The 72,089-nt window shown below is 35.5% G+C and overlaps 1 pseudogene; it reads left to right on the forward strand.

The window, feature by feature from the left end:
• The first annotated feature begins 16,986 nt into the window (after nt 1–16,986).
• Nucleotides 16,987–44,017, forward strand: LOC125120638 (pyrroline-5-carboxylate reductase 3-like; annotated as a pseudogene).
• The last annotated feature ends 28,072 nt before the right edge of the window (nt 44,018–72,089 follow it).

The raw sequence follows: 72,089 nt of genomic DNA on the forward strand, positions 1-72,089 counted from the left end.
TGTACTGATAAAATATATCGCTGTTAACCTCTTTTTTCTTAAATCATTATTCTCCCCTTACTTTTTAATTATTATTTGTTAGTCATATCCTTCTTAACAGCATTACTGCTATCTTACAGATTGGGAATTTTTAGAGGTCAGAAACTTACGTCTTTTTGAATTGCTTAACACAATATCAAGCACAAATAGGTAATTGGTGTGTGTGTGTATAAACGATAATGAATCCCTAGGCTATACATTAATAAGACAAGTATAATTTACCAGGGTCAGATGCATGACTAGACTTCTGTGAATAAAGTGGAATTAAACATGCCAGAATGGTGTGTGGGGTCTGCAGTGTGCATTTTGTGGGCTACAGCAGTCTAGCTGGGTCATTTGGTCATGCTCCTTCCTGCTATACATAGGTAGATCCACGTGTTAATCAGCTCAGCTGTGACATATATTTATAACCTATGATTAAACTCATAATAGACTGCCCAGAACAGAGCACAAGGTCATGGAGAGAGTTGGAAATACTAAATGAAAGTGGGGATTTATGGCTCTCCAATTTGGGCAAGTCTGTTCATCAAAACTAGTCTTCTCAATTAGTGGTTCAAAAAGTTCACTTCTCATTGAATTAGTTAAATAGCTGCAATTACATAAATTCAATCATATTGTTAAGCTTGTCTAAAAAAGAAAAAATGTTTCATTTTTAAATTTGTGGGGATGTGTCAAATTTTAGGATGTTTTAAGTCATGAAACTATAGGTAGCTTTTAAAACGGATTTTAAGATAATTATATCTAGATTCCTTTAATATTGTAAAAGAATTTGCAGCATAGTGGAAGAGACTATAGAAGTAAGCACTCTATAATATATTTACAAAGATATTGATCACTCTAAAGGTAAAAAATAGCTGATAAAACATTCTCTTCACTTGGAAAATAAGTATTCTAAGACAACAAGAACATAGAAGCAATTCTTACAATGCTGGCTAAATGTGATCATGTCTAGGTGGCTATTACAACTTTTAAAAGGCACCAAAAAATGCCTATGTTACAAGACACTTTCCACGACCACATCCATGACATGAATGTGGGTTATTTTCCCCATCACTTGCAGAGCATCTTAAGGATTTGTATCAAATTAGAAAGACTGCTTCTCAGATGCATTTGATTCAACTCTGACTGGACAGGAAAGCATTTCATTAGTAGACATTTGCCAGTGCAGATACAGCCTAGGAACATATAAAATGATTAATTCTGAAAGGCAATCACAGGGCCATATGTCAAAAATCCTATTTGTAGGGTGTATGAACTTATGTCAAGTAAAATGGACTATAATATAGAAGGAAATTTATTAATAAGTGATATTGATAGCTTAATGTTTTGCGGAGGGCAAATATTCAAGAAAAGTCGACCATGAAAGAAAGAATAACGTTCACATTTTTGGCACCAGGGAAACAAGTCAGTCAATACATACATTCCAAAGTTTTTCAATCTGGACACTATTGACACTTTGAGCCAGATAATTCGGTGCTGTCTATGTCATGGGGGGAAGGCTATCCTGTGCATTGTAGGATGTTTAATAGCATCTCTGGACTCTCCCCACTAGATACCAGTAGCACATCCTCTGCTACAACGACAAAAAAGGTCACCAGACCTTGTTAAATGTCCATGTGGTGGCAAGGTAGCAAGATCACTTGTTGAGAATCAATCATATATTCCTTTAGTGTTACTAAGATAGAAGAAGGGTTTTCCTATAGGTAAATCTGTTCTGCTTACTCCAGAGTTTGCTTAAAAATTATCTACCTGTTTGCACATACAGAAATAATTTGAGACAGTTTCCTGCTTGGATAGAATTTTCATGATCAGTGTACTGGATTGACTGAATAATATTCAGTAATTACCCCCTTAAAACTATATCATATGAAATTATTGTTTTCAATTCAGTCATGCCTTTCCCTTTGGAACATTACATGTGAAAGACATCAAACTTGAGTTTGAAACTTGTACTTTTAAAAAGTTTACTTGTACCTTTTGAAGAAACAGATATTTCTGACAACTGTAATAACTGGACATTACAAGAGTAATGCTAACACAGGGGGTTAACAGCTTGCACTTGTACAAAATACTTGAAGTTGGTCAGAAAGCCATTATTATGACCTTGTGCTGACCACATTCTATGAAGTGTTACATGATCAGGGACAGGGAAGTTGGTTAATGGAAGTTATATAGTAGCTAGATGTATCCTTGTCACACTTCATCTAAACTGATACATTGCAATGGTCCACACTGCTCAGACCTGGCAATTACTGTCCAATTCCAATCTATTCCACACTGCCACTATAATGAAAAATAATTAGGAGCCTGAAAATGAGTTTTCACATGAAATGGTTTCAGTGCTTGGACACAATCGCCTTTGGCAGATGGCTTTGGGTTTGCTTTAATATAATAAAGACAGTTAATCATCTCTAAAGAGTGCACTGAATGAATAAACTTTTAACACTACTTTCTACAATGAAACTCTTATATTGATCAAATGTTTAATGCTCAGGGGTGTAGGTTGCTTTGGTCGAATTGTTTGGAATGAGCACATAAATCACTGGAAAATGAATGCATTAGAAAAGAAGAAAATCGATTTGAATTGATTATCTATTATTGATGGAGAAAAAATTAAAAAGCCAAACACTAAAATCAACTGTTCTTCCTGAACACCATTGCTGTGATAGATTAAGGTATTTTCAGATGTCTTTATGAAAACTCTGATTTTGGTAAGGCTGATATCAATCATTTTCTAACAAAAATTTATGTGTGTTACCCAAAGACAGTCTCTTCAACAAATGGTGCTAGAATTAAACATCCAAGTTTAAAACAAAAAATGAATCTAGATGCAAACCTCCCACCATCCATAGAAATTAACTCAAAATGGATCATAGACCTAAATGTAAAATACAAAACTATAAATCTTTTAGAAGATAACATTGGAGAAATCTTGGGTGTGGTCATCTTTTAGATACAACACCAAAGACTTGAAGCATGAAAGAGTCACAAAAGAAGAACTTGATGAGCTGGACTTCATTACAATTAAATACTTCTGCTTTGAGAAAGATAGTGTCAAGAGTTTTAGAAGAAAAACCACAGACTGGGATAAAATGTTTTCAAAAGACATATTTGATAAAGGACTATTATTTAAAATATATAAAAACTCTGAAGATTCAACAAGAAGAAAACGAACAACCCAATTAAAAAAAAATGGGCCCATGATCTTCATATAGACACCTCACCAAAGAAGACATATAGGTGGAAAATGCACATAATGAAAATATGATCCCCATCACATCATCAGGGACATGAAAATTAAAATAATAATCATACCACAACACATCTCTTAGAATGGTCAGGAGTGTGTGTATATACATATACATATGTTTCTCTAGGGATCTCTTTCCTTCTTTCAACATCTTTACTCCTGTACATAGCAAGTGAGTTGTGAAATTTGATACCATTGTTTATCAAGATAGCTATCTGTACCCATGTAACAGAGCTCAGATCCTGGTCAATTTGAACTCATTTTGCAAGTCAACATCCATGAGATGTGGCACTGAATATGTTTCTTTACTTCAGCCAAAAAACTTTTATTTTAGTTCCCCCAATGAACTGAATTGATCTGGCAAATGATGTTTTTCACAAGTTAAAAATAATAAAACTCTGAAAAAATATTAGATTGTGACCCAAAATAAAACCTTTCTTTTTCTGATACATTAATAAGGAAATTTCTCTAATGCAATCAAATGTTCAATTTTTTAACATGACAAATCTATTTAATCTCTCTGGAATTTCTTCTATTACCTAACAACAGATAATAATTTTTTTTTAAAAAAAAAGGTAAAACATTGAATTTGTTGCAATATCAGGAAACATGGAAGTTTGAAACTACATAATATGTTTAATAATTAACCTTCAGCATGTTGAAAGATATGAAAAGGACTGAGGAAATGGGATTAGGCTGTTCAGAAAGTCCATCTTGAAAATAAGCTTGTGCCTTTTATCTTAAGGCCCTTAAATTGAACCTTCACAAAATACATTATAGAATGGGAGTAATTATCAGCATTAGCAATTTAGAAGGTCCACTTTGACATCAGGGCAGGGGACAGATCTAAAGAGAGCATATATACCAAAGAAGTTATAACTTTAATACACCAGGGAGGGGTGATTAAAGTAAACCATAACAAATATAAGGTGGACTAAATATTTAAAATCAACTAAATTAAAAAAGAATAAAAAGAAAATATAGTTAAATTTAATTCATATTTGGAATTAAAAGAAGTTCTAATTGCACATATATTTTAAAAAATCTTAAATTGAAGATAGTTAAATTTGGCAAAAATGTATGCATGGATTCATGTGATAATACTTAAACCAAGCTAATAATAAAATTGGTATAAGTTTCTGAAAACCAAGTAAAAGTTGACCAAAAATAGTTTATTTTAAAAAACTGAAATTTTAATTGTGTAACAATGACATCAAATTTAAAAAGAAGTATTACCAACAACTTCTAAGGGAAAATTAACAAAGATTACTAGGAGAATTTCCCCATAAAAGAAAATAAGCTGCCAATACACATAAAGTTCACTCACATTACTGATCAAAAATATGCAAATTAAACTCAAAATAATACACTGCTTCTAAAACTCAGAGGATAATATTCTCTAGCCAATTTGCTTAAGATAGTTCTCAATGGTGAACTCTTCTAACTTTCAACAATTTATCAATCTTCATAGGCTTTAAGGTATGTACATATTTCATTTTTTCAATATTTATTGAAAGCCTATTATGTTTTGGGAATGACACATAATGGTGGAGTTCATGTTGTGGCACACTGGAAACGAATCCGACTAGGAGCCATGAGGTTGCGGGTTCGATCCCTGGCCTCACTCAGTGGGTTAAGGATCCTGCGTTGCCGTGAGCTGTGGTATAGGTCACAGACACAGCTCGGATCTGGCGTTGCTGTGGCTCTGGCGTAGGCCAGCAACTACAGCTCTGATTAGACCCCTAGCCTGGGAACCTCTGTATGCCATGAGTGTACAAAAGAAAAAAAAAAAAAAATATATATATGTATATATATAAACTGTAAACAGGGTAACTTGACCCCTACTATTAGGAAGTATATAATCCTATGTGGATAATTATTTAGTGGGAAAAAATTTCATTTCTAGGTAATAAAAATCCTATTAATTTATTTTAATTTACTTCTAAGTCTGAGCCTGTTGCTTCTTGATAAATTTTTACTCACATATCTAGGTCAATATTTTACTTGAGGAAGAGGAAAAATTAAGTCAGAGTATCTCACTTGAAAATTCCCATGTTTTCCAAAACCTCATTTAGAGAGCTTGAGGGTCACTGGTGAACTTTCTGAGGACTCCAACAACATGGAGACAAACTGGTTATGAGCTTTAGCTCAGTTCTAACCTGTATCTCTTAATGGTTATGAAAAAACTGGGGTTTAAACATCAGGATAAGAGTCAAACCAGCAGGATGGTTATGTAACACCATCGCAGGAATACTTTTAGATGCTCTGGCTTGCTTTAATCCAAGTTTTATGTTAAATATTATATAAAACACCAACAAAAACTACTGTTTCTGAAATTAGTTGGGGACTGGGGGTTACAGTGGAGAACATGAAAAGCAAGACTCCTCCCAAGAACCTAAGAACAGCGCCCTTGAAAACTTGGGGCTTTCCTTCCTGGCTTTAAATACAGAAGGATAAGCTTCATTTGTGCTGGAGCTATGGCTTTATTTTGGGGCCATTATTATAATCCTCCAATCCATTCTAAGAGAATCAAACCTAAACCCTAAGAGCGACAGATTTTTCTGTCAAGGGGAAGTTTTTACAACGAATGTGTATGGATTTTCTAAATTTATTAAATACTATTTCACAAAAATAGTGTAAATAATCAATACAATAAAAAAAAGGAAAAACTGAATGCTTTCCATGAGAAAAAATAGATCAGAAATGACCAATAGGATATGGTGGGGGAGGGTTGGACAAAAGTACAGAGAAATGAAGGAGACTAGGAGTTCATAAAATAAGTACCTAAATTAGGAGAAAATAGAAAAATTAAAGAATTAAAGAATGAGACCTTACCTTTGGACTTGGCAGTTTAACGTGACACTGGGACAACCCATGTGGAGTGATCCAGTGAGCAGCTGTATATTAACATAAGACCTGAAGCTTGGAAGATTTTTTACAATATTTGGTGGATGTTTGGGAAATTTTCAAAAATTCCAGTCTTGAATATCCAGAGTGAATTTTTTTTTTCTTTTTGTCTTTTTAGGGCTACACCTATGGCATATGGAGGTTCCCAGGCAAGGGGTCAAATTAGAGCTGTAAGCAGCTGGCCTACACCACAGCCACAGCAATGCCAGATCTAAGCCACATCTGTGACTTACACCGCAGCGCAGGGCAACAATGGATCTTTGAGTAGCAAAATTGGATGTGATATTGTTATAAGAAATACATGTCTGATCTGAGAGGACAAGATGGTGGAGGAGTAGGGGGATACGCTCGCCCTCTCCCACAAACACAACAAAAAAAACCACATCTACAGAATAAATGACTCGCACAGAACAGCAACCAATTGCTGGCAGAAGAACCTAAACTCCAATAATGGCAAGAAGTTCGTGACATTACGGGGCAGAACGGGAGAAAAGAGGAGAGTAAGAGAAGGTGAATCCGAGCGGGACGGGCGCTCCCAAAAGGGAACTGCGGAGGAGAAAGGGATCCCGCACCCTGGAAAGTCACCTACACGGGGGAAAGATCAAATGAACCGGAGGAATCTCCAGATGCAGAGAAGAGTGTAGCAGTAAGTTGGAGTACGGAAAAGCCGATCAAGAACCGAAAGGACCATCTGAACTACGGGCACAGTCACCAAAAATTGAGATGCCTGGGTGGGGGTTGGGCACCGAGTCCTCGGCTCCAGAGGTTAGTCCCCGGGAAAGGGCCTGGGGGACGCCTGGGTGGGGGCTGGGCACCGAGACCTCCGCTCCAGAGGTTAGTCCCTGAGAAAGGGCCAGGGGACGCCTGGGTGGGGGCTGGGCACTGAGACCTAGGCTCCAGAGGATAGTCCCCGGGCTGGGGACTAGAGACTGCCTGGAAGACTAGAAAACAAAGCTGTGGCAGAGGAAGGAAGCAATACTTTAGGGCCGGGGAAGTGGAAAGCCACATCAGAGGGAACCTGGGAAAAGAGCCTGGTCTGCGCCCGTGCTGGGGAGGGGAGAGAAGAAGGGGTGGGTCCCCATAGAATACCCCCCACGCCACAGCAAGCTTACAGGCCCGCTAGCTAGCTGAAAGCTGTGCTTCCCAGTGCATTCCCTCCCCCCCCCCCTGCCCCCGCCACCCCCTACGCTCTCGCCGAACCTGGGGCTGGCTGCCTGCCATCCAGGAGGGCTGGCCTCAACAATTGCCTGAAGCCTACCACCGCAGGGGCTGTCCCTGCACAGGCCTGCTTGCCCTTTGGAGGGGCTACACTTATGCAGAATAGCACCAAACACCACCAGCCCCCAAGAAAACGCCTGCAGCCCAGAAAAGCTAGAACAAGCCTAGCCAGGCAGTGAATAAATCTGCCTAATTCCCGGATGGTTTTTCTGAGTCCGGCTGCCCCGGGGAGGAGCCTCTTGGGCTTCCAGTGGCCCTGCTACCTGCCCAAGCCCCCAGGGTGTGCCCCACTCCCGTGGAATAGCTGCTCAGCACCACCAGCCCCCTAGAAGAGCCCCTGCAGCCCAGAAAAGCTGCAACAAGCTTGGCCAGACTGTGAAAAGATCCGCCTACATTCTCAGGCCATCCTTCTGAGTTGGGCTGCCCTTGGGAAGAGCCTCTTAGGTTCTCAGTGACCCAGATAGCTGCTCCAGCCCCCAGGGGGTGCTGCACTCCTGAGGAACAGCTGCCCAACACCGCCAACCCCCTGCAAGAACCCCACAGCCTAAAAACACCAGAGCAAGCTCTGCATGACCAAGTGAAATCTGCTACCATCGTGGTGTGGACCTCCCAGTCCTGTCTGCCCTCAGGAAGCCCTCCTTTGCTTCAAAGAAACACTGTTAGCCCCATCAACACTCCAGGAAAGCCACACTGCCTCAAAAAAGATTGACCAACAACGCCAGCCCTCAGGAAATATTCCACGGCAGTGACAAGGCGAACACTGCCCAATCACAGATTGTACAACTCCCTCAGGAGAAAGAAAACAACAAGCAAGATGAAGAAGCTGAGAAACCACCCCCAGTCAAACCAACAGGAGAACTCACCTAAAACAGTCAACAATGAAACAGATCTCTGCAGTCTGACAGACCTGGAGTTCAAAAGAGGAAATAGTGAAAATGCTGAAGGCATTAAGAGAAGATATGAACAGTAATGCAGATACCCTCAGAAAGGAACTAGAAAATACAAGGAGGAGCCAAGAAAAACTAGAACATTCATTTGCAGAGAGGCAAACTGAACTAAGGGCAGTAAAAACCAGAATGAATAATGCAGAAGAACGAATCAGTGATATGGAAGATAGAATAATGGACATCACCCAATCCGGTCAGCAGACAGAAAACCGAATCCAAAAACTGGAAAGCAATATAAGAGACCTATGGGATAGTATAAAGTGGGCCAATCTACGCCTAATAGGAATTCCAGAAGGAGTAGAAAAAGATAAGGGGATGGAAAATATATTTGAAGAAATTATCACTGGAAACTTCCCAAATCTAAAGGATACTGGGTTCAAGATACAAGAAGCACAGAGGGCCCCAAACAAACTGAACCCAAATAGACCCACACCAAGACACATCATAATAAAAATGGCAAAAGTTAGTGATAAAGAGAGGATCCTAAAGGCAGCAAGAGAAAAACAGAATGTTACCTACAAGGGAACCCCCATAAGAATATCAGCTGACTTCTCTACAGAAACACTACAGGCCAGGAGGGAATGGCAAGAGATATTTAAAGTGCTAAAAGGAAAAAATATGCAACCTAGAATACTCTATCCAGCAAGAATATCATTTAAAAGAGAAGGGGAAATAAAAATTTTTTCCAACAAACAAAAACTTAAAGAATACTGCAACACAAAACCCAGGTTAAAGGAAATATTGAAAGGGCTTCTCTAAACCAAAAAGAAAGGAAGGAAAGGGAAGAAAAAAGAAAAGAAAAAAAAAAGAAGAAGAGGAAGAACTAGGACTGAGGAAACTGCAATTAGAGAGCAGTCACTCAAATAAGCCAGCATACAGATTTAATCATGAACATGCTTCAAACAAAATAAAATTAAAAAGAAAAAAATAAAAAAGAGTCATCAAAACCATAAAATGTGGGCAAGGGATGTTAGGAAGTAAATAACCCTTTTGGTTTGTTTGTATGTGTCTCTTCTTAATTTTAATATAGTAATGAAGGTTTGAACTTACAGAACCATCAGGCTAAAACACACAATTATGGGAAGGGGTTAGCATACTTAAAAAAACAGGGCAACCACAAGCCAAAACCAAATATTGCATTTGCAAAAAATGAAAAAAAAAAAAACAAAACACTCAAGCAGATAATAACAGGAGACCATCCAACCAAAAAAAAAAAAAAAAAGAAAGGAAGAATGGAGAACCATAGAATCAACTGGAACACGAGGTTCAAATGGCAATAAATAATCATCTATCGATTGTCACCTTAAATGTCAGTGGACTGAATGCCCCAATCAAAAGACACAGACTGGCTGAGTGGATAAAAAGGCAAAAACCTTCAATATGCTGCCTACAAGAAACTCACCTTAGGACAAAAGATGCATATAGATTGAAAGTGAAAGGGTGGGGAAAAATATTTCACGCCAATAGACATGACAGAAAAGCAGGAGTCGCAACGCTCATATCAGACAAAATAGACTTTAAAACAAAAGACATAAAGAAAGCCAAAGAAGGACACTACTTAATGATTAAGGGATCCATCCAAGAAGAGGATATTACTACCGTCAACATATATGCCCCAAACACAGGAGCACCCAGATACATACAACAAATATTAACAGACATAAAGGGAGATATTGATGAGAATACAATCATAGTAGGAGACCTTAATACCCACCCCCACATCAATGGACAGATCCTCTAGACAGAAAACCAATAAAGCAACAGAGATCCTAAAGGAAACAATAGAAAAGTTAGACTTCATTGATATCTTCAGGACACTACATCCAAAAAAAGCAGAATACACATTCTTCTCAAATGCTCATGGAACATTCTCAAGAATCGACCCCATATTGGGACACAAACCTAATCTCAATAAATTTAGGAGCATAGAAATTATCTCAAGTATCTTCTCTGACCACAATGCCATGAAATTAGAAATCAACCATGGGAAAAGGAAAGAGAAAAAACCTACTGCATGGAGACTAAACAACATGCTACTAAAAACCAATGGGTCAATGAGGAAATCAAGAAGGAAATTAAAAACTACCTTGAAACAAATGATAATGAAGACACAACCGCTCAAAATCTATGGGATGCTGTGAAAGCAGTGCTCAGAGGGACATTTATAGCAATACAGGCCTTTCTCCAAAAAGAAGAAAGATCCCAAATGGACAACTTAACCCTCCACCTAAATGAATTAGAAAAAGAAGAACAAAAAAGTCCTAAAGTCAGCAGAAGGAAGGAAATTATCAAGATCAAAGAAGAAATCAATAAAATAGAGACTCAAAAAACAATCGAGAAAATTAATAAAACCAAGAGCTGGTTCTTTGAAAAGGTGAACCAAATTGACAAACCCCTGGCCAGACTCACTCAAAAGAGGAGAGAAAGAACCCAAATAACCAAAATTAGAAATGAAAAAGGAGAAATCACAACGGATACAGCAGACATACAAAAAACCATAAGAGAATATTATGAACAACTCTACGGCAACAAGTTTGACAATCTGGAAGAAATGGACAATTTTCTAGAATCTTACAGCCTGCCAAAACTGAATCAAGTAGAGACAGACCAACTGAACAGACCGATCACTAGAAATGAAATGGAAGAGGTCATAAAATCACTCCCTACAAATAAAAGTCCAGATGGCTTCACAGGTGAATTTTATCAAACATATAAAGAGGACTTGGTGCCCATCCTCCTGAAACTCTTTCACAAGGTTGAAGAAGAAGGAATCCTCCCAAAGACATTCTATGATGCCACCATCACCCTCATTCCAAAACCAGACAGAGATACCACCAAAAAAGAAAACTATCGCCCAATATCATTGATGAATATAGATGCAAAAATTCTCAACAAAATCTTAGCCAACCGAATCCAACAACATATCAAAAAAATGACACACCATGACCAGGTTGGGTTCATCCCAGGTTCACAAGGATGGTTCAACATACACAAATCAATCAGCATCATACACCACATTAACAAAAAGAAAGTCAAAACTCATATGATCATCTCAATAGATGCAGAAAAAGCATTTGACAAAGTCCAACACCCATTCATGATCAAGACCCTCGCCAAAGTGGGTATAGAGGGAACATTCCTGAATATATTCAAAGGCATTTATGATAGACCCACAGCAAATATAATCCTCAATGGGGAAAAACTGAAAGCCTTCTCACTCCAATCTGGAACAAGACAGGGATGCCCACTCTCACCACTGCTCTTCAACATAGTTTTGGAAGTCCTAGCCACAGCAATTAGACAAACCAAAGAAATAAAAGGCATCCATATAGGAAGAGAAGAGATCAAACTGTCACTGTATGCAGATGACATGATACTATACATAGAAAACCCTAAGGACTCAACCCCAAAACTCCTTGAACTGATTCATAAATTCAGCAAAGTAGCAGGATAGAAGATTAACATTCAGAAGTCAGTTGCATTTCTGTATACCAGCAATGAAATATTAGAAAAGGAATACAAAGATATAATACCTTTTAAAATTGCACCTCACAAAATCAAATACCTGGGAATACACCTGACCAAGGAGGTAAAGGACCTCTATGCCGAGAACTATAAAACTTTCATCAAAGAAATCAAAGAAGATGGAAAGAAATGGAAAGATAGTCCATGTTCCTGGATTGGGAAAATCAATCTTGTAAAAATGGCCATCCTACCCAAAGCAATCTACAGATTCAATGCAATCCCTATCAAATGACCCAGGACATTTTTCACAGAACTAGAACAAACAATCCAAACATTTATATGGAACCACAAAAGACCCAGAATCGCCAAAGCAATCCTGAGAAACAAAAACCAAGCAGGAGGCATAACTCTCCCAGACTTCAAGAAATACTACAAAGCCACAGTCACCAAAACAGTGTGGTACTGGTATCAAAACAGACAGACAGACCAATGGAACAGAATAGATAATCCGGAAATAAACCCTGACACCTATGGTCAATTAATCTTTGACAAGGGAGGCAAGAACATAAAATGGGAAAAAGAAAGTCTATTCAGCAAGCATTGCTGGGAAACCTGGATAGCTGCATGCAAAGCAATGAAACTAGAACACACCCTCACACCATGCACAAAAATAAACTCAAAATGGCTGAAAGACTTAAATATACGACAGGACACCATCCAACTCCTAGAAGAAAACAGAGGCAAAACACTCTCTGACATCAACCTCATGAATATTTTCTCAGGTCAGTCTCCCAAAGCAATAGAAATTAGAGCAAAAATAAACCCATGGGACCTCATCAAACTGAAAAGCTTTTGCACAGCAAAGGGAACCCAAAAGAAAACAAAAAGACAACTTACAGAATGGGAGAAAACAGTTTCAAATGATGCAACCAACAAGGGCTTAATCTCTAGAATATATAAACAACTTATACAACCCAGCAGCAAAAAAAGCCAATCAATCAATGGAAAAATGGGCAAAAGACCTGAATAGACATTTCTCCAAAGAAAATATACAGATGGCCAACAAACACATGAAAAAATGCTCAACATCGCTGGTTATAAGAGAAATGCAAATCAAAACTACCATGAGATATCACCTCATACCAGTCAGAATGGCCATCATTAATAAATCCACAAATAACAAGTGCTGGAGGGGGTGTGGAGAAAAGGGAACCCTCCCACACTGTTGGTAGGAATGTCAACTGGTACAGCCACTATGGAGAACAGTTTGGAGATACCTCAGAAATCTATACATAGAACTTCCATATGACCCAACAATCTCACTCTTGGGCATCTATCCGGACAAAACTCTCCTTAAAAGAGACACGTGCACCCGCATGTTCTTTGCAGCACTATTCACAATAGCCAAGACATGGAAACAACCCAAATGTCCATCGACAGATGATTGGATTCGGAAGAGGTGGTATATATACACAATGGAATACTACTCAGCCATCAAAAAGAATGACATAATGCCATTTGCAGCAACATGGATGGAACTAGAGAATCTCATACTGAGTGAAATGAGCCAGAAAGACAAAGACAAATACCATATGATATTACTTATAACTGGAATCTAATATCCAGCACAAGTGAACATCTCCTTAGAAAAGAAAATCATGGACCTGGAGAAGAAACTTGTGGCTGCCTGATGGGAGGGGGAGGGAGTGGGAGGGATTGGGAGCTTGGGCTTATCAGACACAACTTAGAATAGATTTACAAGGAGATCCTGCTGAATAGCATTGAGAACTTTGTCTAGATACTCATGTTGCAACAGAAGAAAGGCTGGGGGAAAAATGTAATTGTAATGTATACATGTAGGGATAACCTGACCCCCTTGCTGTACAGTGGGAAAATTAAAAAAAAAAAAAAGAAATACATGTCTAATTTTATATATTAGGAACCAGATTATAGCATAAGATTTTTAAATTAAAAAATTAATAATTAAAAATATTTGCCTTACATTTGCATCAGGAACCAGATTATAGCGTAAGATTTTTAAATTAAAAAATTAATAATTAAAAATATTTGCCTTACATTTGCTTATACTTATGTTCTTTGATCTGGGCTCCTATCATTTGGCTCACAGTTTACATGGTTTTTGTTTTGGGTTTTGTTGTTGTTGTTGTTGTTGTTGTTGTTTTTTCCAGTAGGCAGATGTTCCTGGGCCAGGGATAGAACCTGTGACACAGCTGTAACCAGAGCCACAGCAGTGACAATGCCAGATCCTTAACCTTCTGACCCACGAGGGAACTACTACATGGCTTCCTAAGAACATTCACTGGGAGTTAATGCCATCCCCATTACTAGTGTTGCTCACCTTTCCATGGTCTCTAACAAGAAGGGTAGATGTTTTCTCTTCTCAGCTGAGCTGTGCTTCCTCTTTAGAAAACTGTCTACCAGAATTAACATCAGATTCTTGTTTCTCCATTGTTCCCTGAACACAACTATTACCAAAGATGGGAAAGCTTTGGGGGAAACAAAAATATTTCTTTCTATAGAAAATAAAAGTCAACAGCTTCTGACTTAGAAAATATTGAAGAGGTTAACCTGGGAAGTTTTAGCTTGGCTTTCCTTTTCTCTGACCATAATAATATATATGTGTGTGTATAAATATATATGTATATATACATACTATGATTTATATAAAGTTAAAATATGCCTTAATTGTATATAAGTAAGCAAGATTGTCAAGCTTGTTTAGGAAAAAACAGAAAGTGGGTATTAACTTTGCTCAGTGGGTACTTGACCAAAGATTGAAAATAACTGTTTTTCTTTCAATCATTGCATCACGTTTTATAGGACATAATAACGTGCAGTGGAGTCATGTTTCTTTGCTTGTCACTTCACATATAGAACCCCATCATAACACCACCCAGCAAGCAATGTTATGTTTGTAAAGGCAGCGACATGATATTTCTCCTGAAGCTTAAAAGGCAACATAATTTCACATTTGTACGTTCAATTTCAACTCAAAAATATGGCTTGAGTGGTTAAAGGTTGAATACCAGATCTTGATTATTTTTTGTCATGGGGCCAAAGCTTGGAAACCATCACAAGTGGACCTGTACTTTCACCTGAAGCCCAGAAGCATAATTGAATTGTTTGCTGAGGATGTAGTTCTCCACTCCAAAGGGGGCAAAATGAACAAGTGATTTCCTAATTTAGCAAGTGCACAACTTCATACTTGTGAAGTATAGTTAATTAATTTATAAACAAGTGAGAATAGTTAATTAATCTATAAACAAGTGCTAAAAGTCAGATGTTAGGTCAGGGTTTTATGTAGATGAATGCAAGGAAAAGCAATGCCCTTTTTATAAATTATTTCATTTTGATGAATGAGACGTACTGAAAAATTGAGAGTATAGCTTTACCAAAAGTTTGAAAATGAACTTTTTTTTTTGTCTTTTTGTTATTTCTTTGGGCCGCTCCCGAGGCATATGGAGGTTCCCAAGCTAGGGGACGAATCGGAGCTGTAGCCACTGGCCTACGCCAGAGCCACAGCAATGCTGGATCCGAGCCGCGTCTGCAAACTACACCACAGCTCACGGCAATGCCGGATTGTTAACCCACTGAGCAAGGGCAGGGATCGAACCCGCAACCTCATGGTTCCTAGTCGGATTCGTTAACCACTGCGCCACGACGGGAACTCCCTGAAAATGAACTTTTTTATTAGGTCATCTTTAGAAAGGCCCTCTATCTTCTCGATTCTTTGTCTAATTAATAGCTATAATGTGCTTATTTTATAGTTAAGATTTAAATTTACACAAATATTTTTGTAAAAATTTGTTCATATAACAAATATGTTTAGTTGTTTTAATATGTGAAAAGAGAGTAAAGGAGGAGTATGTTTTTAGTAGGAGTATGATTTTCAAGGGTTAGCAGAATTAATACAATGAAAAAAATCACCTGTATTTCCTTACACTTTTATGGAAGAACCATTGGCTGATTTCCATTGCTGTAGTGAAAAGTCCACTTCCTATCCTGCCCATTTGCCAGCCTACATTATAGCTCAGAAGGGTTTCAAGATAAAACTGGTTGATAATATATTCTAATAGGTCTACATCCAAATTGGTGCAATAAAAAAAAGGAACCTTATGCAGGTCTGAGGATTCACACTGACAGCATTATATGGTTATGTATATCAACAAAGCCATTATCAGAGGGGTCTTTGTGGTGAATCTGACTAGTGTGAAGGAAGACTGTGCTATCATTTTGTGACTTCTTTTGTCCTGAATCTTTATCAGCCATCTTAACAAGTATAACAGTCCTTGGTTTAAGTCCATTATTTGGTTTATTACAATTTTTACACTGGACCCATCATTTCTATTGTTGGAAAAATACGCATACTCTCCATTTTAAAATAATTTTTTTCTTTTGCTTTCTTGTGGCTGCCTGATGGGAGAAGGAGGGAGTGGGAGGGATTGGGAGCTTGGGATTATCAGACACAACTTAGAATAGATTTACAAGGAGATCCTGCTGAGTAGCATTGAGAACTTTGTCTAGATACTCATGTTGCAACAGAACAAAGGGTGGGGAAAAAAATATATATATAAATGTAATGTATACATGTAAGGATAACTTGATCCCCTTGCTGTACAGTGGGAAAATAAAATAAAATAAAACAGTAAAAAAATAAAATAAAATAATTTTTTTACCAATTTTTCACAATTAAAAGATTAAGGGGCTCCTGGAACAACAAAGCAATTCTTCACAGACTAAACAGAAGGGCAGGGGTAGTTATGGAATATAAATGTTGCCCCTAAAGTTTCAGTTCTTAAGATAACAGATTCTTCCTGTTCTGGACAGTCAAACATAACTTAGAGTCATACATATCAGTAGGAACTCTGGTGTCTGAAAACTATTCCTAAGGCAGTTGGAGTTCTTCACAAACATTCTAAAAATTCTGGTAACTTTTGGGGAGCACATGGGAACTGAGAAAAAAGTAGGTCTGCTTTCTGGATTAGTTATGAGAGCTGACTCAGCTTAACGAGGTGCTAACAGTGTAACCCTGGGATGAACTGCTCCAGGACACCTGGTATAAGAAATATATTTTGTTTTGTTTGTTTTTCAAATTCACATTAAACCTTTGAGTTTCTCCTCTGAGGCTTAGTAAGAAGTATGACATCAAATCAGATTGCTCTCCTTTTCCTACCCACCCTGTCCCCGCGTGCCCCAGAGCCTACCCTGGTTACCCACAATGGCCGCTGCTGCTCTCATTCCTCTTCTCCCAAACAGAGCAGCGCCCCCTGCTGGCTCTTCACCACGCCGCAGACATTGCTGCTCCAAAGGTACTACCGAGTACAACTACTTCCCTTGCCCTGTCTCCTTCTGAGTCTGCATTGCGTTGGAGGTAGATCCTGTCCTCCACAACCTTCCTGATCCCTCAGATCCAGGCAAGGTCCCCTCTACAGAAGGCCATGGATTTGATAACTCAAAACAAAAAGCCCTGTCTTTCCTGTGGGCCAGAGGGAAAACAGTCTTTACATCACTTTTTACTGAGTCTGTAGCAAGAAAAAAGACAAGACACCAATTAATTCTTCACCAACTCCTTCTGGTATAAAAGGTTAGTAACTGTTACTATCACCTTTCCTCTGCTCCTCTCGTTTTCCCTGCGAAGCTGGGATTGTTCAGATCAGAAAGGATGTCCCCCTTTCCTCCTTGTGTTCTTGTTAGAGTGCATACATTTCTGCATATTTTGATGCTGCTGATTCCTTAAGCCTCTATGATTTATATACAATGCTTGCCAATTCATATAAGAAGGTTTAGATTAAAATCTATGCTTCTTTGCTTAGTATTACTTTTTAAAGAAAAAAAAATAACTATGCTGAACTTCGAACTTAAGGTTTCCTCCTTTTGAAAGAAGTGTCGCATCAAACAGTTCAGTCCAGAGTTCTTACTAATTTTTTCACTACTGCTTTGCCAAAGCTACAAAGGTTACAATATGGATAAGTAAAAGCAATGATAGTGGGATAGGTAACCAAAAGTAAAGATTGTGCTAGACAATTAAGTAGCAATTAAGGTCCGGGTCAGGGCTTTCACTAACTAGGCAGCAGACTTATAATGGAGAAATGGTTGGAAGAGGTTTTATTCATTTTCAAAAATATATATTATTTTTTAAAAGTTATCTTTAATAGAATAACAAAAGTTTTTTCCAATATGATTGATGAGCAGATTTAATTAATTAACAAAGGAAAGCTTGTCAGGTTGTACAGGCAATTCACCTCAAAATGGCTTACCTGCTATTGAGAATCAAAGTTGAGAACTAGGTATTCTTAATCTGCTTATCAAGAACACACATTAAAATTGAAGCTAAACATGTTAGGTAGAAATTAATAAATAAAACAACTTTGCCAAATATGTTGTTAGACTGAGTTATTAGCAGGCCCTTTATAAATTCTAAATTTAGTTACAGCAGTAAAACAAACATTTTGTTTCTTGGTCTAAACCTAATGCTGAATAAATTTTACTTTAAGAAGACAACCAGTGCAGTATTAAATCTAAGTATTAAAAATCCCACAGGATTTAGGTAGGAATTTATAAAATGTTATCTGACTGCTCTCAAACATTGCCTTAAAGTAAGCTACAGTGAGTTCACCTGAGATCAAGTCCAATTTTTCTCCACATTTACCTTTAAATCTTAGATTAAAATATCTTTGAAATTTTCAGTATTTGGTTATAGTAAAAGATAAAATATATTCATTTATTCAACTCAAGACTTAGATTCAGTTTGGTTGGAAAAGCAAATGACACAATTTTGTAAGTAGAACTCCTCTGCCTCTGATGTAATTAGGAAAGCAACATTCCAGGTGGTCTGAAAATAGGAAAATGTGGCAAAGAAGCCAGTAGCATGGCAGTCTTGAATTTAGGTTATTAATGATGTATATACAGATTGAGTCACAGACACTTCAAGTATAGGTAATAAATGATAGCTTCATAAGAAGACTGAGTATGAATTGCTAATGTTATTCATTTTCTTTATCCATTATAAAGAAAATATTGCCTCTCTTCCTCCAGACTAAGGTTTGTTTAGTTTTGTCTCTGTGTTTAATACCCAAGTGAAAAAACTTTCTTTTGACTAAGACTGAACTAAATTGATTTATAGCCAGATCAGAAGCCAAGAGATTAGTGCCAAAATAGTGGTGAGATAATAAAATACTGAACTTGGACAGAATCCAGATTGCTCAAATATGAGTTGAAAGGAAACTGATGATCAGCTAAGATAGACCAGAAAAGCTGGTCTCTATTCTTGTTAATCACTATTAACAAGAATGATGATTCAGACCCATTGTTTCACACAAGTTTTCCGTCTACTGATTCAAGTGGTATACCCCAAACTGGGAATACGCCAATAGTTCCCATGCCTGGTGTCCCATTATTTCTTATGAAGAATGTTTTTGAGTCCCCACTGTGGCACAGTGGGTTAAGAACCCAACTGCAGCGACTTGGGTTGCTATGGAGGTAAGGGTTCAATCTTGATGCCCTCCTGGCACAGTGGGATAAAGGATATGGCACTGCGCAGCTGCAGGGCATAGGTCACAGCTACAGCTTGCATTCAACCCCTGGCCAGGGAACTTCCATGTGCTGCAGATATAAGCATTAAAAAAAAAGAGAATGTTTTAAGTTCAATTGTCAAATCAAGAGCTATGTGGAGATTTATTAGACTTACTATCTCTAGGCTAGAGAAGGCAGCTTTAGCACCCAGGGTAAGCCTATTTCCATATTAAAAAAAAATCTTGCTTCCTTAAGTTTATAAATATCCATGTTCATTTTCCACTGCTTTATTGGGCATACAAATAGTCTGACTATGGCTCCCTACAGCTGTTTCTCATAATAAAACACAATTCAAATAATTCCATATTAAGAGACACTCTTCACAAGGGGGGTGAATGGACCTCAGAATGTCGATTTTCATCCCATGAGGTCTGACTTCTTTTGATACTATTTGATGATCAATTACATCCCACTATTGTTGGCTTCATGTCAGCACATTCCAAACTAAGCATAGAATTGTGGTTTTCCCTTTCATTTCCTATTTCATTGTCAAAACAAAACTGAAATATTTAAAGCTTAGGTATGTAGAAAAGAGAATAAATAGAGAGAACATATAGCTCAATACTGTGCTCTGCAAAATGCTAGTTACACCTGTCACTTTGGGGTTTACGTCTAGGGCACTGTCCCCTCCCAGTCTGGTTCCATGTGGCAATGGTCATCTTCCTTCACTACCAATAGTTTCTTCAAGCATAGCATGTGTTCAAAGTCCAGACTTCAAAAGGGAAGCTGAGATAAATTATGATTTTGTTTGAAAAAAATCCCTTAATCCCTCAGTGTTTTGACTGCCTCCCCGGAAAAATGGCATGGAATTAAATAAACACACTCCAAAGAGAAAGAAGAATTCCATGACTAAATAAAGGTTTTGGATGGTACAGACTCCAATTAACATCGTGGTCTTGCCAGATTCAACAGTGAAAATAAAGCTAATAATTATTTTAAGGTACTCTTGAGTTCCAAACATATATATTTAATAATTTTGAGTCTCATTTTAAACAATTAAAAAAATATAAACTCAGAAATGCATACAAGTCTTTTAAATAGATAATACCTGCCCAGTGGCTGATATTCTCACAGGCAGAGATGTCTAGTGACAACTGGCAGCTTATGCACACAATTGCTGATATGGCCAAGTGAAAACCATGTCCAACAGAACTCTGGGGAAAATGTTTAAACATTTTATACATAGAAGATAGAAGGTAAGATGGTTGCAAGGCAATCAGTCAGTCACTCTAATATTGTCAGTATGTATAGCCTATGGGGTTGGGTTGTCAGAATGTTGGACATACTTTTGAATCTCTGGCATAGATCGAGACCATATTTGGATTAGAGTGACAAGTGGGTGGCTGGGCCTTCTGACTTCTGCTGGAAGTTAGGCATCCATCATCCTTGCCATGTCCCTCTAGCCCACTTACATGAGCACTAAAATGGTATATATGTTCCTGGCCCCTACTAGTATTAACTGATTCCATCTCCCTATGCCTACTTCCCTCCCTCCATCCCAAATATTCTGCAATAGTTTTGGCCTGCTGCTGGAAGGGCTGACATCATTGTCTGGGCAGAAATTCTTGCCAACATTTACCCTCTTGTCCCTCTGGGATTCTATTCAAGAAGTGTTGGCCTGAGCAAGCAAAGCCAGTTCGTTCTGAGCAAACATATGATGTACATGAATTTTGTCCTCCTTTCACCACTAACTCTGATACCTAGAGCATCATTTGACTTCTCTGAACTCAAATTTCATCATCTGTAAAACAGAGATAATAATAGTAACCACCTAATAGTGTTGTGCAGATGAAGTACCAGCATGCATTATAAAATGCTTGCATCATGTCTAGCAGAGAGGAAGTTCTCAATAAATTGTAGCTCACATCTTCTAGCAGAAAAAAAAAAAAAAAAAAAAAGCCCTACCTTAGCAGTTCTCTATACTGTACTCTCTCTTGATCTCCTTCTTCAGTACAATGACCAGGTACATACTGTTTTTATGTTTTGTGCTATAAAATGAGTTGAGAAACAATGTTCAGAGTCACCATCTAACCTTAGGATAGTTATACTGGGAGAAGAGTATTCAACTACTATTAATTTTTGTACATTTCTTTCCAAAGATGAAACATGCCTCTTACTTTTTCATTAAAAGAAAACATAAGCTAGAATCAAAGTCTGTCTGGCATGTTTTTAAATGCATAAACATGTGTTTACTATTGTGTAGAACAGCTGTAATTTGACTGCCGTTGACTAATTCTGATTATGTTTGGTTTATGTCCTTCAAGAGCCGTCACAGCATTTACTTATTTGCGTTTTTATATAATTTTAGAAGTTAGTCTCACAAAGCCATTATATGTGGAAATTTTCTCCTTCCTTTTACCTTCATCATTGTTCAGAAAAGCAATTGTATCATTTAAAGTGGTTATTGAATCTATAATCTACCAAATTCATGGGGATGGTATTATAATGTCTTAGAATATGTCAAAATTCAGAAGTAAATGAACTGCTTAAAAATCATCATTCTGTAGCTATTTTAGTGCATTTATAAAGATCTACTAATGATTCTGATGCTATAAATAGATAATGTGACAATATTATCTCAGCATTAAAAGAAAATTTAAAAACTTAGTAAATCAGGATGAGTCACTAGAGAATGCTAAGAAAAGAATATATGCTATCATCATTTTAGGCCTTTTTTCTCCTTTAACATCTCCTTCATTCTTTTTACCCTTTGGAATTTTTAAATTATTTCTATATCTTTTTTTATTTCTTTTTTTAATCCTCATAGATCAGTAATTTGAAAAAATAGGTAAGTTGCTATTTTAATGAGGATTTGAGAGCAATTATAAGATAAATGTATACAATATTATTTTCATGACTTTTAGGTTTCTTTTCTATTACAGAAATATGTTTTTTTAATAATGAATGCATTGTGTTGATCAGGCTACTGATGAACTCTTGATGGACTCCTGGTGTGGAGAGCAGCAAAGAAAAAAAGAAGAGAAAAATTGTGCAGTGTTTACCAACCACTTAGGGTACACACAGTCAATTATGAGGGCTTAAAAGATGATGCTGCAATACTACTCATGAAAGTAAGATTCTTGGGTAGCTTTCAAATTAATATGCCAGTCCAGATTTTTTTGGCATAATGAGAATATCTTTTATGTGTCAGAACAGATTTTGATTAGAACCAAATAACTGAAAGCTCAGATATGTTGATAAGGTGACCTTTATCATAAAGTTTAAGATTAATAATCTAAAGTACTTTTAGAGAAGGCAAAAGTTGAATAGGAATAAAGCATGTGAGTCATAGGGCAACCTGACTGTATAATTCACACGTCTACATTTGAATAAAAATTGCAATTTCAAATACAAATAAAATAGAAGTCCACTTAAATGAGATGCTTATGTCATCACTTAATGCCTTTTCCTTCTCTACCAAGAATAACGGTAATTACTTTTTGACTAAGTCAGTCCTTATGCCCACAAGTACTTTTTTGTCCCATAAGAATTTAGAGCATTTGGAAACAGGGTTAAAAGGGCTTATAGCTATCTTTCAGAAAGCATTCTCTCTTATTGCTTATAGCCTTATTTTTAGAAAACATATCTTTTAAACTGCTGTTTTATTTTTCAAGTTCCATATAAACATGAAATCAAAATGGATTTATTAGTATATTTTGGGCATATTCAGGGTATTGTATTCAGTGTTTGGTACCATATTTAGATTGAAGTGTTTTCAAAATAGACTGTGTCCTGGAGCATTGTACTTACATATTCCTTTTAAAGGACAAAAAAATGATCGTAGAAAGCAGTCCTATTTAAAATTATATATTGAAAATTCCCTTACCTGTCTACTATTGGATTTAGTTTTGTGCATGATACAGTGAAGCATTTGGCATTGACCTCATAACATTTTGGGGGGAACTGCTTCTACAGCTCTTTTTTTTTTTTCATTCTATACCTTCTACCTAGTATGCTCCCTCCCTGAACTCTTTCCTCATCATTTCTCTCCCCTTCTCCCAATTCTTTCATTCTTTAAAATTCCAATGGGAATTCCAACTTCCAATGTCATCTCTTTCATAGAAACTTACTCGAACCTGCTAAGTTGTATATATTTCTTTTACTATTCACAGGAATTTTTTTCATAAGCCTCTTAGAACACCTATTACTGTCTTATGAGCCATTTGAGTGCCTCCAAAGATTTTAAGCACTCACTGAAGTGTGATATTCAGGGATAGGTAATGATCTGGTACCTTGCATATGGAAGGTACTCAATAAATACATGTTCTGGGGATGTTGTCTAAATAAAGCATTTTCCTAATATGTAATAATAAATTAATAACAAAAACTAATTGTACACATGCATGCATGAGTTTATATAACAGATGCAAATCTAACAAGTTCACAGTGATAACAGGATCAGCTGGATATTTATTTAATTCAGTTATTGAAATGGATAAAATTATTAATTGTACTATTTGGTCAATTATACATAATAATATGAATAGTTTTCATAATGGTCAAGTTTGCTTAAGAAGGACAAACATGATCAATATGAAAATCTCGTCTTGCCAAGTTTACTGCCTATCAGAAAGATGGTACAAAATAAGCTGCAATAGAATTCCTATTGTGGTTCTGTGGTAACAAACCCGACCAGCATCCATGAGGATGTGGGTTTGAACCCCAGCCTCGCTCAGTGGGTTAAGGATCAGCATTGCTGTGAGCTGCAGTGTAGGTCACCGATGCAGCTCGGATCTGGCGTTGCTGTAGCTGTGGTGCAGGCCAGCAGCTGCAGTTCTGATTCAACCCCTAGCCTGGACCTACATAAGCTATGGGTGCAGCTCTAAAGAGACAAATAAATAAATAAATAACCTGCAACAAACTAAATGGTTATCAAGCAGATATTCTTTTTGGTCTTGTATTTAGTATGCCATATGGCTGGACCCAAAATTTCCAAAGGTTTTATATAAATAGGAATTAAAAAAAAAATAAAACAGAAAACATGTATGTAAAGTACTAATTAATACTAGTACACAACTATATTTACTGAAAGTTATGGAACTCTAGTGAAAGAAAATCCACTTTAAACTTATATAACAGTGTGGGAATTTCAACATCAAGTCTTCAGAATTACATTGAAATAGGATATTGAGATTCCTTCTTTGGACCTAGTCTCTCATTGCTACAGCAATAGTTTAATCATATGTAGACACAGGATAGAATTTTAGTTTATGGACATATAGCTACTTCCTTAATCAAATCTCCAGTCCTAAATATTCAAAAACAATACCAACTCTAATGAGACAATGTTAATGAAAGAGCATGATGCAAAAATGCAGGCTCTTTATTCCTCCAGGATTCTCATAGATATCTATAGTAACAGAATGTTATAAATTCTGTAATACACAGAAGCTGAAAAGCACTGAGAATGTTTTGGGTTTTCAGCAGAAAATAAGAAAATGGAAACCAGCATCCATACTTCCTCTATATCATCTGCACTCAATAAATACTGAGTTAAATTCTTGTTTTATTTTTTCCTTATGACAAATATACTTAAGTAATTGGATGTTTCCATCTTATGGAACTGGGAATTTTACTCATATTGAAATTCACAATCATGGCTTTTCATATGGAAATGTCTATTCCTCAAGTATACCAGGAAAAAAAAAATCTAGTTTTTATTACTTCAAACTTTGTAAAGAGAGACCAAATCTTGCTGTTACATAATGTATAATGCATCGTTTACAAGCATTTCAGATTATAAGGAAAATTTATTTACCACAAATATGATGATGGTTCCTTTGAAAACTAGTGCATTATTTTAAAATTGAATCATAATGGGTCTAAATATTTATAAAAGATATCTTAAGTAATATACTGAGTGCCTACAAGATATACTGTATATAAATATATATTTAGGGAATAATTTTGTACTCTGGATTTGGTAACTCCTTACTAATCTTCTTAATTTATCTTCTGACATATATATGTCAGAAGACATATTAACAATGTTATATATATATGGGTATGGGTAGTACATTTGCCACATTACCTCAAAACTCTGTTAACTATTTGTATTATATTATACCATTGAAATGAGGACCTAATAAATAATAAATGGAGAAGAATAAACCTACCTCTTTAATTGTTTTGTAACTTTATATTTTCACATTGCGCATTGAATCATAGACACTCAAAATCATATCATAGAATTGCTGGGATGAAAGAGCATTTAAAAGTCATTGAGCTGAATGAGTTAAAAGTTTACTATACTAGCAGAACTCTCTTTCCAAATAGCATCATATATGGAACCCCAAAACATGAAACAAATGCACAGTGTAGCAGCTCTGGTTTAAAAGGAAGATGTATGCTTGGCCTCATCCCGAGGCAGAACTCTGAAGTCCCCAAGGTACAGTTTGATGACCACTGATCTGGATAATCTGCCCAATCAGCTCAGGATCTTTTCTAAAACTCTTTTTTTGACAGATAATCATACTATCACTTCTGTGATACTTCCAGAGTCAAGATACTTTTTTTTGGAAATGTATAAATCATATGAAATAAAAGTAACCTCTATATTAAACCTCCAAGTAATTTTTCCCATTATCTAATATTTGTTCTCTTTGATGATTATTGTATATAATAACCCTTTAGACATTTGGAGATAGATAACAATCTGAGCAGAAATAAACTTGATTTAAAATGTTCACATTTCCAGTCTAAAGGAGTGAAGCACATTCTCTGTCCTCCACTATGATATCCCTGATGATGCTTTGTTCAGGAGACAGAATGGTTCTGCCCTTGGGTTCTGGTCATGAGTGAAAAAGAATCATATACTGAAATCTACATGAAGTTTGGGTTCTGATTAAAGCAGCTCCAGGAAGATATAAAGACTCTAATCTTTTTAAGAACCGGGGATCATGCAGGCATCAAAAACCAGTCTTAATGCAAGAGGGACTATAATGGTAATTCAACAAGACAGATGAAAATAGTTTGGGAAATAGAAAATAGATTCAAAGTTGAAACCTTAGGTTTAGGACAAAGAACATTTTGTGGAGAACTTTATCTCATATACAGAGAATGCACTAATTAAATATGATAAAAGTTCACGTGTTCCACCTACTCTGAGAACCATCAATCTAACTGTAAGAGTCTAATGGAATCTTCAAAATCCATGTTGCTATACCTGCTACCTATTTGTTTAGGGTAGTAATTCTGACATTTGAATGCTCAGACTTGTACGCCCTGTATTTTTCAGTGGTCTTTTGCATTCTATAGTAGTAACATTGCTGCAGGTAGAATATTTCCTATCTATCTTCTTCTGGCCCTCACTTCCTATGGATTTTTTAGTCAGTTTAGAGGGATCAAGTTCTGTTCTGTTTGCTTTCTATTATGCCACTCTAGCTTTCTCATGAAGTGGGTTTGGAAGTTGTCCCAGATTGGGAGCTAGATTTTCAATGTTAAAGAATGAGTTAATAGGGAAAAAAAAAAAAAAGTCAACATCAGAAAATCCATGAGCAATGTAAGGCCACTGAGAGTCAGAATGCAGGAATATAAGCAAAGCACAGAGGTGTGTCCAAAAGAACATCCTTATCATCAGTGTCAGCATTAGCATCACAAGAGGTAACATTATATTGCATCTACTATCTGCCGGGGCTTTGTTCCAACACATGGACTATGATACCTAATTTAATGATTAGTGCTTTACTTATTTTACATATGAGCAAATAATCGCAATTAAGCAAGAAGTCCAGTATTAACATAACTGGAGGTGATAAAGCCAAGATTTCAAAATAAAGTCTGACTTTGGATGTCAAGCTTTTTATTCAACAACTTTACTGAGGTAATAACTTATATACAAACAACTACGCATATTTCTTGTGTAGAGTTGGATGAGTTTGGACATATGAAAACACCTGTGATACCATTATCACAATCAAGGTAACAGACATTATCTAACACGTCCCAGAGTTTCCTGTGTCTCTTATTGTATCTGCGTGATGAGAACACTTACTATGAAATTTACCCTCTTAACACACTTTGAAGTACACAACTCCATATCGTTAATTACAGGCACTATGGTCCTGGCAAACCTGGATATCCACATGCAAAAATTAAATCTGAACCCTTACCTTAGATCAAACTGAAAAAACAACTCAAAGTGGATTAAAGACACAAATGTAAACCCTGAAACTGTAAAACTCCTACAAGAAAACATAAGGGAACATTTCATGACATTGGTGTTGACAATGATTTCATGGCTATGACACCCAAAGTATAGACAATAAAAGCAAAAGTAGACAAGAGTGACTCAAACTAAAAAGCTTTTGCACAGGAAGGGAAAATATCAACATAATGAAAAGGCAACCTATAAAATGGGAGGAAGTAGTTGCAAAACATATGTCTGAAATTAGGCCAATTTCCAAAACTAATAAGGAACTCCTTCAACTCAACAGGCAGAACAAACAACCCAATCGAAAAATTGGGCAAAAGTCTTAAACAGACATTTCTCTAAAGAAGACATCACATAGCAAAAAAAGTATTATATAAAAGAGGCTCAACATTAATATAAAAGAGGCTCAATATCACATAGCAAAAAAAAGTATTATATAAAAGAGGCTCAACATTAAAGAGGGGAATACAAATCAAAACCGCAATGAGAAATCACCTCACACTGGTTAGAATGGTTATCATCAAAAATTCAAAAAATAAGTGTGGCAGAGGATGTAGAGAAAAGAGTCTTTTTACACCATTAGCAGGAACATAAATTGGTACACCTACTATGGAAAACAGCAAAGAATTTTCTCCAACAATTAAAAACAGAACTACCATATGATCCAGCAATCCCACTTCTGGGTATGTACCTGTAATAACTGAAATTAGGATCTCGAAGCAATATCTGCACTCCCAGGTTCACTGCAGCACTACTCACAATAGCCAAGCTATGGAAACCAACCAACCAAGCTTAGATAAAACTGGAGCTAAAGGAGAAGTAGGCAAGAAAAATGAAGTATAAGACATAAAAGTAGTCTTACAGGGGTATAAGACATAAAATAGAAGTATAAGACATAAAAACAAAAAAGCTCAATAACTGCATTGTCAACTGCATTAGGGATTCTTAAATCAGAACTGGCATGTATAAATTTATATACATGATGAGAAGAGCTGGGAGGATGTGCCAGGATGTAAGAGATGGGAAAAAAGCTGGAAAAAAATCAAAGATGAAGAGGAAAAAGTACAGAGATCAATCAACATTAGTATAATTGCTACACTTAACAAGAACAAACAGAACAGAAATGATCATCAAGAATGTTACAGGAGGAATCTCTCCTGAAATGAAAGAAAATTGAGTGATCAGATGTATATTCTTCACTGTATGTAATCAAATGAAATTAAATGAGATAGGAACTTAGACACACCAGAGGGAAATGTTGTAATCAAGTCATTCAGAAATGTACAAAATGAGACTGACTTTCTTTCATTAAAAAGTGAAAAAGTTTTGCCATCCAAGAGTGATATAAAAACATTAATTGTCACTTATGTAGAAATGCAAAGAAAGATAATTGTAGACATACAAGAGCTGAAAAAAGTAGACTTTAACCAGAGAGGTTTCCTGAAGCAAAAGTGTTTTTTAGTTGGAATTAAAGGCAGGTGAATCACAGTACAGAGGATCAATAATAAGGATTGAAATAATTTAATGTGCAATTGAAGGTAGTTTATTATTTAAATATAGATAAAAACAGAATGTCATTTGCCACAATTAATTACATTTACTGAATTAATATACTAATATAATGGGAATTATTCAGAGTATACTTTTCCAGATTTGGGCTACAAACATTTGAAATTCAGAAAATCTGTTCTAATCCAAAGCACAACTATATTCTTGATTTGCTAGAAGAAAATAAGCAGATAGTGTTTATGTTTTGAGGTTGATACTTTTAAAAATACAGATGTAAGTATGATTGCTTTTCAAACTTTACTAAGGAAGACAATAGTTGAATGAAATAAGTAAGGATATATACTTCCCCAAATCACTAGAAAAATAAAATAAAAGAAGGAAAGACTGAGAACTAATGCCACTAATAAATGATAAAAGAAAAACAAAGAAAAGCAGTCTGATGCATAAAAATCCAAATATATCAATAAAAATGAAATTCCATAAACTACATCCAAATTAAAAATAACAGAATCTCAGAGTGAGTTAAAAAGCTAAATTGGAAATAAAACTAGAGGTTTATCAGCAGAAAGATAATAAGCCAAGCAAATTTTTTTGTTTTTGATATATTAATGTCCATTGGCAAAGGTGCTACAAAATGAACAGTCATATAATGTTTGTGTATTGGTCACCTTTTTCTTGTCTATGCTGTGGTAACATCAAAATGTCAATGGCTTGCAAAATTCATATTACATGTGAATTACAGTTCTGCTGTTCTCCTTTGTGCTTCTTCATTCTGGGACACAGGATGAAGTAGCACACACTGTGTGGGACTTTTTCATGTACTAGAAGAAAATGAGTAACAAAGGAGTCAGGCAATGACTCAAAGCTTTTGCTTAGCACACAGCATTCACATTTCACTGGCCAAAGCAAGGTAGACATCTAAGTCCAAAGTCAACGGGCTGGAAATTATATAGTTTCTACTAGAAGGGCCACTGCATGTGAAAATAGAAAAATCGACCAAAATATAACTATCCATTGCTAAGTACCAAAATCACACACACACTTTAAATAATTGAGATAATGGCACATTTCACTGCATAAAACATGGTGGTATCAAAGTGTACAGAATGCTTTTAACTGAGAGACTGAGTAATTTGGGGATAATGAAATCTCCCAAACTAGTGAGAAGGTAATAAAGACAAATTTTATATAAGTTCAGTTATCAATATAGACAAAAGTCCTTCAAATGGCTTAGTCTATTCACCTAGTACACAATTATTTACCTATAACTTCACTGTAAACCAAATTGTACATATAGTTCATATATGAACTTTCATAATTTGGGGATTCTTTAAATATTATTCATAGTAATAGGTCTTTAATTAAAGTACATCTTTATTGGCCTATATAGCCTTTATTTAAAATTATGTAAAATAGTTATTATATGTGATAAAAACCTTCTATGTGCCATGATTTCCATTATTAAAGAGTGTGTGTTTGTGTGTGTATATGTGTGTGTGAACATGGTTTCAGAGTTTCCAATGTACAGTTGAATTTTGAGTGTTTCTGTTTTCTGAGTGATCTTCTTGGTGAACTATTACTTACTTTGCAATTTATCATTAATAAATAAGGGGCTCATAGCAGTCATTCAATAAGCACTCAAATAAAGGAATGAAAAAACAAAAATGCAATGCCATTTACTGTACTTAAGATTCATCTGAATTTATATTTGGAATGCAAAAAATTCTGCTCACCACAAAACATCATAAAACAGAATGTGATTCAGACATCAATGGTCAAAGACTGCACTGAGATATACTGGAAATTACTGGAATATAGCCTCAGTGTAATACAGCAATTCTTAATGATATTTTCTAAGTGCTTTCCATTTGCCTGGCATTGTATTAGTATCACTGTGTCAATATCTTATTTAAGCTTCTCACAAATCCTATATGTTAGGTATTTCTATTATAGCTCTCTTCATAGCTAGACTGAGGAAGCTCACAGAGATAATAAGAGTTTCCCAAAGTTTCACATTCAGAAAATGACAGAACAAGGATTTGAACCTGGGTAGTCTGGTTCCAGAGAGTCACTGTTAACATTACCTTACAGTTTACTCATATTCTCTCAAGGGAAGATCCCCAATTTGCTGAATCTTGGTATTGTTTAAAACTCTACAAATACATTTTCTGTAGCTTCTTATAAGTAATCTCATCAATGAAAAACTACTCTTTTTTTTCTCATTTTATGCTTTAAAGCCACTTTAAAATTCTTCAATTTGAGAGGACCTTGACATGTGTACATGGCTCACACACTAATTCATCAATTGTCACCTCTCATATCCTACAAGTAACGACTGCTTTAAAGATGCTCTTCAACCATACTAAGAAACCTAAATATTAGTATAAAGTTTAATGAGAACTTTGTACTTCACCTCCAGATTCCCATTTGTTTTTTCTCTCTTAGCTTCTGTGTCTAAGTTTTTGATGGTTAATACATCATGAAAGAATTTGGAATGAGTTCACTAAGTCTCCATCTTAGAGAAACTTATGCATAGTTTAAAAAAAACGTGACTTCTGGGGAGTTTGGCTAGCTATATAAGAAAACCAATATGCCTTCTTTTTTTAATTTAGTTATGCCGGGGGTTGTTGAAATATCTTCATTATGGCATCCAGTAATTTTTTTTCCCAAAAGCTTTATTCATACAGCAGAAATAAAAGCAATGAGTTGAGTCAACCAATTAGATAGGTAGTTTGAGTTCAAACAGATGAAGCTACTAGTTAATTGACTATATCATTCATTTTCGTTCAATTGTTTTGGCATTGAAAAGTCATAGCCAGGGCTTTTCCAAAGAGACATATGCCTTCCTATGTTATGAGTGAACTTTTATCTTTCAAATTAGAAACAACAACAACAAAGAGAAAACACATTTCTTTCAGCATACTCCATATGGGTAACTGATATTATCACAGCTAGAGTTGAGCAGCCTGGAATATGTAATTTCTTTTTGTAAAAAATTATTTTCATCTTGGGGAAAAGCAGAATTTGGCAATGCATCAATTCCTCTGCTTTTGTTCATCATTTGTTTGAACAAAAGTAATTATGCTTAAAACAAATTAAGCATCAGGATTTTTCTTTTGTTTTCTTGTAGATTATTTTACATTTAACTACCAGTTATATCACTAAATATATCTGGTTTTCATTATTTTCATGAGAAAAGCAATGTTCATTTTAAAAAATTTAAGTTTAGCATGCCCACAGTTTTTGGTCTATTCATGAAAACGAGTAAGTATTATACCGAGCAGGTCTACACAAATGCCTCAAAAACAAATTACTAAGTGCTCATGAATATAAATTTTGAGGTAAATTTTAAATGAGCAAAGTTTTAATGAATATTGAGTAAATTTTAATTGAATTTAAATGTGGCAAAATTATTTCATTTTCACCATATTTTAGCATCAGATTGAACTTAAAATGTTCCAAATAATAGATATCATTTATGAGTCTTAAAATCCTTGAGAAACTCAGATTTTTTTCAGGCATGACTTGGGGCCAAAATATTTATTGATCAATTTTTATTCATTTTTGCATAGTCACTTTAATGGATTAAAAAATTCCCATATTTTGAGTAAAAAATATAAATTCAAATCTAAAAGCTGAGGGTTAGATCAATCATAATCTCTTTCTTGATCTTCTACTAAGATTACAAACAAAACTAGACTCATATTTTTTAGTATGGCATCCACGAGGGATTGATTCTAACACCCCCACCCCAGCACATACCTAAAGCCATGGATGCTCAAATCCCTCCCAGAAATGACACAGTATTTACCTATAATCTGTGCAAAACCTCCCACATACTTTAAATCACCTCTAGATTACCTGTAGTACGCAATCAGTGTAAATGCAATGTTGAGGTAAAATGTAAATATTTGCTGGTGTACAGCAAATACAAGTTTTGATCTCTGGAAATTTCTGGATCTTTTTTAAACTTTTTGATCCTTAGTTGGTTGAACACATGGATAAGGAAGGCCAACTGTATTAAGACTTAAAAAAGCCTCAGTTTTATTCACTACAAAATCACCAGCATTTAAAAGACAAAAATAATTTTCCCATGTTCAGTTATTCCATAGGGCATCTATATAAAGGTAATACATGATGTATCCATTAAGAAAGTTCATCACATGATTTATTTTATATATCTCAATTTTCTTATAAGATGGAGGAGTAAAATGGTAGCATTTTCCTTTATTTAAAAATGATTCCTTTATTGATTTGTTTAATGTTGCTTTTGTGGGGTTTTTCGTTATTTTTTAAGTGACAGGCTCTAGAATTTGATTACAAAGTATAATTCTGTTAAACTCCATACCATTTTAAATATAAAGAATATTTTTTAAAAATTAATTTTATTTTTCAGAGTATTTGAACAGAAAGTACAGATTTTGTATAAACCCTCAGTCCCCATATACAACCAACCTTCTCACTATTAACATCTCACACTATGGGGGTACCTTTGTTACAATACATCTACACTGACACATCATTATCACCCAAAGTTCATAGGTGATATTAAGATTCACTCTTGGTGTTGCACATTCTGAGTTTTAAGAAATGTGTAATGACATGTACCTAACGTTGTAACATACAGATTACTTTACTGCCCTAAATATCCTTTGTGTTCTGCCTACCCAACCTTCCCTTCTCCCTAACCCCTGTTAACCACTAGTCTTTTTTGGTCTCCACAGTTTTGCGTTTTCTATAATCTCAATTTGCTGGAACCACACAGTATGTAGTCCTTTTAGATTGGCTTCTTTCACTTGTAATATGCATTTAAGTTTCCTCCAAGTCTTTTCATGGCTCATTTATTTTTAGCACTGAATATTACATTATCTGATTGTACCAAAGTTTATTTTTTCATTCACCTACTTGGAGGACATCTTGGATGCTTCTAGCTATTGGCAATTATGAATAAAGCTGCTATAAATATCTGTGTGCAGGTTTTTATGTAGAAATGTTTTCAACTCCTTTGGGTAAATTCCAATGAGTATGATTACTGGATCATATGTTAAGAATATGCTTAGATTTGTAAGAAACTGCCAAATTGTCTTCCAAAGTGGCTGTGCCATTTTGCATTCCTATCAGCAATGAAACAGAATTCCTGTTGCTGTACATGCTTGCCAACATCCAGTGTGGTCAGTGTGCTGATTTTGACAATTTTAATAGGTGAGTAGTGGTATCCCCTTGTTTTAATTTGCAACTTACTGATGCATTATGATATGAAGCATATTTCCACATGCTCAAATGCCATCTATATACAGGTATGCTAAGATCTTTGGCCCACTTATTAATTGGGTTGTTCTCTTAATCAGTTTTAAGATTCTTTGTATATTTTGAATGAGTCCTTTATCAGATGTGTCTTTTTAAAATATTTTCTTCCAGTCTGTGGCATGCCTCATTGATTTATTTATTTTTATTTTTTTGACATTGTCTTTTTACAGAGCAGAGGTTTGTTTTTTTTGGGGGGGGTGTTGTTTTTTTGTTTTTTGTCTTTTTATGGCTACACCTCCGGCACATGGAAGTTCCCAGGCTGTGGGTTGAATAGAAGCTGCTGCAGCTGCCAGCCACAGCCACAGCCACAGCAACACCATATCTGAGCCACATCTGCGACTTACCCACAGCCTGTGGCAAGGCCAGATCCTTAACCCACTAAATGAGGCCAGGAACAGAATCCGCATCCTCATGGATACTAGTCGGGTTCTTAACTTGCTGAGCCACAACAGGAACTCCAACAGCAGAAGTTTTTAATTTTAATTAAGTCCAAGTTACCAATACTTTTATGGATCATGCTTTTTGTATTCTATCTAAAATATCACCATAATGTCACCTGGGTTCTCTGTTATGGTACCTTCTGATATTTAAGTAGATGTATGATCCATCTGAGTTATTTTGCAAAGGGTTCAATGTGTTTCTAGATTCATTTGTGTGTGTCTAGTAGTTTCAGCATCATTTGTTGAAAATATTATCTTTACTGTGTTACATTTACAATTCTTTCAAACATTATTTGACTGTATTATGTGGATCCATTTCTGGGCTCTATTTTGTTTCCTCTATATATCTGTATATTCTTGATTATTGTTGCTTTACAATAAGCTTGAAATCGGATAGTATCAGTCTTCTAACTTTGTTCTTGTCCTTCAGTAGTCTGTTGGCTATTTTGGGGTCTTCTGCCTCTCCATATGAACTTTAGAATTGGTTTGTCAATATCCACAAAACAATTTTCTGGGATTTTTATTGTAATCATATTAAATCTGTAGATCATGTTAGGAAAAAAGATATCTTGGTAATATTGTCATCCTATCTGTGAGCATAAACTACCAATGCTTTTATTTAGTTCTTTGATTTCACTCATCAAAGTTTTATAATTTTTCTTAAATATAAATCTGTGTGCATGTGCGTGTGTGTGTGTGTGTGTGTGTGTGTATGTATATATATGTTTTTGAATGTTGAACCCACCTTGCATATCTGGGATAAATCCACATTGGTTGGGCTGTAAAATTCTTTTTATGTCGTTTGATTTTCTTGTGAAAGAATAAAGAAGCCAACCATTATATATGTATCACATATAGTTTGCCACTTAGATAAAAAGTATGAGTTATATGTATATAACAGGTGACTTCTTTCTTTATTAAATTTATTAATACATGTGTCTGCATATACTTTCCCCTGGTTCTATTTTGCATCCTAAGAATAACAATTACGGATATCAAAATAAAAAAAAAAGTTAATGAACTCACTCCAGCCTTAGTAGCACACCCACACAGTGGATCTGTCTAGAGCAACTAACCACTGGTACTGGTGTGAATATTATTCAGGCTTGAAATGTCTCACTTTAGTTCTGACTAAAATAGTAAGGGGTAGTAACCAGGACTGCAGGATTAACTACTCTAAATAACATGCTGACTACTTGGTATTTTCCCCGAAGTACTGGTTCCATGTAGAAGAGAAGAAATATGTCAAAAACGGGGATATTGGAACTTACACAAATATTAATTGATATAGAAGGATAAATGTAGCCAGAAAGTAGAAATACATTTTGAATTTCCAAACAAGTGAACAAGGTCATATTGAAGTTATATATTGATGGAGGTATAAATATTTGTATATGTTTGTATCCACATATATGTGAGTATACACACACCTATATAAATAGAAAGAAAAACATATAGACATACTTTATAGGTAATTATACATATTATACATGTAATTGGATTATAATTTAAGTCATTTTCCCATTTCACACTATTGCTTTATTATTTGGATAAAAGTATGAGATAGGAGAATGTGAAGGGAGCATTTGTGCAAAGACTTTTAGGTTTATGAGCCAAAATGTCTCTTTATTAAAAAACAGCTAGCATTTCAATGACCAACAACACTCACTATGCTAACAATTCCAATAACACATAAAATACATGTGAGATAAAACAAAACACCACCTACAATCCTGAGTGTGGGTGTTCTCTGTGTACTTTAAATCTCTTCAATAAACAAATATTGTACAAATAATTTTGTAAAGCATATACAATGTACAATGTTATTTACAAATCATGAGGGAAAAACAATCCATCTCAATGGTGAATTTATTCATCATCAGGTGTTTTTCATGGCCTAGGTGGAGACTCTTAATTATGGTAAGCATTATTAGTATTTTTTTTTTTTTTAGGAATTCTAAGGCAGAAGTGTACTTTTTTTGTTCCAATTCAAGAGGATTAACAATTAGGTAGCATTAGAAGCTCATTTTTGCCATGATTCCATCAACTTTATATTAGTCTATAAGCCTAAGCAAATTTAAATACATTATCTTTAAAACCTGAAATGAAGCATAAATTGCTCTACATACTAAAGTTTGTGAGAAAAAAGAAAAAGTATATCTCACAAGCTCTACAAGAGCAAACTGTTTCTGAACATAAAATCAAAATAAATAGGAAAAGGTATAAAACATATTGAAAATAATTATTAGTGTATCAATTATCCACACTTGAGTAACTTTTTGTTCCATTTACTATTACAACATGGCTTGAATTAGACTAACACCCCTGCAGTACTATTCAAGAAAAAGCAGAGAAGTTACACTTTTTTTGAGAACAGAAGCACATGTTTGAGCTCTACATTCCCCACAGCATTTTTTTAATATTTATTTTTCTTTATTTTGTCTTTTTAGGGTCACACCCACAGCATATGGAAGTTCCCATGCTAGGGGTCCAATCAGAGCTGCAGCTGCACACCACAGGCACAGCAACACCAGATCCAAGCCACACCTGTGACCTACACCACAGCTCACAGTAATGCCAGATCCTTAAACACTCAGAGAGGACAGGGACCAAACCCATGACCTCATGGATACTAGTCAGGCTCATTACCACTGAGCCACAACAGGAATTCCTACATACCCCACAGCTTTTTTCTGAGAGCATTCTTCAAATTAGATCAATAAAGCAAAGCCCAGGTAAAAGCAGCAGTCTCAGTAGAAACAGCACAGTGTTCAAGTCTGGCAAAGTGTCTGGGGCTTAATAGGCAACGTACCCCTAAAAAAGAGAGCAATAGAGAAGTAGACCACAAATCTGCATAAAATGTTCCCCAAGTCATTAGTGAGATTAGAAATTGTCCTCATGGGGCATTACTCCAGGAACCCAATAGAAAACATCTGTGAGATTAGTGAGCTGAGCAGTGATTTAAGCACTGAATTTTTTTTTTTTTTCATGTTGAGAAAAGATTCTGGAATTTGAACTTCAACAAGGTAGAATGACTTTGGTAAACACCCCCAGACTTCAGCTGCAGTCTTAAAGGTATAAGAGTTTGGAATAAAGGTTACACCCGAGCACTATGAAACAGAGTCCAGAATAAGGGGCATCTCTTAGGAGTAAGGAAAAAACTGAAATAGATCAGCTCTAACAAAGCCTAACACCAAGCCTTAACAAGATCAAGTCATTAGATCAGTATTCTCCTGCCAGCCAAAACAAAAATTAACCTTCATCAAAAACCCCTTTAGACTTTATCCACAATGTCCAACACCCAACAGAAGTTTGAGAAACATGCTAAATATCATAAATACATAACTAAATGAAATAAAATGACATAGAATGACTAAAATGAAATAAAAGAGACACTAGAAATAAATATTGGAGTTGACAGAGGCTTTAATCATCTGTGAGAAAGTAAATAAGAAAACATCAAGTAGATGAAAAGATAAAAATACCAATGGTAAACTTTAATTCTATAAAAAAGAAGCAAATATACATTCTAGAAATTAAAAAATGAAGTCTGAAATTAATAATTAATTGGATGTGTTTAACTCAACACAGTAAAAGAAATATCATTGAAAAGGAAACAAGCCAAAAATATACACAAAGAGAAAAGAGAATGGTACTGACAAAAGAAACACATGAAACACAGTGAAATTACAGTCTCATGGAAAGAGGAGGCAAGAACGGGAAGAATCAATAATTGAAAAGACAGTAACTACAAGTTTCCCTACATTAATGAGATGCATCAACTCACTGGTTTAAGAAACTCTGTTAACTCTAGGCATGAAATATGCAAAGATAACTGTATCTTGCCAATTCATATTAAACTTCTGGGAAAAACAAATGAGATGATGAAATGAAGACAAGCCAGTGATTAACAACAACCACAAAAAGAACACAGTAACTTTATCTTCAAAGGAACTGGAATAAAATGACCTTGACTTTCAACCAAAATACAAGAAATGGCATATTGAAAATGTTTAAAGAGTAAAAAGGCCCTTCTTCTCACCTAAAAGTCTATACCTAGTAAATATCCTTCAAAATTAAGGAAATATAAAGACACTTTGAGAACCACAATTTGCATAATTTATTACCAGCAGACTTAAAATACAATAAATATCAGAGCTGGTTCTTCAACTTGAAGAAAAATGACACGAAATAGAAGCTAAGAGTCACTGAAAAGAATTAAAAGCACAAAGAAGGGTAATGATGCAGGTAAAATAAATGCATATTGATGTTTAAAACAATAATACTAATGTCTCGAGGGGTTTATATTACATATGAAGCAAAATGGGAAAGGATAAAGCATCCTTAGGTTCTTCTAAGGTGCTTGCATTTTGTGAAAGTAGTTAAAGAACTAATTTAAGGTAGACTGTAATAAGTCAAGGATGCATATTGTAATCTCTAGGGTAACCATTAAAAGAAGAATAAAAATGATACCTAAAAGGCTGATAGAGGAGAAAAATGGAATAATTATTCATACTTGATAGTTTTTCAATTTAAATAGATGAACAATGGAAATACTTCATTGGTTTAATTGAGTAACATATAAAATATAGTTTGTTCTTTTCTCTAATAAAAGAGCATTAAACTTCAGTAAAACTTTATACCAAAATTTTAACTGAAGCTATTTAAACCTTTTAAGTGAATTCATTTAAAAATTTTATTTCTATTAGAGCAAAGAAATCACCCTAATAATTGCACATACTTTTATAATTAAATGATACATTAAATGTGCATGTTAAATTGTTTCTATATACCTGAAAAAATACCAAACATAACTGAAAAATTTGACATCCTCTTTGTTTATATCTCTCTGTAAGAAAAAAGTGGGCAATATCTTTAAGAGCTATTTGCTCTCTCTTTTGGTGAACTAAAGATATATCTAGATAAAAAGAAGATGACAAGTTAATGATATTCATCAGGATAGAGAAAAGCAGGGGTGAACTTATTAACTATAAAGTGGTCAATTTAATCCCAATACTTAGTAGTAACATGAAACTATCATCAAACAAATTTGTAGTAACTAAGAAAAACATAAAATATTAAGAAGAAATAGCATGGTTTTGTGAAAAGTAAAAGCAAAATTAAATGTAAGGTTTATTTTTAGTGAATTATGTCATTAATTTAATAGGTCACAACATATTAAGACTAAAGTTTACCAAACACACTAGTTTGAATATTGACCAAAATTCATTTTGCTGAAATAGGTGTTTTCATTTAAGATAATGATAGAGAAAAAAAATCTAATTGTGGGGCTCTAATAAGTCAGAACTTGGGGTTTCAACTCCAAACAATGCTTACTTCCTTAAATATTTATTTTTCAAAGTCTTTAAAAATCTTTAAAAGGTCTCCTATATCAAAGGCAGCATAATGTCTCAATTCTGAACACAGCAGAGCATTACAGCTAATTGATCAAACAGGAAAAAGTCCATTTAAAAGTACTCAAATGAGTCTATTTTTGGAATAGGGATGAATAGGGAAATAAGCAGAGTATTAAATTCATACCATGAAAATGAATACTAAGTTACTTGTCTTGAAAGCAGGTCATAGGGTAATAGGGCAGAACAAATCTGACTCCATATTAGATCTCTTTCTTTTACTTTAACCTTATTTTAACCTTTGTGCTCTTCTCCCTGTGCTTAGTCATGCCGGCTCTGTACCTTTTGTAAAAGAATGTTACCTATAGCTTGAGATATACAGAAACACTGTGATCTGACTGTGACATGACCTAAACTGGCAACATTTGCCTTGGAGGTTGAGGGGAACATCATAAACCTGACCACGCTCTAACCTATGTGGACAGCTGCAAGAACAAAGAATCCAACACCAAAAAAGTTTGCAACAACTAACCACACCCCTCCCTCACCTAGCTTGTAAAAGGGCTTTGCTGAAAGCCTTGGAGGAGTTCTGGCTTTTATGGCAGATTTCCAGCTTTTTAAGGCACAAACCACCCATTTCCTTGCAAGGCCTTGCAATATACCTTTTTTCTGCTCCAAACTCTGAAGCTTTAGTACAATTTAGCACTGTGCATCAGGCACAGAGACTAGCGTTAAGTAACAACAGGATGTTCAAATACACTTATTAGAAAAGTTAAGCATGCAATGTATACTACATGTAAACTAGGAGAGGTTTAAGGCACATCCCAGGAATGGAACCAAGCTCAGTTCATAATCCTCACATCATAGGCTAAGTATTTCTATTGCCTGCTTTTCTAAATGGGCAAATTGAGCCTTAGAAAGATCCAACTGGTTATCCCAGTTTCTACAGCAAGTGAAAAGCACATCTGGGATGTGCAAAGCCTTCTGAGATCTTTCTACTATGCAGCCAACACTCAATGTGGGCAGCCTTCACTAGAACAGAAATCATCCATTTTTTTCCCCAAAACATTCTATTAAACAAGAAAAAAAGGCGAAGTGTCATCCAGTAGATGAAGTGAGAATGAAATTACTAAACAGTTGTGCCCTTGCAACTGTAAAAATAACACCCACATTCCTGGCTCCGCCAATTTTGTTTCAGTGTGAGCAATGCATCCGATCTGTCCTATTCAGCACCAGTCGGCTTACTTCCTTGTTTGTTTACTGAGCAAGTGGTGATTTTTTCTTAACTTTTTTTTTGACTGGGGCTTTCAGCAGTGACCACTGAAGGAAGGAACTGAGAGAAAACAAAGGCCCATCTACTTTGCCTCCCTTACTGTACGCCACCTTCTTTTTTCCACCATTAATTTGGCAGGACCACTTACTTTATTTCGGCCATAAACTTTTTGGTGTGCCTATTTTTATTTTTATAGGATACTGCTCAGGTTTATCAGAAGCAAAGCCTTTTACTTATCAGGAAGCTACAGACTATCAGAATAAAAAGCATTCATGTCCTATTTGTGTTTCCATCCTCTGAAGGTTTTCTAGCTGAGATTCTTAGAATAATGCTACACTATTTCTCAGAGCCCATTTTCCCTTTACGCCAGTGTAATTTATAAGCTCAGCCTAGTTCCAATGTCTCTGCGGGATAATAAATGTTTTAGGAAAAGGATGGTAATTCTAGAGTAGTGTATAAGTCTGCATAAATATTCTCTCATGAACCTCTGAGTCATTTACAATGGTCATATTTGGCATTCTTCATCTCATAGCCAAGAAATGAGATTGCTATTAGTATAAATAAAAATATAACTGTGATTCACAATTACATCATATATACAAAGGCATTCTTTCTATTTTTTACATAATTTGTTTTTTAATTCATTTTCTGATGGTATCACCTTCCTAGTTTGTATTTATTCACATTGGCAATGGGCAGATCCTAAAACAGGAGATGGCAGTCTCCCTGGCCTCTGATCCAGAGCCCTCATATAAATATTGGAAGACACTATAAGCCAAAATGTGATCAAACCTTGGGGTTTAGTAAACTGTACGAGCAAAATCATCAAAGCACTTATTTTTAGTTAAATACATTAAAACATATTTGACTAACTAGAAATTGGATAGTAATAAACTTAAGTAATTTCTAAGTATTATAATAAAGCAAAAAATAAACACATTTATTAATTTTATTGAAAACAGCCGGAAGTTTCCGTTGTGGCTCAGTAGTAAGGAGCCTGACTAGAATCCATGAGGATGTGGATTCCATACTTGGCTCCAATGGGTTAGGGATCCCGGGGTGCTGAGAGCTGTGGTGTAGGTCTCAGATACCACTCACCTGCGTTGCTGTGGCTGTGGTGTAGCCCGGCAGCTGTAGCTCAGATTAGCCTCCTAGTCAAGGAACTATGGTGCAATGCCACAGGTGCAATCCTAAGAAGCAAAAAAATAAAAATAAAAAGATAAACATTTCAAGATAATGGACTGAACACATAATACAATTTCTGCCTTCCCATAGGAGCTGTAGAAGTAGTAGAAAATATATATCAAAACTAATAAATGCATAACAATGTCAAAAACACTACATAGGAAATTAAGAGGCATGCCTAAAATAATGAAAAAGAAAAACCATAATTGCAAGCCAAGATTAGAAGTATAAGCCAGAAAGCAAAAGTTACCCAGGAAAATCTCAGGGAATCATTTCATGGAAGATAAACACACCATCAAAAATATTTACAGAAACAAAATTACATAGATCTCAAAACCTACAAAAAGGAAAAACTGACCATCACTAAAAGGTTACTAGAAAATCATCAAAAGACATTAAAATAATCATTACGAATATCACAGATGTTAAGGAAGGCACACGAAATGAGAACAGTCATGAATATAAATCTATTAGAGGTTTGGGAAAGACACTGCGAATAAACAAATAATGACATAAAAATCAAATATTCAGTTTCAGATCCTTCTGAGAGGGGATACAGAAAGTGAAGATGTAGGAAAGAATACAGAAGAGATGAAATTTGAGAAGATAATTGACTAGAATTTGCTAGAACTTACCTTTCAGATCGGACACTCCAGGTGTGGCCCACGGAGTGTTGGGGTGGTGGGCGGGGGCGGAGGTGCTGCACTCGCGGGGCGCGTCCGAGCAAGTAGAAGCAGCAGTTCTGCATGTGGGGCCCACGAGCCAACTGACGGGAACTTCTGCCACTTCCTGGCTCCATGCTGCCAGACCACCCCCTCCAACCCGGGGGTGCTGCCGGTCTTTACCACCAAGCCCCACATCCTGCTGGCCATCCTGGCAGAGGTGGCTCCCCCGGAACATATCTCGGTGTCCGTGGTTGCCGCGGTGTCGGTGAGCACCCTGGAAGAGCTGCTGTCACCGACCCAACGCGCCAGTGCCGCAGGTCTCGCCCAACCTGCCTCACGTGGTCCATGAGGGGCCATGGTGATGGCACCGGGTGGGCTCACGAGGACCCTGCTGAAGGCCTGCGGACAGAGGGAGGAGGAGCCCGAGGCCCAGGTTGAGGTCTATACCAGCCTCAGGGGCAGCCGCAGCATGGCCTTCCCGTGCACCTTCTTGGAAGCCTGGACTGAAGGTGCCACAGCATTGCTGCCCAGGCCCTGCCGGAAAGAGCCAAGATGCGTCTTTGGAAGGGGAAGCACCCAGCTCAGCTGCGGACCAGCGTCCGCAAGCCGGGGGGCACCACCATTTACTGGCTCCAAGCGCAGGAGCAGGGCGGGGTACGGGTTGTGGCCTGGAGGCTGCCACCTGCTGGGCCAGGGAGATCAGCAGGCAGTAGAGCGCAGGCGCAGGGCGCAAGCCACAGCCGCAAGTGCTGCCCCTCCCCTTCTCCTTCCCTGACCCCTTCCATAGTACTCGGCTTTTCGCCAGCCTGCTGACCGGTGGAGGAGCTTCTTGAGGTCTGGGAGGATGAGTGGAAGGCTGTTTCCGGCCAGCAGAAAACACAGCTGGTGCTGGCTCCTTCCTCAGACCCTAAGCTCCTGGAAAGTGGCAGGTGGAGCTGGTCCTGATGACTCGTCTCTGGGTCAGGAGTCCTGGAGGTTCCCATGGCCTGGTTTCTGATTGCAGGATTTGGTTCTTTAGCATGTATATGAAGGAACCAGTAGGCCAGGAAAGCCAGCAACCTGGGGCCCTAAGCAAGGACGTGAGGCCTTTGGGGGAAGGGCATGCTGCCTGCAGCCCAAGGCTCATGGGGACCTCTCCACCCCCTGTAGGCTCTAGTGCTGGAGCTCCTTCCTTCCACCCACCAGCTGTGAGGCTTGAGTCAACCATCTCACATGGCTTCCATCTGTTATTAGGGCCAGTGTGAGTCCATTTCTACACCTGGAAATAAAGACATCCCACAAAGTTTCTTAAAAATAAAAGATTCTCGGTATAAACTTAAAACGAGACACACTTTAAAATAAAGGTGCAAAAATACCAGTCTGTCTGCATGTGCACTTGACTAGATGTTAAACAGCCCTCAGTCACTGTGAACGGATTTTGGATAGAGTTCATGCATTTAAACAATATTGTGTTTCACAATCAGCACAGTCATCAGATGGTTAATTGTATATGTACACACATATGCCTTGAAGCTTCCCCCTATAAACCCTTTTGGAGCGTCAGAAATGAGAATCTGGCGCCATCTTATCACCCTGTATTAGTTTCCTAGGGCTGGTGTAACAAATGACCACAAACTGGATGCCTTAAAACAGTAGTTTATTGTCTCATCATTCTTAATGCCAGATGTCTGAAATCAAGGTATTATGGGGGTCTCTTTCCTTCTGAAGACCCTAGGGGAAAATCCTAGGGTCAAGGTATTATGGGGGTCTCTTTCCTTCTGAAGACCCTAGGGGAAAATCCTAGGGTCAAGGTATTATGGGGGTCTCTTTCCTTCTGAAGACCCTAGGGGAAAATCCTCTCCAGCTCTTTCTACTTCTAGGGTCTCTAGGCATCCCATGGCTTATGGCTGCACCACTGCAGCCTGCCTCCATCCTTACATGGCTTTTTCTCTGTATGTCTCTTACACAGACATTTGTTGTAGGATCTAGGGCCTTTCCATATAGTGGTTTATCACATTTCCAGACCCTTAATTACATCTCCTCTAAGACCTTTGTCCAAATAAGTTAATATTTGTAGGTTCCAGGAGTTAGGACATGAGGACATGTTTCTGAGGGTCAGTATTCAACTCACCACACACCCCTATATGACTCTCATTATCAACATCCTCATTTTACGCTTTTATTTTTAAGCTCCAACCACACTCATTTTTGATGAATTAAGAAAAAAAAGTGACTAAATACCAGCATATGAAGGTAACTTGCACAAATGTCACTCCTCAAATGTCACTCCTCACATGCAGCCAACTGCCTTAACAGATTGTCAGTCTAGTTCAGTCACACAGTGCAAGGCCCTTAATTATCGTACAATTTCTGGCCCATCTGATTCAGAAATACTATCTCTCTCTCTGATTTCCTGCAAAAGAATCAGAGTGGTAAATTTAGCCCATGAACCATGAATCAAATGAGAGTTGTTATTTAGTTGAGTCATTAGAAGGTGCTGTGTCATATTTTTTCACCAGATGACCCAAGCAGAGTTTTCAGGGGAAGCTTGAAAATTAGCTTCAACTCAGTTCTCATTTTAAGTAGAATAATATTTCTAGTCATTTCTCCCAGCATTGCCCATCACTCATGCAAAAAAATTAGGGAAGATGAGCTAAGAGTGGTAGTCTGTTCTTGCAAGATGCCTTGAAAAAAAAAATGGTATTTATTTCCTTTATTGGTATAGGCACTCTCTTTCCTTTTGTCAACAACTTTTTCTTTGGCTTATCCCTGGTTAAATCATTCCTTCCCATGGTGAGATTTAAGATTAAGCATAGGTAATAGAGTGATCCTTTTGCTGAAACACCTCAGCATGGCCACTGTGAAACACTCTGGCTTGAATACTAGGGCGCTGTATGATTTAAATATATATAAATAGTATCTTGTGCTAAAACATGTCCTTCAGCTGGGATATACAGATTTAATCCAGAGACAACACTACAGAATTTGATAACAAAAAGGAAACATTTTGAGAAACGGCAAAGTCAGAGAGTTTTGCTATAACATCAACAGCATCCCCAAGAAAACTCTCTAGGAGTTCCCGTTGTGGCGCAGTGGTTAACGAATCCGACTAGGAACCATGAGGTTGCGGGTTCGGTCCCTGCCCTTGCTCAGTGGGTTAACAATCCGGCGTTGCCGTGAGCTGTGGTGTAGGTTGCATACATGGCTTGGATTCCGCGTTGCTGTGGCTCTGGCGTAGGCCGGCGGCTACAGCTCCGATTAGACCCCTAGCCTGGGAACCTCCATGTGCCGCGGGAGCAGCCCAAGAAATGGCAAAAAGACAAAAAAAAAAAAAAAAAAAGAAAGAAAAGAAAACTCTCTAAAGGAGACCCCCTCCCATTTCCTTTCATTCTCCCAGATTCACCAGATTGTGTAAGCTAACCTCATTTTTTTTCTCCCTTATTTTTTACATTAAATGTTTTAATTTCATATTTTAAGTTTCTATAAAGTCATCACTCTGAGTATGATAAACAATGGGATATTTACAAACACCACTGCCTCTTCTTCGTGTAGTCACTGTCAGGTGGGTCTCTTGAACCAGGTAAACAGAGGTGAGTGTCCCAAAATGAAATATAACTTGTTTTTCCAATCTAGCCATTTAATGATATTCAATCTCTATCAATTACCTATAAATCTATTTCTCCACCTTTCTGGATGCTTAAAATTTGAAATTTTTCTCTTTGTTGCAATAGAAATATCACATTTAAATTACATTAAAGAAGAATTTATTCCAGAAATATCTTTATTGTCTTTTTCCAGTTCTATAGATTTAAAACAATGTGAACAGGTATATTTTTGAGAAAAGGACATATCAAGTTGCTCCTTGCCTTGGAAAAAGCATAAGATCAACTATGTAAAGTGGATAAAAGAAGACAGGTCCCTTTTACTCCATATCTTTTTGCACACATTTATCTTAGGTACCTCTGAGTATGGTCAAGACCACTTCCCTTTGAGCTTCAATACTTGAGAATATTTCTAAGGGGAGATGGCAAATCATAACAAGAATTCTCCTCCACTCCCCAAGAAAACTTACCATGAAAGAGAGGGTCTGATGCAGTGTCTTGTACTGAAATATCTCCTTCAGCTAGGTCCTCCTGGTGCAGTTCAAGGCACGGGCTTTTATAGATGAGCACTCCTTGTTTTAAACACTGGCTCACTTTGGAACTTCTACTAACCAAGCCATCCTATATGAGTATTAGTGTAAATGCCTGTGCATATGTGTGGTGTCTATGGCAGAGGAGGCCAGGTTCACATTGTGTGAAAGGACTGTGTGCACAGTAAGAAGAGAGCTCATCTCCCCCAGTGAATCCCGAAAAACACACCTCGCATTATTTTTCCAAATAGGCTTTCTCTAACATCACAACATTTTTTTCCATTTTGTGTACATGTGTATGTGTGCATGTGTCATGAAACTAAATAATTATACATCCCATACGTTTAATTAATTAGTAAACAAGCAAAAGGAAAAGATACTGTCTGCAGAGGGTACATGCTAGAAAGTTGTGTCAGAAAAATTTGAATATACAGGATGAAGCCAAACTATGGAGGACCTTGAAAAGAAAAGAGAAAGGTTCAGATTGATGATGTAGGTAAATGAAGGAAGCAGAAATGGCTAAGGCGCATAAGATATGCTTAAAGTATGTTTAGGGAAGATTGTTCTCATTGTGATTCTTTAAAAGGAAAATAAGTTAATTTCTATACACTTTAATATCTTCATTTATAAACATGGTGAATAGCAATACATCCTATTTCATAAAGTTCAGGCAAGGATTAAGTGAATTAATATACTTAGATATGTAAAGTGGTCAATAACATTATCATTACCACCTGCCACCACCATCTCCACTATCCCCACCCTAATCATCATTTTCTTCTTTCCAAAAAAGCACATGCAAAAAGAAAAGATGCCTTAAAAAGGAGGTAATCTAGATTCATGTTTCTTAAAAAGTCATTGGATGACTATATCCAGACAGAGGCTGAACATGCTGGATAAGACAAGGCTATAATGCCAAGCTATAGTTTTACACACACAGAAACGTTTCTTCTATTTGTCTTTCGTTTAGCTCCATATGAAACTGTAAATATTAAAATACAATCTGAAGTTAAATTATCCTTGATTATTATGAGGCATCTTATCCATATCTTACCATGTCCTGTAGAAACTGAATATTTCCCCTTAAAATGTAGTTATTTGAAACTGTAAACTATTTACGTCACAGTGAGTTAATAAATACATCATTTAATTTTCTTTTTAATGACATTTATTGTTTTCTTTATAATTTTACAAGTAATACATGTCCATAGAAGACCACTTGGAATACATAAAAGCATAAAGTAAAAATTAATTAACCATAATCCTCAGCCCCCAGAGCTAACCCTCCTTGCTACTGATGGTTAATGCATCATTTTAATACCGATTTCCTGCTATGCCTTTCAAATTCAAATCACATACTTTATCTCTTAACTGAGAATGCAGAAGAAAACACTTGAGACTTAGTCTTAAATGAAAATTTGAAAGGACATGGAATTTTAGTTGTGCAAAATCAAAATAACAGTCAGATACTCTGCAGGGTCATCTCATGAGAATGTGTGTGTATGTATGTACTACATGCATGCATCATACTTACTCTTGATTTCTTAAATTATAACACAAATGTTATTCTGCCATGAAATAGTTCAAAGATTAAAAAAATTGCTTAAGATTTTTATTATGTATCACTTGTCATTATAGCAAGAGTTTTAGATATTTATCCTTCTAGATATCCATTTACTTGCAATCATAAAATGCCTCTCCTTCAATTGTACCCAAATTTCTTACATGAAATGAATTCATAATTTCACTTTTATAACTGCTTATAAATTAACAGAAATTAAAATACATTATAAAATTTATAATTTTTTCTATTAACTGCACAGCATAAGTATAACACAACAATGCACTATCAGGGCACAGAATTTAGGTGCATCAGCCAATACCATTCTTTGGTCAAGCTCAACCGACCTTATTACCTAGATTTGGCTGTGTACCCTCAGGCATATTATGAACCACATGAACAGATGATTGAATGGGAAAAAAATATCTCCATTAAGAAAAAATTGAGATTTTGGATTTGACTGCCTGTCCATTAGTGACATAAAGTGCTGACAAGCAGAACAAACAGTGAGCAATGTAATGTCAGGGCCTCTAGTGAAATGAAGTTTCATAACTTCACTGGGGTTGATGGATGGGTAATAATGACATTTTCAAGTGTAGGAATATACTCTATTAGGAACATCATAGAATTTTTCTGCACAAAGTAGTTGTTACAGCTTGGTTGCTCACGGAAAACGACTCTATGGAGTAAGAAAACAGTCATGTGCTTATAAATGTTTAATCAGATTAATATTCTGTTGCTCTTTACCATGCCAGAGAATGTCACTTATTTGGAGTGTAATAGTTTAGAATAGAATTCTCTTAGACAGTCAAAAGACGGTAGAGAATTCTACATCAAATACTCAAATACTTGACATTAACAACGTTGTAAATCTGACATGAACAATTTATCAATTTACTGGGAAACTTTGCAAAAATGCATTACTGAGGGTGTTATCTGAATAGTAAATAATCTTTTAGGTCTTTGCAAAATGCAACCTACCATATTCTTTATAGATTAAATCACAAATACAACTATCACCTTTCAACCAGTCAATTGCAAAGGAGCTGTATGTCACTAATTTATGTCTTATCTTCAAACTAGTTGCAGTTACATGAGAAATAAAACTGGATGATTTTTGTAGCTATATGTTCACATTTATACCATTTAATCTTTAAGAATAACCCAGGGAATCTTGTTCTTTTGAAAAAGGAAGTCTTGCTGGCTTTACTGACTTTTGATAGTCACAGAATCACAAATTTTAAAAAACTATTTCCAAAAAGCATAGAGTACCTATCTTTGAATGTTACTTGGCTATTCAGAAATTTCTGGGATTATGATTTCCATGAATTATAAATGTACTTCAGCCACATCTGAATAATAAAAATCATTTGATAGGGAATTTTCACTATAGTCCTAAATTCCATAAGTGATCATTTTACTCTAAAACTTTCAGCAGATGATACTATGCAAATCCTGTATTATAGAAACAAAACAACCCAGTAAAGTTTTATTGCCACAAAAGAACATTTTCTAATTTGACCTTTTATTTTCTAAATGATTTATTTAATTTTAAAATTAAAATAACCTTCTTCTAAATGTTTTTCTAAAGTGAGCTTGTTCAACCACTTCACTTATTCTTAAACTAAAGAAAGAATAAACTCCAAAGTTGAAGAAGTGAACTTTAGCAAAATAAACCAGAGTGAAAGAAAGAGAGAGAGAGAGAGAGAGAGAGAGAGAGAGAGAGAGAGAGAAAGAAAGAAAGAAAGAAAGAAAGAAAGAAAGAAAGAAAGAAAGAAAGAAAGAAAGAAAGAAAGAGAGAGAAAGGATCAAAAAGAAGGGGGGAAGAGGAAGGAAGGGAGGGAGAATAATTCAAGAACTTCAAAATTATTTTCTTTCCATCCTTTTCTTCCTTTGTCTTGCTGGCCCATCTACCCTCCTTCTTTCTTCCTCTCTTCCTTCCTTCCTTTCCTCCCTCCTTCCCTCCCTTTCTTCCTCCCTTCTGTCTTTCCTTCCTTCCTTTTCTCTGTCAATTGCCCTTCCTATAATGGGTACAATGTCCACTACATAATGCCCCTAATGACTTCACTACCTTGTAATTGAGGAGGAGGGGCAGCTATCAATGGTAACTTTGAGTTGTACTCACATTATTTTATTTTGTATTTATGAAAAGCAGCTTCATATTAAAGTTTGGAATCTCCTGCAATTCTAGTTCATATTGTATATTGGCCCAATGATTCTGTATGATTCTGGTATCTATTTTTCTATATTACTGAACATGCTGACAGTGCAGCATTTCTCATCCTGAATCATACTCTCAAGAGGAATTCAGGGCTGGAATTGCCTGGAGTATTGCATGCAAAGTGTTCATTGAGAGGTAAATGGAGCAAAAATAGTTCCATTGCCTAAATAAATTAATTGATTTAAGACATAAGAAGGAAACAAAGGGAAATTTTGTTTACTACTCACTATTTAACTCTATCTTGAAGAGTAAGTTTACTGTTGCAAGTGGCAAGTTTCTGAGCATTTCCATCACAGGTGTTTTTGTTCTTACCTCTACCCCGAGCGATTAGTGTTAACTCCTCTGAGGCACACAGCTGGTTCCTCCCTGATCAGACAACCACATACTTTACAACTTTAATTGCTGAATCTTCAAAATCTATTTCCCTAGAAGGATCCCTGGACTAACTACTTGGTGTTAGCTGTTGGGGCGCATCTATAGAAATAGCAATTGGATCTAGCGTTAGTTTTTGATATGACATGAAAATCACAAGGTATACCTTGGGGAAATCTATCTTCTAAAAATCTACTGGTATTGACCACATGTCTGAAAATGTCACTATTAGCTGGTTTTATATGTCAACTATGGAATATCAGAGCAGGCATAGGTTGAAATTGCATGGAACTGCATAGTACTTGTGAAAAATTGGGAGCAAAGGTACAATGTCCCAGAACTGTATATGTCTTTATACACATGTGTAGGATAAATTCAATATCCCTATTTCAAACATTTAGTTTACCATGATAATGTATTATCATGATAAACCATTTTTTTCTGTGTGTAAACCTGTAATGCAGATAACAGATGTAGATACAATTCTGTGTTTATCAAGGTAAACCCTCATATCAGGCTAAACTCTAAGCTGCATTTAAAAAAAGAAAATTCAAATTTGTTGAACACAAAAATTGAAAATAACAGCTCACCTAATTAAAAAGTCAAGGAATGGGAGTTCCCGTCGTGGTGCAGTGGTTAATGAATCTGACTAGGAACCATGAGGTTTCAGGTTCGATCCCTGCCCTTGCTCAGTGGGTTAACGATCCGGCGTTGCCGTGAGCTGTGGTGTAGGTTGCAGACGCGGCTCGGATCCCGCGTTGCTGTGGCTCTGGTGTAGACTGGCAGCTACAGCTCTGATTCGACCCCTAGCCTGGGAACCTCCATATGCCATGGGAGTGGCCCAAGAAATGGCAAAAAGACAAAAAAAAAAAAAGTCAAGGAATGAGTATCTGGCTTCCAGCTTAGGTGTTTTGTTGTTATCTCTCTCCCAATTCTCTTTTTGGAATCTCTCCCAAAGACTAGCAGAACCTTAATTATTCAGTGATTTAGAGTCAGTTATAATTGTTTATCATGATAGATGCTAAGACTTTCATGTTTTCTCACATGAAACATTCCTCTTGGTTAAAAGCAGAGAGTATATAAAAGTTACTCAGAGAACTCTCATATCTGTGTTCTTTACCCAGTTCCAATCTATCCTCCCCTTTTATCACCATCTTGTTGTCATTCATTTCGTTTGAAATTTTAAATTTATTTTCATAAAACTAAAAAGTAGACTTTTGTGATATTTTTCAGCTGCTCTATTTCAAATGTCATTATCTCATTTCTCATTTTTTTTGTATTTTTTCTCTTATTATTGATTAGTGGTTTCTCTTATTCTGTTTACTTTTTCAAAAATTCACCTTTTTAAAAATTTTATTGGAGTATAGGTGACTTCAGGTGTACCGAAAATTGATGAGTTATACATATACCCATTCTTTTCCATATTGGTTATTACAGAATATTGAGTAGATTTCTCTCTTCTGCAGAGAGGATCCTTGTTAGTTATCTATTTTATACATAGTAGTGTGTATATAAAAACAGCTTTTTAATTTCTGTAATTTATTGTTTCTACATTTTCAATCTCTTTGATCATAGATTTTAAATCCTGGCTCCTGCTTACTGTTTTTTCCTAACTTTTTGAATTATATGTTCAATCTGTTTAATTCTGCCTTTTATCTTTATTAACATAATTACTTAAACATATATTTTCTTATGAGCATTGCTCTAGCTGGCCTATGAATTATATAAATGAGGCATGAAAATTATTTTCTAGAAACTCTGTAAGTTTGGATTGTATTTTCCTTGACCCAAGCAATTTTTAATAGACATTATTTTTTAATTGTCAGATGAAAGTATCTTTTTTATTTACTGTTATTAATGTCTAGCTTTAATTGTATTGCCATCAGAGTGTTGTTTGTATTTCTATGTCATAGACGTAACTGAAGTATTCTTTTTGCCATAACATAGACATAGGTACATAGAACATTAAATGGGATTGATTTTCACAAATATTTCATGAGCACTTGAAAAGAAGTATATATACATACATACACACAAAAAAAAAACACAGACACAAACACAACTTTCTGTTCCCCAATAGTAGTAGTGTGTGTGTGTATATGTGTGTGTGTGTGTGTGTGTTTGTGTGTATGTTATATAAAACTTTCTTACTCATTCAGTATTTAGGTCTTCCATATGCCTCATTACTTTCATTTTTTTCTAATTTTTTTATTACCCAATGACTTTATTACATTTATAATTGTACAATGATCATCACAATCCAATTTTATAGGATTTCCATCCCACAACCCCAGCGCATTCCTCCCCCCCCCAAACTGTCTCCTTTGGAAACCATAAGTTTTTCAAAGTCTGTGAGTCAGTGTCTGTTCTGCAAAAAAGTTCATTGTGCGCTTTTTTCAGATTCCACATGTCAGTGAAAGCATTTGATGTTGGTGTCTCATTGTACGGCTGACTTCACTTAGCATTATAATTTCTAGGTCCATCCATGTTGCTAAAAATGCCATCATTTTGTTCCTTTCAATGGCTGAGTAATATTCCATTGTGTATATGTACCACCTCTTCTTGATCCACTCCTCTGTCGATGGACATTTAGGTTGTTTCCATGTCTTGGCTATTGCAAATAGTGCTGCAATAAACATTGGAGTACATGTGTCTTTTCGAGTCATGGTTTTCTCTGGATAGCTGCCCAGGAATGGGATTGCTGGATCAAACTGTAGTTCTATGTTTAGTTTTCTGAGGAATCTCCATGCTGTTTTCCATAGTGGTTGCACTAATTTTCAATCCCACCAACAGTGTACTAGTGTTCCTTTTTCTCCACACCCTCTCCAACATTTATTGTTTGTAGACTTTTGGATGATGGCCATTCTGGCTGGTGTAAGGTGGTACCTCAGAATGGTTTTGATTTGCATTTCTCTAATACTGAGTGATGTTGAACATCTTTTCATGTGTTTTTTTGGCCATCTGTATGTCTTCTTTGGAGAACTGTCTGTTTAGATCTTCTGGTGCCTCATTAATTTTATACATTTGTTTTCCCTTAAACTGAAAAAGGTATTTCAAAGTTCTTGTTTAGTTTGTTTCCATTTTTCCTTGTTTTTCATGTGATTTCATTATTATTAAGGTGGCCACTATGTTATTTGATGCTTAGAGCATGAGTCTTACATCTTCATTTTGAAATGAAGCTTTTTTCCACATTAAAAATAATCCTTTATCTGATTTATTCTTTGCTCTCAGTGCTGAATTCTGCCATGTCAAATATGAAGATCAACAGTCCTGCTTTCATTTCATTTCATTGTTAGGTGGCCTTGACTTATCTCCTCATTTTTAGGATTTGAATTCACTCTTAGATGTATTTATGGTATAAAGCAAACAGCTAGGTGTTGCTTTTTTTTTTTATTTTTATTTTTTTGGTGTTGCTTTTTGACCCAACATGAAATTCTCTTAGTAGGTGTGTTAAGCTAGTTATATTTATTTAATATGATACATATACTTGGTCTCAAGTTTTTATTCATTCTTTCATATAATATTTACTTTGGTTACTTTAGTTCTCTCACTATGGGCCTTTTTTTTTTTTTTTTTTGATAAATACCTTTAGTCTTCTTTGAATTTCTTCTGGTTTTAAAGTTAATATTTTGATTTCACCTTCATATAATGTCATTACACAGTGCTTGTAGACCTCTTTTCCTTACTTTGTCTTCTACTTGTTTTCTCAACTTTAAACTACTTCTTTTCATTCCCATCTTTGATCTCGAGATGATTAAATATAGATAATGCTTTCTATATTTTCCTATTCTTCTCTTTCTATTTTACTTGCAATATTTCTGTTATATTAACAGATGATATGTTACTCTTCCATCCTTATACCCAGATTTATTTTAGTCTTAGATTCTCAAATAAACATTTAGCTCTTTCTCTCAAGTCACCTCAACCATATCTTGGTTGGATGAAGCTCATCCTGTATTGCCTTGCTATATCTCCATATTTGCACATTTTGTTTTGCATTATGGGTGGAGGGGTGGAGGAAATGTATTATTATTATTTTTTTTTTAACTTCCCAATAGCCACTGCTCTGTTCCACTAGCTCTCAAATGTGTTCCTGATAATTCTACTCAGAATTGTGTTTTTCCTTCAGGGATACACTCAAATGAATATTATTTATGTTCAACTAGCACTCAACCAGCAATATTATTTCTGTTCTGCTGCAAGCTCTCGGTCAGTCACTAAAGAGGAAGATTATTTTTATAAAGGAGAAGGATTATTTTAAAGGGTTATCTTTTTGTCTCCTAAATTTCAAGGTTGCTCCAACCTATAAAGCTGTCAATTTTAATAGGAACGTAATCTCTTAAAAAGGCTTCATTTTACCATAAAGGAATTCGACAAAAACTTTAATTAATGTAAGAAGAAAATGTAAAGCACTAAAGCTGAAATCGCTTAAATTCAAAATTGTATATTTTACAATATAAAATTTGATACTTTCAACAACAATTTATTTCTGAAATACTGTTCATGTTTCTGGCACCATCTGCTTACCTCAGGGAAGAAAAGTCCATATTTTCCTTGTGTTTTAATGCATGGCACACTGATTTAAAATGTGTGTCAAGAAACAACACTGGAACATCCCAATTTATATTTACAGATGCTTTACCCTCAAGAGTTTCTTAAATAAGTATGAAGGGGGAAAAGCCAAAACTCAACAAAAATAATCCCAGAGTTTCTTCATATAGACACGAATCAGAATGATTTCAGTTCCTTATGTTTTCAAGTTTTAGCTTAATTTTCTATTATACTCATTATTTCTTTGGGCACTTAAAAATTCTCATATCCACTAGGAAATCTCCAGATTTAAAAAGAAATAGCAAAAATATTTCTGAAATCAGTGACATTTGATGAAATGCATTGTGACTCCTTTGGAATAAAGAAAACTCATTTTTGTTAATGTCAGCAGCTAGAAACTACTCTTCCCTTCTCACACATGGATATTAAGGAGATATGTGTGTGTTGAGAATGTGCTCTCCTTTTGTTTTTTGAAGCATGATGTGAGGAGAAAACAACCTTCTATGACCTCTGATGGGCATCAACATGTCTTAGATGATTTTAGGATTGGAAAAGGTAGATAAATAAAAGTGTTCATTATATAGGTAAGTACAAAAGCATCTTATGTATATATGAATAAATAATGAGACATATAAGCACCATGGAAGAGAAATATTTTATAGGAGAAAGTTTTTATATTAACTTTCATATTATAGTATTATAAGATGCTTTAAATATGAAAATTTTTTCTTTAATATAATCCTTCCTAAAATTGTAGTTATTGTTCAGAAAACAGAGAAGTTTTTTAAAATAACACTGACATACAGGTAAATTATAGCAATAGACCACAAAATAAGATTACTTCAGCCCTATCACATGACAATGACTGTTACTTGAAACATGTCACTTTCATTCCACATGCAGGAATGATTTTCCAGGGTCAGAAAACTATATATGGAAAATAATTACAAAGATCTTTTCAATGTCATTTTCTCCCTTGTTCTCCCCCTCTAACCCTAATAAATGAAACAAAATATATATACAAGTGAAATGATTAAATATGCAGATGTCTAATTTTTATTTTAACTTTGCAAAAGTAATCACCAGGAGCTTGAATGCTGATACCTCAATTAGTGAACCAGGTAGGCTGGGCAATATACAGGAGAAAAATCTTGTTCCCTCCACTCTTCTGACTTCTTAATAAAAGACAGATGAACAAGAGAAATACAAACAGAAGTTCATTAACATACATTTCTTATGTATATATGGGAGATACTCAGGGGAAAATGAGTAACTTCTTGAGGTGGTTTAGAATTTAGGATTAAATACTTGCTTAATAGGAAAAGCGGTTGGGGAGGCCTTTCAGGAGAGAGTTCATGATTTTAAGGAAAGATAAATGGGTCCTCAGAATAGATGGAGGTAGGATAGTTTGTGAGAAAGTTGGTCTGGGTACGGTTTCAACTTCTGTTTCCTCTCCTGTGATCAGACTCTGTTGAAAAAACTCCCCAGGAGAGGAATTACGATAACTCAGTTCCACTTGGAGAATCAGCCTTTAGGCAAATATGGGGAGTTCAGAAAAATCCTCTCCCTGTATTTGCTGTTTTTCAACTGCCTGCAGCTCAAAATAATACGTAAGTTAAAACAATGTTGGGTGGCATATTCTGCTGCTCTTCACATGCTAAGGACATGTTCCATGTAGGAATATGACTCAAAAATAAAACACTTGACTTATCCCAGATCAGTCCCTGCCATGCTGCATGCATAGGCCAGCCACCAACTCCTCCATGTCTCAGTTTCATCATTTCTGTTTTTGTGACAATAATGAGTGCCCCACACACTCTGAATGTCATGGTAAATTTTAAAAGGAATGGCAGCTCTGAAATTAATTTGAAAATTCAAAAGCCCTACACAGATGCTCAGTCATGAATGTGGAGTCCATGGTTTTCTTTTGCAATAAGAACTAATAGAGAACACTATCCAGCCCCAGGACTTCTTTCTATATTTTGTTCTCTCAGTTTTTATATACAAAGGGATGCATGGAATAATGTTCATATAATGTTAATGGTAATTACCTCTGGATGGTGGGTTTGTGGATTTTTTGGTTCTTTCCTTTACATTTTCCCATACAGTTGAGTAGTTTTATATGAAGCATAAATTATTTTACAAGTAAATATTTTTCTTAGGCAAAGCTTAAGCACAAATAAAACACAAATGGAAAACTTCCAATAAACTGTTTTATCCATAATATGTTTTTTTCTTTTTATAGATACACCTACAGTATATGGAAGGTCCCAGGCTAGGGGTCAAATCAGAGCCACAACTGCAAGCCTAACCCACAGCCACAGCAAAGCCAGATCTGAGCCATATCTATCCTACACTGCAGCTTGCAGTAATGCTGGATCCTTAACCCCTGAGCAAGGCCAGGGAATGAAACTGCATCCCCACAGACACTATGTTGGGTTTTTAACCTGCTGAGCCACAGTGGGAACTCCTATGATAAATTTTAATTACTATAAAATATTCCTATATATAAAATAAATTCAATGTCCCAAGAGACAATTTACATAAAGGGTATACAAATGATCACAGAAGTTATAAAATAATTGTCTTCTAGTACTTAAATAAATGAAAATCTTTAAAAAATAAGTTAGTTATTTCAAAACTGTTGAAAACCAAAATCAAAATGAAGGTCTTCAGGCGGTGGGGAGGCACTTGAGGAAATATATTAAATACAAATTAGCAACTATAGAAGTAACAACTGACTTCTCAACATAAGACAATGAAAACCATAAATTAACAAGTTGATTCTAAAACTCATATGGAAATGAGGCAATAATTACTAAGATAATTTTAAAGAAAAAGAACAAAACTTGAAAATTTCTGCTCCCAGTTATTAAGACTAACCTTCAGGATATATTCACTACTATAGTGTAATACTAGTGCAAGGAGAGAAAAATAGGCTAATAAAAGAGATAAAGGTCCTGGGTTGGAAAAATTAATATTGTAAAAATTGCCAAACTACCCAAAGCAATCTACAGAGTCAATGCATCCCTATCTAATTACTCATGACATTTTCACTGAACTAGAACAATCCAAAAATTTATATGGAGCCACAAAAGACCCAGAACTGCCAAAGCAATCCTGAGGAACAATTAAGCAGGAGATATAACTCTCCCAGACTTCAGGCAAAATTGCAAACCCACAGTCATCAAGACAGTGTGGCACTGATACCAAAACAGACATACAGACCAATGGAACAGAATAGAGAACCCAGAAATAAACCCAAACACCTATGGTAAATTAATCTTCAACAAAGGAGGCAAGAATATAAAATGAGAAGAAGAAAATCTTTTAAGGCAGTGGTGCTGGGGAAACCAGACAGCCACATATAAATCAATGACACTGGAACACATTCTCATGCAGTGCACAAAAATAAACTCAAAATGGCTTAAAGACTTAAATATAAGACAAGACACCATCAAATTCCTGGAAGATAACATAAGCAAAACATTCTCTGACATCAACCTTACAAATGTTTTCTCAGGTCAGTCTCCCTAAGCAACAGAAATAAGAGCAAAAATAAACCTATGGGACCTAATCAAACTGACAAGCTTTTGCACAGCAAAGGAAACCATAAAGTAAACAAAAATACAACTGACAGAATGGGAGATAATAGTGTCAAATGATGCAACTGACAAGGGCCTAATCTCTAAAATATACAAATAACTTATACAATTCAGCAGCAAAAAAGCCAACAACCCAATTTAAAAATGGGCAAAAGACTTGAATAGACTGTTCTCCAAAGAAGATATACAGATGGCCAACAAGCACATGAAAAAATGCTCAACATCCCTGATTATTAGAGAAATGCAAATCAAAACTACCATGAGATACCACTTCACACCAGTCAGAATGGCCATCATTAAGTCCACAAATAACAAATGCTGGGGCAGGTGTGGAGAAAAGGGAACCCTCCCACACTGTTGGTGGGAATGTAAGCTGTACAACCACTATGGAAAACAGTATGGTGGTACCTTAGAAAACTAAATATAGAACTACTGTATGACACAGCAATCCCACTCTTGGGCATATATCTGGACAAAACTTTCCTTGAAAAAGACATATGCACCCATATGTTCATCATGGCACTATTCACAATAGCCAAGACATGGAAGCAACCTAAATGTCCATTGACAGATGAATGGATTAAGAAGATATGATCTATATACATAATGGAATACTACTCAGCCATAAAAAAGAACAGAATAATGCAATTTGCGGCAACATGGATGGAACTAGAGACTCTCACACTGAGTGAAGTAAGTCAGAAAGAGAAAGACAAATACCATATGATACCATTTATATCTGGAATCTTATATCTGGAATCTAATCTAAATGAACCTTTCCACAGAAAAGAAATCTTAGACTTGGAGAATAGACTTGTGCTTGCCAATGGGGAGGAGGAGGGAGTGGGATGGACTGGGAATTTGGGGTTAATAGATGCAAATTATGATATGGGGAAGCAATGAGATTTTTCTGTTTGGCACTGGGAACTATTTCTAGTCACTTATGAAGGAGCATGATAATGTGAGAAACAGAATGTATATACGTATGTGTGACTGTGTCACATTGCTGTACAGTAGAAAATTGACAGAACACTGTAAACCAGCTATGATGGAAAAAAATCATATTTAAAAATAAAAAATTAAAAGAGATATAAAGGTAAAGGTTCACATAAACAATCATCTGGGTCTCTTTTGTTTGTTTGTTTGTTTTATCATGCGAAGCTGTGATGCAACAGGAAAAGGATGAAACTTTCTACAAATGATGCTGGATCAACTTTAAAAGTTTAATCACCACCATATCCTCCTATAAATAAAAAATAAATAAACCTTAAGATGCCTGACACATTTCACAAAAATAAATCACATATTCATTACATCTAATGTGGACAATATAACAATCAAGGTTTTTTGAAGAAAACAAAGAATATCTTCATGTAGAAGTTAATATTTCTTAAGAAGGACAAAAAAAAATGAATGTAAAAGGAAGCCATAAAAAGGGACAGAAATTTACAAGGGATATAACAGACACAAGATTCACTTCTAGAGTATGCAAAAAAAAAAAAAAAAACGAAATTCCTATAAATCAGTTTAAGAAGGCATTCAATCCAGTAGAGAAATGTGTTTGAACAGATGCTTCACACAAAAGAATATCCAAATGCCCAACACATATACTGAAAAGCAGCTCACCTTCCTTAGTTATAGAATATCCAAGTTAAAACCACAATGAGATACCATATCACTCACACACACACACACACACACACACACCAGAGTGTCTATAATGAAAGCAACAGAAAATACTAAGTGCTGACAAGGATACAGAGCATGTGGAATTCTTATATACTTCATGTAGAACTTTGGAAAACCATTAGACATTACTTAGTTTATCTGAATACAGAATCACCCAGCAATTCTACTCTAAAAATATATCCTAGCAGAAATGTATACCTACGTTTACCAAATGACATACATATGAGAATATTCACAGCACCACAATTCTTTATAGACAAAGTCTAGAAACAACACAAATGCTCATTAATAGTAGATAAATAAATTGCATTTTTTCATGCAACGCATTTCTCTGAGGCTACCCATAACAACATGAAAGTATTTCATAAATATTATGTTGCATGAAAGAAGCCAAACACAAAAGAAAATACACTGTATTATTTCATTTCATATGACTTTAGGTTCAACAGCAATAGAAACTAATGGAGTTAGAAGTCAAAATAGCTATTAGTTTTCAGGAGAATGACCAGGAAATGGCAGGAAGGGACATTGGGATGCTAGTAATGTTGTAATTCTTGATCTTTATAGTCGTTGCACAGGTGTACTCACTTTATAAAACCCATGGAGTTATAAATGTGTGATTTGACATATTTAAATTTTAAAAAAAGGAAATTCTTTCAATGGGAGACATTTTTCTAGCTACCAAATTGATCTTCTTTTTTTAAGGGCAATATCTATAATCAGCAAGGAGGCAGGGAATATTTTATAATTCACTCAATGGAATAGAAATTGCCGCGGATTTCCTGGAAACAATTGGATAATATCTAGAATAAGATTCAAAAATGAACACCCTTTTATCAAATAACACAGTTTCCAGGACTTTCTCCTATAGAACTAATCAGAGATATGAAAATAACCTTATGTGAAAGATTATTTCACACAGCAATATTGATATATCTAGACATTGTTAACAAAATATTTAGGGATTAAATACATATATAATGATATGAAATTTTATGAAGTGCTCAAAGCCATTTAAATGCATGCATTCACACAGCATTTTCTGACTTGTAAAATCTTAAAATTAAAATATTACATAATAAGCTGGTTACAAAGCAGTACACAAAATGATTAAAATTATACTTTATATGAGAACATATTTATTACATATGAAGGTACACATTGTTTTCTCTGAGTAAGGAATTGATTTCATGTATTATTTTTCATATATTCTTATATTTTCCAATTCTAAAATATGCATATTTTACTTGTATAATGGAATAAAAAGGTATATTTCAAAAAAGCAATCTATTAATATAAAAAACCTAAAGTAGGCATTTACAAATATACATAACACTTTAGTATAATTTATTTTTTCCACTTTAAATGAATGTATATCTTAAGATTTTCAATCTGTTGTCATCTGTCATACCATAAAATTTACTAAGCTTTTCTTTATATTGTTTGTTATTCAAATCGTTTCCAATTTACTATGCAATTTCAGATAATACTGCAACAAATATCTTCCAGATATAATTTTTGCTATTGTTAAATTAGGTCCTTACTATAAATTCACCTGAAGTTAGAATCCTAGATTTAAAAAGTATATAAATAAGCAAAATATCCAGCAAAATTTAACTTGCTAAAGAGTGTTTAACTTACTACATAGAAGTATTCAATTCTCTCCTAGGCATACAGAAGAAGTAAATATCTGGGTTTTAAAAATAGTTCAAAGGTTATCAGTGAGGGCTATGATCAGATCCGACCATAAATAAGTAAAATAGAGTTAATGAAGGAGAATCGCACGTTTGAAAGCCAAAAAAAATCACATATTTATTTTGTGCCATCTGATTAAAGCCCATCATAACAGCCACTCTGCCGATTGCTAGATCAAGCCCTAAGTAACTATTGTTCCACCTCTTTGGAGCCACGCACTTATTAGCTGTTTATCTCCAGTTGTAGGTTGAGACTTAATGCAGGTCAACACTCCGGATGCTGTGTCCAGAAAGCTATTATCTTTAAATCTTGGTAGGATATGTATGCCTTTTGTAGCTCCAAATTGCACTGCCTTTATTGTCACCATGTATCACGTTTGTATCAAATTTGCTATTACTTTCACTGCCTCATCTATATCAGTATGTATCTCCCAGCTTCAAGCCCCAGTTGAGCTCTTTCCTTTAGATTAGTTTTCCCCAAGAGTATTACCTTGTGTTTTCCAGGCTGTGTCTAATTTGGTTATGTTCTTTTATACCTCACAGTAGCTGATCGCTCAATAAGTGTAACATAATTGTTTGAAATCTGCTGCTATACTTTGTTTCGGACTAGTTCCCTGAACTCTAAACACCTAAGCATGAACATAATTAAGGTGACATATTGAATACAATTGATTTTTTTGTACAAAATATTCAATATTCCTTAGATTTAGGACACTAAAAAGGCTTCCTCTGGATGATATTAAAACTCATTTTGTTGTTCATGCACATTCTGTAAATCCCAAGGCTTACACATTTATTCTCATTGACAGTAGTATAAATGTATTATACCATGCTATCAGGAACTCTTTTAAGTTCAACTAAGTTACAATTGTCTTGCAAAGTGAGTTTAGCTGAACACAGTAGTAAGGAATTGGGAAGAAGAATATCACTGTAGAGGAAATCATTGTTTTCAGTGTCTAGTCATGTAGCTGCCAAGGAGACAAATGAAACTCAACCAATTTGATGGACTTATAGTTCTGGACCAATTTATCTATACTGCACAGGGATGAGCAAGTCAGGATTTGATACTGAAAATGCAGATAACTTACATCTATCAATTCATTTAGAATAACATGATATTCCATATCAATTTATGGTAAGTATAAATGGCATATTTTATGCCATATATTTTTGACATAAAATTTTATCCAATCTGAATAAAGTATCTGTTCTTTATAGATATATTCTTGATTTGAGACCGAAAAAATATTTTAATAGTGAGGATAATATAGTACATTGCAATAATAGGAATGTACATTGGTGAGGACCCTTCTCAACCCCTTCCTTCTAGACAGGTTCATGCCCTCTGTACCCATAATAAATATGTTTAATGTTGTCTCACATTTCCCACACCTAAAGAAAACTCTGACATGAGTAAAAAGAAAAGGCAGTTATTAGGAAAGGAGATCCTTGACCATAAAGAGAAGCCTCGTAGAGAACCTGACCCTCCACTCAAGGTATTTAATCTTCATCTGCGTATAGTATTTAATTTCAAGCTGCAAATGAGGTGGGGGAATTGAGCAACCTCTGTATGTTTTCTTTACCATTTTTTCTTCTTACATACAGATGAAAGGCAAAAATATTCTTAAATGAAAATGTGCCTGTGGTCTTTCTAGATGTTTCCATACAAGGAATTTTAATTACTAAATTGGAAAAAAATATATATAACAATAAAATGGTTTCCCCCAGAGTGTCATTTCATAGAAAGGAATATTAGAAAAAATATTTCAACATTCACTTTCAACTCTACTATAATTCTCTGACTTGAGTTTAAAAATCAAATTATCAGAATTAATGTAACTGCTTTCTCTATTTGGAACATTTGGTGTCACAAAATTGCTGGTATATTTAACTGAATTTCTTCTCCTGATAAAGAAAACCCATTCGCAGTGATTGTCTCACTTTTTACACATGTATAAGCAAGCTTAGAATTGAAAATGGAAAAAATTACTTTGGATGAAGTAATTTGATCTGAATGAAAAGTCATGGTTCACAGAGTGAGACATATCACACTTTCTGCAGCTGAACATTGTTGATTATCATTTTGGGCATGCCCCTAAAATAACTACTAACTTTTAAAGTAGTGTTGCTGCTATTTTATAAAACTTTTGTATTCTGAGTATTATGTACACGGTGATAGCAATATGCACTTGACAGGAATCTGCTTAGCCTCTATTTCACACATACCTTCAACCAGTGATTGTTTGACATCTGACCTGCCTGCAGGGTTCATGCACCTCCCCAGCAAGGCAGTAGGTCAAAGCACTATTAGTCAGTATAGCAAGTGTCTGGCAGGGATAACAGTGTCTAATGCTTCTCCCATCTTCAACTGACATTAGAGTTGACCTTTTTAAGCCACTTGTGTTCAAGGTCACTTATTTTATCAGTGAACACACTGCAATATCATCCTTGAAGGGAAATGTTAGAGAAACTATATTCGGAAATTATTGGAGAGAAATAGGTTAATGCTGATTTTCCTTAAGATTTAATCATGTATTAAAGGAAGAACTCTATTATTTGCAAATGTATTTCTCATACTAATAGAAGTGGCCATAGCAGAAACTGAAAATCTAAATACCATACCAATTTTGATATACTTGTATAAAACTATTAATAAATTAAAAATTGAAAAGTTCTAGACAGATGCTAAAAAAGCATGAGAAATGTTGAAAATAAGCGTAAAATGAGAGCATCCTGGGAAAATAAGACCTATGTTCACCAAAGCGGATGAAGCTTAGAGTTTAAGTAATTATTGATCTTCCTCAAAATCATGCTCTATCTAATCCCATTTTGCCTCCATTCTGCTTCCCCAGTCACCTGTTTTCACCTGTCCCTGAACCTTTTTTTCCCATCTTCCACATTTCATCTCCAAAATTATTGTCCTGAGCTCTTTGAAGTTTACAGTTAATCCTTAAACTCTTCTCTGTTTATTTTACAGTGTTGCCATGGCTGGAAACACTGGCTGTTTTCCAATGAAACTATTTTCCCTGAAGTCTCCTGGAGTAATATTTTACTCCTCACTTCCCAAGCAGAGACTCTCAGGACCTGCAGTAGAAAGTAGCTGTCTTTTGCTTCTTTCAAATCATTTTTCAGCAGCTTTCTTCAAAAACTGCAAATTTTCAAAGTTCATGACATCAAACTATATCACTTACTTTCCTTTCCTGTGGCCTTGGATGTACCACATTCACTGATGACTTGATAATGAATCAACTCAAATCCAAGAGCCCTGGAGGAATCCTGAACATATCTGTAAAGAATAACAACCCAGGAACCCCAAGTCACTTTGATTAAAAATAGAAGAATAAGAAATGGAGGTAAAGAATTTTTCACTCTAATTTCTTTGAACTTTAACTCATAAGAATAAGAGTATATGATTTTAGACTCCCATTCCTTTGATTTTAATGTTTTTGGATTTTAACTTGAAATAATTTAATTTCTGAACTTTACTTTCTTCCTGGAATTAATTTGAGGACATTACATCTGAATTTGAAGCAATCTACTTTGTTAGCATTTTATTATTGAAGAGTCTTTATGCATTTGGAGTATCTTAATGTTGTCATTTAATTTCATTTTAGTATCTCCGAGAGGCTCTAACAGATAACACGACTGGATACAATTTATGATGAGACATATAATAGGGAATGGATTTTCAGCTTTGAATAATTTAATTAACACTATATTTTTGACCCACAGCAGAGCTTCTAAGGCTCGAATCTATATGGCCTCAGTATTATTAAACAATAAATAGTGGGTATTTTGCAAACACTTTGTGAAGGTGGGAGAAAGGCTCTCCCCACACTTTGTTGATTTTCTCCTTTTCAAGAGGAGGACTTATTCCTGCCATTGTCCTCAGCTTAGGGATGTAGTCCAAGTTGATAAAGAAGACAAAGCTGGGAATGTTGGAGGACCTTTATTCCTCTCTCCTAATGAGATATCCATTGTCACAACTCCTGGCCTCTCCCTGCCCCTTCTCTTCACCAACACTTAGTAAGTGCTGGGTGCCAGGGACTATTTTAAGTGCTTCACACGAATTAACCCTTGGGAACCCTGTGAGGTACAAAGATGTCAACAGTGTATTGTATCCATAACATAGAATGTAATTACTTCTGTGCTATATTAAGACAATGAGACACAGCTTAAATAATTTGTCCAAGGCCACTATTGACTGTTGCCAAATCAAGTCTCTAATTCTCAGTCTCCTCTTCTGTCAGTGTCTCAAGAGCTTTCAAAAACAGCTCAATACTGTCTTCTTTTGGAACACTTTTTTTTCCTTGGTTTCTGTTAACCAGCATCTCCTGATTGCCCTATTTTCTGAGTGGTAGTTCCTCTCAGTCCTTTTTGGTGGGTTCTACTTGACCGCTTGATCTTTTAATATTAGAATTCACTGGAGCTTTGAATGTACCCAACTCTTGTCTGTCTCTACATTCTTTCCCTGATTAATCTCATCTGAGACCATGACTTTATATATCATCCAAATGTTAATAATATAAATATCACTGGTCCTCCATCTCTACCCTGAAAGCCAGAAGTGTATATCCAAAAACTTTACTGAAATTTCAACACAGATTTCTAAGAGGGATTTTAAACATAATACATTTCAACAGAAATATTGCCTCCCTATCACACACTCTGATCCAGCTCATACGGGTGTAATTCCTTCCTTTCCATCATGTAAATGCATGTTAAATCCCAGAAGAAATACATACCAAAGTCGCAAATGTTATTGCCTCTAGGATATATATTGAGAAGAAGAGGAGGTTATATATGTGTATATATATTTGCGTATGCTTTATATGTAAGTGAGGGTAAATTTTTTTTCTCAATATGCCTCTTTATTACTTAACATTTTCAAAAATGTATTCATATGTTACATTATAAGTAAAAATATCTTTACAAGTCTGATTACAATTCCAGTCAAATTCAGAGCCCAGGCTCTTTACTGATCCAAAATCTACATTTGTTTTTCCTTAGAATGGGTATGCTGATAACTTGCAGTGTCCTGAGTCGAGAGATAATGCACATAAATGTTCTAAGATAGGAACTGACACATATAAGTTGTTCCATAAACATTAGCTATTATTCATATACAGCCATGCTTATTCTATTAGAGTTGACATTAATCTTTACACTGTCAGTTTCACCTGCTACGAGTCATCACAAAATCTTTATTTTCATCCCTGATGTCTTCTACGTTCTGGTTCAATATTTCCACCTGTCTCCATAGTTCCATCTGAATCATTTTGCTTTTAACCTACTCTTGCCATTGGGAGATGTTTTAGTGTAATGGAATGAACCCTAAAATCTGAATCAAAACATTGTGCTAAAAAATAAAATTGTGTTCAAATCTACCTTTAGCATAAGTTGTGCAACCCTGGGATGCCATTCAATTTCTTCCTTTTTAGTTATTTGGAAGGGAAAATAAGAGATTCTAACTCAATGAAGTATAAAGTGCTTTCTAATTTAATTATGCTACTAGATTACAGATTTATGAATCATCTATGCCCTTTCCCAACCCCTTCTTCAGACAAAACACAGAAAAAGAGTGGCAGCTGCACTTATGGGGGCAATATGGAGGTTCCGCAGCATATGAAGATTCCCAGGCTAGGGGTTGAATTGCAGCTGGCCTACACCACAGCCACAGCCATGCCAGATCTGAGCCACGTCTGAACCTACACCACAGCTCACAGCAATGCCGGATCCTTAACCCACTGAGCGAGGCCAGGGATAGAACCTGCATCCTCATGGATCCTAGTCAAATTTGTTTCTGCTGGGCCACCATGGGAACTCCTTATTCTGTTCTTTCTTACTTCTATCTTACCTTTGCCTGTTACTCCTTAATATCTAGGCTATTACAGTATCACTCTGACTGGTCTCTGACTAAAGGCTCCATTTCATCTGATTAATACTACATGATGCCACCCATTTGACTGTCCTAAAGCATCGTTGATTATTTTAATCCCCCCCTCAAAATCTTTTGTGACTCACTATGACTTTCAGGAAGGGTGGAGCTCAGAGTTCCCACTGTGGTGGAGTGGGTTAAGAATCTGGCATTGTCTCTGCAGCATCTCTGGCTGCTGGATCGATCCCCTGCCCAGTGGGTTAAGGATTTGGCATTGCCACAGCTGCATAATAGATCACAGTGGCTCAGATTCGTTCACTGACCTGGGAAATTCCATATGCTGAAGGTGCAGTCAAAACAAAACAAAACAACAGAGAAGAAGAGTATAGTTGCTATATTTGACATTCAAGGATAAACATGGCTATTCTAATTTTTAACTTATTTTTTTTCTGACAACTTCCCACTCTAAACAAGCTAAATGCCAACCTCAGACATGTATGGCTTTTGCTTTTTTAACTGCATGTCTTTGTTTACAGTCATTTTTGTTTTTTGGTTTTTAATTTCTTAAACACTACACTCCCCTACATGATACTCTGAGTGTAAATTCCACCCATCTTTCAAAGTCCAGCCAAAGTACCTCCCCCATCTGAAGGCTACACAGATTGTTTTCTTTTGGCTGCTTCGGAACTTATTTCAGTACAAGGAATACATCATTTTTAATATATTACTCTGCTTTATAATTATTTACATATAAATCTTAAGATCTCTATTTGATTTCAAGTTTGGGAGTGAAATAAATCATCACCATAGCACTTAGCATGTCGCCTGGCATGTTGAATGTCCTATAAATTCATATGACATGAATTAATGCATTTTTCCTTGACCAAAACAAATAGGGCGTCTTTCTTTCACTTTAAGTGTTATCAAAAGCATATGATGAGGCTGTTGACATTCTGCAGCATAAATTTACCATTAAAATATATTTTGTGGAGAAATAGCAATAATGTTGAGACGTATTCACATTTATAAATCTCAAGCTATGGGCTGTTCAAAGATGTCCCTCACAGAAATAAAAAACTAAATAAGAAATCATTGGTTAACTATTTCTGATGAGATTTTTTTTAAATACCCAGAAATTAAATATTCATATTAACTTTGAATTTGTCTGCAAGCTTGAAAATCACAAGGTAACAACTGCATTCCCTTTTGTATTAAATCAGATCATAAAAATTCTAAAGCACAATATAGTAAATACTCTGGAATAATCATATTAGAATAAACTTTTTGCTTGGGATTCTAGCTCTGCATAGAATGCTACTATGATTCATAAAGTGATATATAAATATAAGAGCCTTCAGCTATAAAGATAAAATTACTCTCTACCTTCAGTAAGTTGTATTGTTGATGTTTATACATACTCTGCTTGTCAACAGTGATATTCATTAATGGAATATTTGTTTGAGTTCAGATGACAAGAATTAGTAAAAAAATTTCTGGTAAGGATATCTGGGCAGTACTTCTTCACCAAATTTGGAATAAACCAACTTTTAATTACATATATTGTTAAGCAATTTGCCTTGAGCTCTTTGTAGTACTATCTTTTCTCAACCACAGTACCTTCCAAGCATTCATAAAAATTTCTTTTCGATATATATTTTTGTGACACAGTATTTCCATGCTACTAGAGTATACTTGTTGCTTATTGATAACACTGGTTTTCTTAAGGGTGATGATCCCAGAAACATTTAAAAGGACTATTCAGAAATAACTAAGATGAAAGAAAAATATTAGGGCTTAAAGCATTTTTGAACATTCTAAGACATATTGGAAGATTATATGTATAATATGAGAACCAAGAATAGTACAAAATTGAGAAAAACACTTTACATAAGTATTAGAGAAAGGAAATGACATTGGCTCCTTATTAAATCTGAAAACATGATATTTCAAATTCTCAGACATTGCTGTAATGTTTCTGGCAAGTTGGGCCACAAACAGTGAACATTTTCTAGACAAATGAGTTTATTGAAGATATAAAAGTGATTTTTCCTATTGACCAAGCTGACTTTGTTTCATGTCTCCTCCCAAGCCACTCATACATAAATAGTTCTAGAAGTGGCATCTTCTATTCTAGTAAATTTCAGAATCCAACAAAAGAGTAGCTTAAAATTTATATCAAAATATAGTTCTAAAGAAAACATACATGTGAAAGATATTTACTACTTTTGCATTATAGTCAATTTTTCACATACAGGCTATAGACAGGTTTAAACTGAGAAACAAAAACCTCAGAACATTTCATCAAATATAGATAGTATCTCATTATTATTTAAGAAAATTATTTCTAATTTTCTTTTCTGTATTTATTTCACTCAGAATCCATCCCTATCTGAAGCTATAGGTTAAAATAGCATAATTGTAGACATGGTTAGGTGCTGATGATTAGATCAGAAGAGTAGAATACTTGAGGTTAGGCCTTTTTTTTTTTTTTCTAGCAAACTGTAAGCATTGTATTTCTGAGGTTTTACAGGCTTTTCTCCTTATCAACAGTGACATGACCCAAGGCATTAGAGGGAAGTGAGAGAATCTTCTCTAGGCAAGGGCACCTGGGTGTTACAAGGATGCCTAAGAAGGCAGACCCATTTCCTCTCGTGCTCAGTATCTGTGGCATTCCAGGAGAGGCTGAGGCCAGGAAAAAGGGACAGAAGATACTCATGCATCAGTCAGAGGAAAGGATGTTTCCCTAACATGTCTGTTCATAATAACCAAAGCTTGAATATTCATCTTGTGTGAATTCTAATCAATCTTAAAACTGCTAACAATTGGAGAATTAAACTACAGATGAATCTGAATTTCTTCAAAGTTTCATAATATTTGACGAAGAGAGCAATGAGATTAAACAATTTTTTTTACCACTGACAGTATAAAATTATATGTGGAATAGGATAGAGAAACTTTTGTAACCCAATTAACATTTTTAAAATCTAAAGAATATATAAAATTATGCTTGCATTATAAAAGCCCCGACTTTCAGTTGATCTGGCCATAGCTAATATCTACCTATGTATATATCCTCTATCCATCCATCCATATCTCCATTAAA

Source organism: Phacochoerus africanus, chromosome 2 (assembly GCF_016906955.1).
Source record: "Phacochoerus africanus isolate WHEZ1 chromosome 2, ROS_Pafr_v1, whole genome shotgun sequence".
Taxonomy (NCBI): domain Eukaryota; kingdom Metazoa; phylum Chordata; class Mammalia; order Artiodactyla; family Suidae; genus Phacochoerus; species Phacochoerus africanus.